The 70,000-nt window shown below is 49.7% G+C and overlaps 1 protein-coding gene and 2 pseudogenes across 4 annotated transcripts in view; 2 read left to right on the forward strand and 1 right to left on the reverse strand.

The window, feature by feature from the left end:
* The first annotated feature begins 16,404 nt into the window (after positions 1 to 16,404).
* Positions 16,405 to 39,291, forward strand: SOCS4 (suppressor of cytokine signaling 4). Of its 3 annotated transcripts, none has more exons than XM_089659641.1 (2): positions 16,405 to 16,536; positions 37,666 to 39,291. In XM_089659641.1, exon 2 carries the CDS (start codon positions 37,730 to 37,732, stop codon positions 39,017 to 39,019), a length of 1,290 nt encoding a protein of 429 aa, XP_089515767.1. In that variant the 5' UTR covers positions 16,405 to 16,536; positions 37,666 to 37,729; the 3' UTR covers positions 39,020 to 39,291. The 3 variants fall into 3 exon arrangements, with proteins under 3 accessions (XP_089515767.1, XP_089515766.1, XP_089515765.1); XM_089659640.1 differs by lacking the exon at positions 16,405 to 16,536 and adding an exon at positions 21,719 to 21,824; XM_089659639.1 differs by lacking the exon at positions 16,405 to 16,536 and adding an exon at positions 21,855 to 22,022.
* Positions 39,292 to 41,683: 2,392 nt separating this feature from the next.
* Positions 41,684 to 41,814, reverse strand: LOC149438956 (U2 spliceosomal RNA; annotated as a pseudogene).
* Positions 41,815 to 62,267: 20,453 nt separating this feature from the next.
* LOC149438957 (uncharacterized) overlaps positions 62,268 to 70,000 on the forward strand; it is an 18,739-nt pseudogene continuing 11,006 nt past the window's right edge. The window contains exons 1-2 of the transcript XR_016307886.1: positions 62,268 to 62,421; positions 69,276 to 69,303. The product of XR_016307886.1 is annotated as an uncharacterized LOC149438957 (transcript). The remainder of the gene's footprint in view (positions 62,422 to 69,275; positions 69,304 to 70,000) is intronic.

The raw sequence follows: 70,000 nt of genomic DNA on the forward strand, positions 1-70,000 counted from the left end.
TATAAACAATGTTACTTTGTATCTCTCTATCTCCCGTCTGATCGATGTTTATAAACAATGTTACTTTGTATCTATCTCCCGTCTGATCGATGTTTATAAACAACGTTACTTTGTATCTCTATTTCCCGTCTGATCGATGTTTATAAACAATGTTACTTTGTATCTCTATCTCCCGTCTGATCGATGTTTATAAACAATGTTACTTTGTATCTCTCTATCTCCCGTCTGATCGATGTTTATAAACAATGTTACTTTGTATCTCTATCTCCCGTCTGATCGATGTTTATAAACAATGTTACTTTGTATCTCTCTATCTCCCGCCTGATCGATGTTTATAAACAATGTTACTTTGTATCTCTCCATCTCCTGTCTGATCGATGTTTATAAACAATGTTACTTTGTATCTCTCTATCTCCCGTCTGATCGATGTTTATAAACAATGTTACTTTGTATCTCTATCTCTCGTCTGATCGATGTTTATAAACAATGTTACTTTGTATCTCTCTATCTCCCGTCTGATCGATGTTTATAAACAATGTTACTTTGTATCTCTATCTCTCGTCTGATCGATGTTTATAAACAATGTTACTTTGTATCTCTCTATCTCCCGTCTGATCGATGTTTATAAACAATGTTACTTTGTATCTCTCCATCTCCCGTCTGATCGATGTTTATAAACAATGTTACTTTGTATCTCTATCTCCCGTCTGATCGATGTTTATAAACAATGTTACTTTGTATCTCTCTATCTCCCGTCTGATCGATGTTTATAAACAATGTTACTTTGTATCTCTCCATCTCCCGTCTGATCGATGTTTATAAACAATGTTACTTTGTATCTCTCCATCTCCCGTCTGATCGATGTTTATAAACAATGTTACTTTGTATCTCTCCATCTCCCGTCTGATCGATGTTTATAAACAATGTTACTTTGTATCTCTCCATCTCCCGTCTGATCGATGTTTATAAACACCTTCTATTTTCTGACAGTAACACCTATTACAACAGTTGTATTCACACAGCAGCTTCTTGTTGTCATTTTGAGTGTCAGGAGTTGCAGCAAGTTCCAGCTAGTATCAGGAGAGGGAATGCTACACACGTCCTGAGCACTTCCATGAAGATTTGTTTTGGACATGTGTAGCACATCCAGTGCCCTCAGTGTCAGGGTTTGGTTTAGTTTGTTTTGTGTACAGATGATATACAGACACGGGGACGGCTATATTGTTTAGTATATATGCAGGCTGTGCTATCTAAGGAGGTGTACTGCACAGCGAGCGAACCGCAGGTCTGCCTGTAGAAGACTTCAGGGAGAAAACCTCACCTTCCGGTATCATCAAAGCTGACATCTGTCTGGCCCTCAGGGTGCCCATAGCGCATCGGTTTCTTCTCGGCAGGCATGATCCAAGATGGAGACGTCCTCAGCACTATCTAAAGACATTAACAGGTCAGCCAGTTCCCATCCGCGCTGATACCAAAGGATGGCTACAGTGTGGTGGTGTGATCCTGGGATGACGTCCATGGACATCATTCCAGAACACCCCCCCCCCCCCCCCGCGCACCCCCATCGCCACCGGTGAAAAGGTGTCCATATTTTGTGTGGCCGCCATTATATTCCAGCACTGCCTTAACCTTCTTGGGCATGGAGGTCACCAGAGCTTCACAGGTGGCCACTGGAGTCCTCTTCCCCCTCCTCCATGATGACGTCATCATGTAGCTGGTGGGTGTTAGAGACCTTGCGCTCCTCCACCTTCCGTTTGAGGATCCCCCACAGATGCTCAATAGGGCTCAGGTCTGGAGACATGATTGGCCAGTCCATCACCTTTACATGTGAGGTTCTGGAAGACTGTGTGTGTGTATATATATACACACACATTGTATACAGTCCGGGGGGGGGGGCTCACTTCTGGGAGATGCTGTATATATATATATATATTGTATACAGTCCGGGGGGGGGGGGGGACTCACTTCTGGGAGATGCTGTATATATATATACACATTGTATACAGTCCGGGGGGGGGGGACTCACTTCTGGGAGATGCTGTATATATATATATTGTATACAGTCCGGGGGGGGGGGGGGGGGGACTCACTTCTGGGAGATGCTGTATATATATATATATGTATACAGTCCGGGGGGGGGGGACTCACTTCTGGGAGATGCTGTATATATATATACATTGTATACAGTCCGGGGGAGGGGGGGACTCACTTCTGGGAGATGCTGTATATATATATATATATTGTATACAGTCCGGGGGGGGGGGGGACTCACTTCTGGGAGATGCTGTATATATATATATATTGTATACAGTCCAGGGGGAGGGGGGGCTCACTTCTGGGAGATGCTGTATATATATATATATACATTGTATACAGTCCGGGGGAGGGGGGGCTCACTTCTGGGGGATACTATATATATATACATTGTATACAGTCCGGGGGAGGGGGGGCTCACTTCTGGGAGATGCTGTATATATATATATACATTGTATACAGTCCGGGGGAGGGGGGGGCTCACTTCTGGGGGATATTATATATATATACATTGTATACAGTCCGGGGAGGGGGGGCTCACTTCTGGGGGATATTATATATATATACATTGTATACAGTCCGGGGGAGGGGGGGCTCACTTCTGGGAGATGCTGTATATATATATATATTGTATACAGTCCAGGGGGAGGGGGGGCTCACTTCTGGGAGATGCTGTATATATATATATATATATATATATATATTATATATATACATTGTATACAGTCCGGGGGAGGGGGGGCTCACTTCTGGGGGATACTATATATATATATACATTGTATACAGTCCGGGGGAGGGGGGGCTCACTTCTGGGGGATATTATATATATATATATATATACACATTGTATACAGTCCGGGGGGGGGACTCACTTCTGGGGGATACTATATATATATATATACATACATTGTATACAGTCCAGGGGGGGGGGGGGGAAAGACTCACTTCTGGGAGATACGGTATATATATATATATATATATATATATATATATATATATATACATTGTATACAGTCGGGGGGGGGGCTCACTTCTGGGGGATACTATATATATATACATTGTAGACAGTCCGGGGGGGGGGGGACTCACTTCTGGGGGATATTATATATATATATACATTGTATACAGTCCAGGGGGAGGGGGGCTCACTTCTGGGGGATACGGTATATATACATACATAGATACATTCACATACACAGGGAAGCAGTTTTCTTGAGCTTTTCAGTGTCAGTTAGCATCAGATTGCCCGCCACACTATCACAGTCTCCCTACAAGTTGCTGATCACCACCATTACCAGGATGGAAATAACAAAAACTTGCAGTATATTCCCCAGAGTTGTATAACTGTCACACAAACCAATCAATATACATTCACTGGGATATTTTTATCTTTTAACCAAAGACATGTAGCAGAATATATTTTGTAAAGAAATTTTAATTTTTATTGGATGTTTTTTAGCAAAGTAATGCATGATTGCCCCCAGCCCTTCCCCCCGCGCAATGCCCGATTGCCCCCAGCCCTTCCCCCCGCGCAATGCCCGATTGCCCCCAGCCCTTCCCCCCTCGCAATGCCCGATTGCCCCCAGCCCTTCCCCCCTCGCAATGCCCGATTGCCCCCAGCCCTTCCCCCCTCGCAATGCCCGATTGCCCCCAGCCCTTCCCCCTCGCAATGCCCGATTGCCCCCAGCCCTTCCCCCCGCGCAATGCCCGATTGCCCCCAGCCCTTCCCCCCGCGCAATGCCCGATTGCCCCCAGCCCTTCCCCCCTCGCAATGCCCGATTGCCCCCAGCCCTTCCCCCCCGCGCAATGCCCGATTGCCCCCAGCCCTTCCCCCCACCCAATGCCCGATTGCAGGCAGCCCAGTTATTGGGGTTTTTGTTTATATTAGGAATATTTTCTAAAAGCCCCTCCCCCTTCGGTGATGTCAGAGCGATCACAGACTGTAGCAGAGCCGCGTCACATGTTGGTGCAATACGCCATTCTCCACACGCCTGTCAGGCGGATCAATGAGCGGCTCTGCATCACCCCAACGCATGGAACACGCATGGCGCTGCGACTGAGCCGCTCAGGAAAGTTCTGATCCAGGAAATAAATATCCTCCATAGAGAGGAGGCGGGGTCACAGTTCCCCCACAATTCATTTCCCATGGGAGAAGGTTGTCACCAGAACAGGAAGTGACACTACCACACACAGCAGGGACTTCCCCTCACTTCCGGTGCAGGTGACACCCCTCCCCAATGACGGCCATGAAGGGAGTCCGGAGGTCCTCACACTCCATCGCGGGCCCAACCAGACCCTGAGGGCCCCTCACTAGGGACGAATCTCGCCGCTGTCACTATAGCCACCAACACAGAGCCTGATATACACCGGGGTACAACCCCCGCCGCCCCCCACAACACCCGGACCCCCAGGGGCCCCTCATACCTCTCCCCGCTCTCCTCGCTTTCAACTTTCGCGGGAAACTTGGCAGCAGCTGGCGGGAAACTCCTCCCCCTCCGCCGTCATGGAGCTAGCCAATCAGAGCGCACTGCCGGCTTCCCGACGTTGCGCTCCAGACGTTGCGTTCCACGCCTCTCTACCGCTGGCTACGCTCCCGGAAGATACCACCAGGCCTCCGGGGAGGGGAGGTCATGAGACGGGGGTGGTAGGAGGAGCCAGCTGTGTAACTCTTTCATGTCTCAGCTGAATTAATCCCTCCCCCTACAGAGAATTTCACTCCCCTCCCCCTATGGAGGGTTTCCCTTCCCCTCCCCCTCCAGAGGATTCCCCCCCCTCCTGACCAGGCCATTTTTTGCTTTATGGCGCTGCATTACTTTGACAATTGCGCGGTCATGTAACGCCGCACCCAAATTAAATTTACGGGTTTTTTTCCCCACGAATAGAGCTTTCAGTGGTATTGATCACCTGTGCGGTTTGTATATTTTGCAAAAGAAACAATTTTGAAAAAATATATATTTTTGATTTTTTGCTATTGAACACGTCCAGTAAAAAAATTTAAAAAATCACATTTTCCTCATAAATTTCAACCAAAATGTATTCTGCTCCGTGTCTTCTGGGCATCTGGGAGAAAATAGGAGTTTTTCAGGGTGGGTGTAAATTGGTTGATTTACGGGAAATTTACGGGATTTACGTCTACAAATGGCGGTATAGATACTGGGATTTTTTTATCCTTTATACTAGTAATGGCGGCGATTGGCAACTTACAGCGGGACTACGGCGGGGGGGGGGGGCGCTCTGACACTGGGGGGGGGGAAAACTGACTTGGTGTCACTGACATCCCCAGTGACACCAATACAGAGATCAGTGCTAATAAAAAGCCCCAACAATGTACTAATGGCACTGGGCAGGAAGGGGTTAACATCTGGTGCGATCAAAGGGTTAACTGTGTGCTGTGTTACTAGGGAGACATGCTGTGCGGAGAGATACAAAGCAGCGTATCCTTGCTGGCAGGAGAGTATTGTTTACACTCAGATCTCTTCCCTGTTGGAGATACCCAGCGATCACCGGGTGCCAGCGGGGAATCAGCCGAGGCTGCGAATGGCATCATGGGTAGGGTGCACGCCCCCCCCCCCCCCTCCCGGTATGCAAAAATCACATATACAAGATTTTGCACACCCGTGCCGCCCTGAAGCAGTATTTCTGCTATCGGGCGGGAAAGCCATTAAAAAATCCCTCATAGTTATATTACATAGTTAGTCTGGCTGAAAAAAGACAAAAGTCCATCCAGGTCAACCATAGAAAGAAAGTTATAATCCTACAAGTTGATCCAGAGGAAGGCAAAAGAAATATTATTCATATTATTATTATTATTATTAATAATCTATTATTACATATATATACAGTATATAGGGGTCTATACAGTGCAGGAAATGTGTATTTGCTCCCCCCCCCCATGGTGAATGTTCGCCCCTCACACAGAAATGATCGGTCTAACAATGGAATGTTCGCCCCTCACACAGAAACGATCGGTCTAACAATGGAATGTTCGCCCCTCACACAGAAATGATCGGTCTAACAATGGAATGTTCGCCCCTCACACAGAAACGATCGGTCTAACAATGGAATGTTCGCCCCTCACACAGAAACGATTGGTCTAATAATGGAATGTTCGCCCCTCACACAGAAATGATCGGTCTAACAATGGAATGTTCGCCCCTCACACAGAAATGATCGGTCTAACAATGGAATGTTCGCCCCTCACACAGAAATGATCGGTCTAACAATGGAATGTTCGCCCCTCACACAGAAACGATCGGTCTAACAATGGAATGTTCGCCCCTCACACAGAAACGATTGGTCTAATAATGGAATGTTCGCCCCTCACACAGAAATGATCGGTCTAACAATGGAATGTTCGCCCCTCACACAGAAATGATCGGTCTAACAATGGAATGTTCGCCCCTCACACAGAAATGATCGGTCTAACAATGGAATGTTCGCCCCTCACACAGAAACGATCGGTCTAACAATGGAATGTTCGCCCCTCACACAGAAACGATTGGTCTAATAATGGAATGTTCGCCCCTCACACAGAAATGATCGGTCTAACAATGGAATGTTCGCCCCTCACACAGAAACGATTGGTCTAACAATGGAATGTTCGCCCCTCACACAGAAATGATCGGTCTAACAATGGAATGTTCGCCCCTCACACAGAAATGATCGGTCTAACAATGGAATGTTCGCCCCTCACACAGAAATGATCGGTCTAACAATGGAATGTTCGCCCCTCACACAGAAATGATCGGTCTAACAATGGAATGTTCGCCTCTCACACAGAAATGATCGGTCTAACAATGGAATGTTCGCCTCTCACACAGAAATGATCGGTCTAACAATGGAATGTTCGGTGTAACACTGAGAGACAGAATACAACAACAAATTCAGCAGAAATGCGTCTAACAAATGTCAATCTTCTTTGAAACTCTCATGTCGGCAAACACCTATCAACCCCCATCCATGCCCTTTCCCACTAATGACCCCCCCATCCATGCCCCATCCCACCAATGACCCCCCCATCCATGCCCATCCCACCAATGACCCCCCCCATCCATGCCCCATACCACCAATGACCCCCCCATCCATGCCCCATCCCACCAATGACCCCCCCATCCATGCCCCATCCCACCAATGACCCCCCCCATCCATGCCACATCCCACCTATGACCCCCCCCATCCATGCCACATCCCACCTATCAACCCCTATCCATGCCACATCCCACCATTGACCCCCCCCATCCATGCCACATCCCACCTAACAACCCCTATCCATGCCTCATCCCACCTATGACCCCCCCCATCCATGCCACATCCCACCTATCAACCCCTATCCATGCCACATCCCACCTATGACCCCCCCATCGATGCCACATCCCACCTATCAACCCCCATCCATGCCACATCCCACCTATCAACCCCCATCCATGCCACATCCCACATTCCACTTATCAACCCCTATCCATGCCACATCCCACCTATATCCCCCCCCCCCTATTGATGCCACATCCCACCTATCAACCCCCATCCATGCCACATCCCACCTATCAACCCCCATCCATGCCACATCCCACATTCCCCTTATCAACCCCTATCCATGCCACATCCCACCTATATCCCCCCCCCCCCCTATCGATGCCACATCCCACCTATCAACCCCCATCCATGCCACATCCCACCTATCAACCCCCATCCATGCCACATCCCACCTATGACCCCCCCATCGATGCCACATCCCACCTATCAACCCCCATCCATGCCACATCCCAGCTATCAACCCCCCCATCCATGCCACATCCCACCTATCAACCCCCATCCATGCCACATCCCACATTCCACTTATCAACCCCTATCCATGCCACATCCCACCTATATCCCCCCCCCTTATCGATGCCACATCCCACCTATCAACCCCCATCCATGCCACATCCCACCTATGACCCCCCCCATCCATGCCACGTCCCACCTATCAATCCCCCCCATCCATGCCACGTCCCACCTATCAATCCCCCCCATCCATGCCACGTCCCACCTATCAATCCCCCCCCATCCATGCCACGTCCCACCTATCAATCCCCCCATCCATGCCACGTCCCACCTATCAACCCCCCCATCCATGCCACATCCCACCTATCAACCCCCCCCATCCATGCCACGTCCCACCTATCAACCCCCCCCCCATCCATGCCACGTCCCACCTATGACCTCCCCCCATCCATGCCACATCCCACCTATGACCCACCCCCCCATCCATGCCACATCCCACCTATGACCCACCCCCCCATCCACGCCACATCCCACCTATGACCCACCCCCATCCATGCCACGTGCCACCTATCAACCCCCCCCATCCATGCCACGTCCCACCTATGACCCACCCCCATCCATGCCACATCCCACCTATGACCCACCCCCCCATCCATGCCACATCCCACCTATGACCCACCCTAGGATCATGGTCACCCTAATTTGCATACCACTTTCTGCTTGGCTCAGCCCTCCAAAAGTGTAGATAAGTCAAATCTATGCAAATTTATCTGACTTTTCCCACCCAGAAAAACCCCTACTTTTTCCCAGATGCCCGCTCGGTTTGTTGGCGTGGACACACACTTCCAGAATGGATCACCCCCTCCCACCATATCCTACATTGACCAATAAGGATGATTTTTGACCTTACTGTTTTAATTTAGGGAGAGTATTTGGTATCTAATTAGCATATTTGCTCTCTCTGTCCCTTTCTCTCCTTTTTTGTTACACATTAGGGAGAGTGTTCTGATCCTACCGCATAGGATCATGGTCACCCTAATTTGCATACTCTTTTCTGGCTCAGCCCTCCAAAAGTGTGGGATTAGTCAAATACTTATAAATTTCCCACCCAGAAAATCTCCCTCTCACCCCCCTCCCCCAGAGAGCACCCTGACCTAGTACTTGGTGGTTGGCTTTGGGTAGCCACAAGGAAAGGGGTCCAGCAGGTCTTTTGACTAGTTGGACCATGTGGAAACCTCAGTCCCTGGCAGGAGCCTCGTGCCCCGGGGGATTAGGTTAGAGGTCCTACCCTTTGAGGGGGGGGTGTGGACAAAGACACACCCCTAAGTGCACTTTTTTGTGTTTTGCACTTGCACGTTTTTTGTTCACTTACGGGTTTTTTTGTTTTTTCGCACCTCCGCGGACATAAAAAAAAATAAAACAAAATGTGTCTGACCTCGGCTGCCAATCTCTTGTAGGTGACAACTGCTGACAGTCTCTTGTAGGTGACAACTGCTGCCAGTCCCTCTGGACCTTGGGGGTATTTTCATTGGGTCCACCGCATGCTACTGGGGAGACGCCACTGATACTTGAACCTCTGCTGAGAATAATGATGAAAGACAAATGTGGAAGGGGGGGGGAGGGGTTTGAGGAGGTACCTGGAAATGGAGAGGAGTTTGAAAGTCATTGGATACATGGATGATTTTGGTTTGTTGAAAAATATATTTTCTCTTTTACAAAAGTATAAAAAGACGATACTTTGGTTGGAGAACATCTCACCCTGTACTGTGACCCAGCGCTTAATACACCGCGTGACAATACAGTTCCAATCGTACAATAAATACATTCACTCAGCGGTACGATGCCTAACGTGAATCGCACGACAGACAAATTCCCCGGACCATCACGGCATGCATGATGCCACTTACCCTGAGACTGTGGTCCTCTCAGGTAAACCCCTAAAAATAAAGAAAAGGAAAAAAGAGCTTTTTGGCTAAGGTCAGTGTGCTTGTGTCATGGCTTTTAAGAATGGAAAAATTGAGGAGAGAAAGTGATGAAAACACCCCCACACCATAATCCCCCCTCCACCAAACGGTACACTTGGCACAGTGCAGTCAGGCAAGTACCGTTCTCCTGGCCACCGCCAAACCCAGACATGTCCATCGGATTGCCAGACAGAGAAGCGGGATTGGTCCCCCCAGAGAACACGTCTCCCCTGCTCTAGAGTCCAGTGGCGGCGTGCTTTACACCACGGAATCCGACGCTTTGCATTGCACTTGGTGATGGAAGGCTTGGATGCAGCTGCTCGGCCATGGAAACCCATTCCATGAAGCTCTCTACACACTGTTGTTGGGCTCATCTGAAGGCCACACCAAGTTTGGAGGTCTTTAGCTATTGACTCTGCAGACAGTTGGTGACTTCTGCGCACTGTGCGCTTCAGCATGCGCTGACCCCGCCCTGTCATGTGACGTGGCCTACCACTTGGTGGCTGAGTTGCTGTTGTTCCCAGTGGCTTCCACTTTGTTATAATCCCACTAACAGTTGAGCGTGGAATATTTAGTAGCCAGGAAATGTCATGGATGGACTTATTGCCCAGGTGGCCACCTATCACGGGACCACGCTTGGAGTCACTGAGCTCCTGAGAGCGACCCATTCTTTCACCAATGTTTGTAGAAGCAGTCTGCATGCCTAGGGGCTTGATTGTATACACCTGTGTCCATGGAGGGGATTGGAACACCTGAATCACATGATATGGAGGGGATTGGACCACCTGAATCACATGATATGGAGGGGATTGGACCACCTGAATCACATGATATAGAGGGGATTGGGACACCTGAATCACATGATTGGGAGGAGATTGGAACACCTGAATCACATGATTGGGAGGGGATTGGAACACCTGAATCACATGATTGGGAGGGCGGGCCCAATACATCTGACAATATAGGGTATATATATATATATATGGTAAAAATAGAAATGACAGGTCCTCTTTGAAGGATAGTTTAACCATTACATAATAATATTGATAATAATAATAAAAATGTTATATATATTAATAATAAAATTCCTTTTTTTAGTTCACCTTACTGACATATCTGGAGTCTAAAAGATGTGTTCTCCTGCTCTGTGAAGATCAACTCCAGAAGCTTCTTACCCACCTGGGACACTAGGACCCGGGTCTGACGTTTCACAGGTCACTACTGGGCAATTAGCAGGAAGCGGAGATCAGCAAATGGTTGGTCTCCCTTGGACTCAGCACAGGGATGGTGGGAACCCCTCATAATGGGCACAGTGGGGGTACAGACCTGGGATCTCACCACAGGGATGGTGGGAACCCCTCGTAATGGGCTCAGCAGGTTTCACTCCCCAGACACCAGCCTTGGCTTTGATCATTGTTGTGACTCCCTGCTGGAATATGATCTCCATTCTGACCGGATATGTCTGGAAAGGGTGGTGAAGGGCCGGTTGTGTCTCCTCTGAGCTCTGAGATCCTCCTATAATCCAGTCTAGCCAGTAAACCAAGAAATATCTGGTGACTCTTCCCGCTGTACATGCCTGGAGGTGTGTGATGTCACCGCGTGTTGTCAGCTGGCACTGGCCGTGTAGATGGTACAAAGTGTTCATATGTCAGATATTAACATTCTCAGCTTCTCATTTTACATCATCATCTCTAATATTGTTATCATGTAACATGTATCAAATGTCCCTTACATTGGGGGGTCAGTGGGAAGAATGTCCCTTACATTGGGGGTCAGTGGGAAGAATGTCCCTTACATTGGGGGGTCAGTGGGAAGAATGTCCCTTACATTGGGGGTCAGTGGGAAGAATGTCCCTTACATTGGGGGTCAGTGGGAAGAATGTCCCTTACATTGGGGGGTCAGTGGGAAGAATGTCCCTTACATTGGTGATCAGTGGGAAGAATGTCCCTTACATTGGGGGTCAGTGGGAAGAATGTCCCTTACATTGGGGGTCAGTGGGAAGAATGTCCCTTACATTGGAGGTCAGTGGGAAGAATGTCCCTTACATTGGGGGTCAGTGGGAAGAATGTCCCTTACATTGGGGGGTCAGTGGGAAGAATGTCCCTTACATTGGGGGTCAGTGGGAAGAATGTCCCTTACATTGGGGGGTCAGTGGGAAGAATGTCCCTTACATTGGGGGGTCAGTGGGAAGAATGTCCCTTACATTGGGGGTCAGTGGGAAGAATGTCCCTTACATTGGGGTCAGTGGGAAGAATGTCCCTTACATTGGGGGGTCAGTGGGAAGAATGTCCCTTACATTGGTGATCAGTGGGAAGAATGTCCCTTACATTGGGGGGTCAGTGGGAAGAATGTCCCGTACATTGGGGGTCAGTGGGAAGAATGTCCCTTACATTGGGGGTCAGTGGGAAGAATGTCCCTTACATTGGGGTCAGTGGGAAGAATGTCCCTTACATTGGGGGGTCAGTGGGAAGAATGTCCCTTACATTGGGGATCAGTGGGAAGAATGTCCCTTACATTGGTGATCAGTGGGAAGATTGTCCCTTACATTGGTGATCAGTGGGAAGAATGTCCCTTACATTGGGGGTCAGTGGGAAGATTGTCCCTTACATTGGGGGTCAGTGGGAAGAATGTCCCTTACATTGGGGGTCAGTGGGAAGAATGTCCCTTACATTGGGGGTCGGTGGGAAGAATGTCCCTTACATTGGGGGTCAGTGGGAAGAATGTCCCTTACATTGGGGGTCAGTGGGAAGAATGTCCCTTACATTGGTGTTCAGTGGGAAGAATGTCCCTTACATTGGGGGTCAGTGGGAAGAATGTCCCTTACATTGGTGTTCAGTGGGAAGAATGTCCCTTACATTGGGGGTCAGTGGGTAGAATGTCCCTTACATTGGGGGTCAGTGGGAAGAATGTCCCTTACATTGGAGGTCAGTGGGTAGAATGTCCCTTACATTGGGGGTCAGTGGGAAGAATGTCCCTTACATTGGGGGTCAGTGGGAAGAATGTCCCTTACATTGGGGGTCAGTGGGAAGAATGTCCCTTACATTGGTGTTCAGTGGGAAGAATGTCCCTTACATTGGGGGTCAGTGGGTAGAATGTCCCTTACATTGGTGTTCAGTGGGAAGAATGTCCCTTACATTGGTGTTCAGTGGGAAGAATGTCCCTTACATTGGGGGTCAGTGGGAAGAATGTCCCTTACATTGGTGTTCAGTGGGAAGAATGTCCCTTACATTGGGGGTCAGTGGGTAGAATGTCCCTTACATTGGTGTTCAGTGGGAAGAATGTCCCTTACATTGGGGGTCAGTGGGAAGAATGTCCCTTACATTGGGGGTCAGTGGGAAGAATGTCCCTTACATTGGGGGGTCAGTGGGAAGAATGTCCCTTACATTGGGGGTCAGTGGGAAGAATGTCCCTTACATTGGGGGGTCAGTGGGAAGAATGTCCCTTACATTGGGGGGTCAGTGGGAAGAATGTCCCTTACATTGGGGGTCAGTGGGAAGAATGTCCCTTACATTGGTGTTCAGTGGGAAGAATGTCCCTTACATTGGAGGTCAGTGGGAAGAATGTCCCTTACATTGGGGGTCAGTGGGAAGAATGTCCCTTACATTGGGGGTCAGTGGGAAGAATGTCCCTTACATTGGGGGGTCAGTGGGAAGAATGTCCCTTACATTGGGGATCAGTGGGAAGAATGTCCCTTACATTGGGGGTCAGTGGGAAGAATGTCCCTTACATTGGTGATCAGTGGGAAGAATGTCCCTTACATTGGTGATCAGTGGGAACAATGTCCCTTACATTGGGGGGTCAGTGGGAAGAATGTCCCTTACATTGGGGGTCAGTGGGAAGAATGTCCCTTACATTGGGGGTCAGTGGGAAGAATGTCCCTTACATTGGTGATCAGTGGGAAGAATGTCCCTTACATTGGGGGTCAGTGGGAAGAATGTCCCTTACATTGGGGGTCAGTGGGAAGAATGTCCCTTACATTGGTGATCAGTGGGAAGAATGTCCCTTACATTGGGGGGGTCAGTGGGAAGAATGTCCCTTACATTGGGGGTCAGTGGGAAGAATGTCCCTTACATTGGAGGTCAGTGGGAAGAATGTCCCTTACATTGGTGGTCAGTGGGAAGAATGTCCCTTACATTGGGGGTCAGTGGGAAGAATGTCCCTTACATTGGGGGTCAGTGGGAAGAATGTCCCTTACATTGGGGGTCAGTGGGAAGAATGTCCCTTACATTGGTGATCAGTGGGAAGAATGTCCCTTACATTGGGGGTCAGTGGGAAGAATGTCCCTTACATTGGGGGCCGGTGGGAAGAATGTCCCTTACATTGGGGGGTCAGTGGGAAGAATGTCCCTTACATTGGGGGTCAGTGGGAAGAATGTCCCTTATATTGGTGATCAGTGGGAAGAATGTCCCTTACATTGGGGGGTCAGTGGGAAGAATGGTCCTTACATTGGTGGTCAGTGGGAAGAATGTCCCTTACATTGGGGGGTCAGTGGGAAGAATGGTCCTTACATTGGGGGTCAGTGGGAAGAATGTCCCTTACATTGGGGGCCGGTGGGAAGAATGTCCCTTACATTGGGGGGTCAGTGGGAAGAATGTCCCTTACATTGGGGGTCAGTGGGAAGAATGTCCCTTATATTGGTGATCAGTGGGAAGAATGTCCCTTACATTGGGGGTCAGTGGGAAGAATGTCCCTTACATTGGGGGGTCAGTGGGAAGAATGGTCCTTACATTGGTGGTCAGTGGGAAGAATGTCCCTTATATTGGGGGGTCAGTGGGAAGAATGTCCCTTACATTGGGGGTCAGTGGGAAGAATGTCCCTTACATTGGGGGTCAGTGGGAAGAATGTCCCTTACATTGGGGGGTCAGTGGGAAGAATGTCCCTTACATTGGGGGGTCAGTGGGAAGAATGTCCCTTACATTGGGGGTCAGTGGGAAGAATGTCCCTTACATTGGGTGGTCAGTGGGAAGAATGTCCCTTACATTGGGGGGTCAGTGGGAAGAATGTCCCTTAAATTGGGGGTCAGTGGGAAGAATGTCCCTTACATTGGGGGTCAGTGGGAAGAATGTCCCTTACATTGGGGGGTCAGTGGGAAGAATGTCCCTTACATTGGGGGGTCAGTGGGAAGAATGTCCCTTAAATTGGGGGTCAGTGGGAAGAATGTCCCTTACATTGGGGGGTCAGTGGGAAGAATGTCCCTTAAATTGGGGGTCAGTGGGAAGAATGTCCCTTACATTGGGGGGTCAGTGGGAAGAATGTCCCTTACATTGGGGGTCAGTGGGAAGAATGTCCCTTACATTGGTGATCAGTGGGAAGAACGTCCTTTACATTGGGGGGTCAGTGGGAAGAACGTCCTTTACATTGGGGGTCAGTGGGAAGAATGTCCCTTACATTGGGGGTCAGTGGGAAGAATGTCCCTTACATTGGTGATCAGTGGGAAGAATGTCCCTTACATTGGGGGTCAGTGGGAAGAATGTCCCTTACATTGGGGGTCAGTGGGAAGAATGTCCCTTACATTGGGGGGTCAGTGGGAAGAATGGTCCTTACATTGGTGGTCAGTGGGAAGAATGTCCCTTATATTGGGGGGTCAGTGGGAAGAATGTCCCTTACATTGGGGGTCAGTGGGAAGAATGTCCCTTACATTGGGGGTCAGTGGGAAGAATGTCCCTTACATTGGGGGGTCAGTGGGAAGAATGTCCCTTACATTGGGGGGTCAGTGGGAAGAATGTCCCTTACATTGGGGGTCAGTGGGAAGAATGTCCCTTACATTGGGTGGTCAGTGGGAAGAATGTCCCTTACATTGGGGGGTCAGTGGGAAGAATGTCCCTTAAATTGGGGGTCAGTGGGAAGAATGTCCCTTACATTGGGGGTCAGTGGGAAGAATGTCCCTTACATTGGGGGGTCAGTGGGAAGAATGTCCCTTACATTGGGGGGTCAGTGGGAAGAATGTCCCTTAAATTGGGGGTCAGTGGGAAGAATGTCCCTTACATTGGGGGGTCAGTGGGAAGAATGTCCCTTACATTGGTGGTCAGTAAGAAGAATGTCCCTTAAATTGGGGGTCAGTGGGAAGAATGTCCCTTACATTGGTGGTCAGTAAGAAGAATGTCCCTTACATTGGGGGGTCAGTGGGAAGAATGTCCCTTACATTGGGGGGTCAGTGGGAAGAATGTCCCTTACATTGGGGGTCAGTGGGAAGAATGTCCCTTACATTGGTGATCAGTGGGAAGAACGTCCTTTACATTGGGGGGTCAGTGGGAAGAACGTCCTTTACATTGGGGGTCAGTGGGAAGAATGTCCCTTACATTGGGGGTCAGTGGGAAGAATGTCCCTTACATTGGTGATCAGTGGGAAGAATGTCCCTTACATTGGGGGGTCAGTGGGAAGAATGTCCCTTACATTGGGGGTCAGTGGGAAGAATGTCCCTTACATTGGGGGGTCGGTGGGAAGAATGTCCCTTACATTGGGGGTCAGTGGGAAGAATGTCCCTTACATTGGGGGTCAGTGGGAATTTATTTATGGTAAAATTCTGGCAGATTGAACTTGATGTTTAAGATCCATTATTCTCTCATTTCCTCTGCGTTGTCTTTGTTGCGGCGCACACGGGGCAGTCGTGATCCGGGGGCAGGATGTGACGTCACACTCTTCGCCGGCACACAATGGTTCGTTCTGTTTCCCAACTTCATGCTGAGCCAGAACAAGAACTTGCAGTCTGTACAGCGAGGTGACCGAACTCCTATCCTGCCGGCTCCATCTCAGGAACGTCGGACACAGTTTAGAGGTATATATTAAAGTTACATTGTTTCATTGTTTCTTCCTCACAGATACTTTTTTCCTGTTTCTCCGGATTTATGATTGTTATGATTTATACATTCTTTTATACCTATAATTATAACCCCCCCCCATCCATCTTAAGGCTCGATACCACGGCTACCATGTCTGGCGCTGGGTAATTCAAGTCTGTTCCCATTGGTAGGGACCGGCGTGTTGCTGTTCTTTATTGGGGGTGCGTCCGGGATGACCTGGGCTCAGAGGAAGTGGGTGGAATGAAGCTGCCCATCAGCCAGAGCACATCAGATCCTACCTGTAGGGGAGGCTGCAGATGCTGTTAAAGTGCAATTTTGTCTTTGGACCTAACAGCATCTGCAGCCTCCCCTACAGGTAGGATCTGATGTCCTCTGGCTGATGGCCAGCTTCATTCCACCCACTTCCTCTGAGCCCGGGTCATTTTGGACCCACAACCAAGCCAATGATTGGACAGTGAATTGCGAATGAGCTCATCTCTCTGTCACTCTGCTCTCTCCTCCTATCAGCAAGCTTCTTCTTAGCAGATGAACTGATAGTCTCCTTGTGCTTCTCCCATTCTGAGCCCTGCTGTACATCTGCACTGACAGAACACATTCACACAGCTTTATAAAAAAGTACATTTAATGACGTACTAAGGAACACAGAGCTGCACTCACTTCTGTCCAAGAGTTCAGCTTTAAGGGCTCGTTTACATTGTTGCGGTACATTAGTGCATGGATGTTAACATGCGTGATTCATGTCAATGGCCTGCCTAACACATGTGCGCGCAGCATTTTCCACAGTGCATGGCATCGCACATTAATGCAGCACAAGTACATTGAGGTTGATTGGGATAACATTTACAGCCAATGGCACCACATTGTACCAATCACATAAGGGGCGTGAACAGGACCTTAAAGGGCAGGTCCACTCATAGCTGATGTTCCAGATTCCAGGTTCTTGTGTCTTTAGGGAGCCCCTAGTGGCAGATCTCTGCAGTTACAGTCCTGTGTCTGTGCGCCTGATGAAATCCATGGGAGGAAGCACCTGATGAAGTCCCTGGGTGAAAGCGCCTGATAAAGTTCATAGGAGGAATCACCTGATGATGTCCATGGGAGGAAGCACCTGATGATGTCCATGGGAGGAAGCACCTGATGATGTCCATGGGAGGAAGCACCTGATGCCTGATGAAGTCCATGGGAGGAAGCTCCTGATGACGTCTCTGGGAGGAAGTACCTGATGAAGTCCATGGGAGGAAGCACCCGATGATGTCCCTGGGAGGAAGCACCTGATGAGGTGCAAAGGAGGAAGAAACTGATGAAGTCCATGGGAGGACCACCTGATGAAGTCCATGAGAGGAAGTACCTGATGACGTCCCTGAGAAGCACCTGATGAAGTTCATTGGAAGAAACATCTGAAGAAGTCCATGGGAGAAAGCACCTGATGAAGTCCATGGGAGGAAGATCCCAATGAAGGGGAGGAGCTGCTACACCTGTGCAAGACTGAAGGGGAGGAGCCAGTACACCTGTGCAAGACTGAAGGGGAGGAGCCTCTACAACTGTGCACCACTGAAGGGGAGGAGCCGGTACACTTGTGCAAGCCTGAAGGGGAGGAGCCTATACACCTGTGCAAGATTGAAGGGGAGGAGCCGATACACCTGTGCAAGACTGAAGGGGAGGAGCCGATACACCTGTGCAAGGCAGAAGGGGAGGAGCAGGTACACCTGTACAAGACTGAAGGGGAGGAGCTGATACACCTGTGCAAGACTGAAGGGGAGGAGCAGGTACACATGTGCAAGACTGAAGGGGAGGAGCCTCTACAACTGTGCACCACTGAAGGGGAGGAGCCGGTACACTTGTGCAAGCCTGAAGGGGAGGAGCCTATACACCTGTGCAAGATTGAAGGGGAGGAGCCGATACACCTGTGCAAGACTGAAGGGGAGGAGCCGATACACCTGTGCAAGGCAGAAGGGGAGGAGCAGGTACACCTGTACAAGACTGAAGGGGAGGAGCTGGTACACCTGTGCAAGACTGAAGGGGAGGAGCAGGTACACCTGTGCAAGACTGAAGGGGAGGAGCCGGTACACCTGTGCAAGACTGAAGGGGAGGAGCCAGTACACCTGTGCAAGACTGAAGGGGAGGAGCAGGTACACCTGTGCAAGACTGAAGGGGAGGAGCCGGTACACCTGTGCAAGACTGAAGGGGAGGAGCCGGTACACCTGTGCCAGATTGAAGGGGAGGGCGGAGTTCTAGGAATAACGAGGATGCTCTCTTCCATGAATTGTGACTCCCGGGGTTCTCTTCATATCCTTCTAGTGAGATGATTGGTGAACTCTGCTGGCGGCATTTCCCGGTCACCGACCTTCCGGGTGGAATTTCCAGTCTGTGGGGCTTCCGGTTACAGAATTAGAGAACGATGCCACGCCCTCAAGTGACATGCCCTCACGTGATTGGGCCGCAACTCTGAGCGACTTTTGGAAATACTCCAGAAAATGTGGAAAATAAGTCCCTGACCCTTTTCCAAAAACGCAGCGCATGGTTTGGCACGCATGTTTGCAGATGCATGGGGGCGCCGTCAACAATTACTGGCCCCGCTGCACATCCGCTGTTTCTGTGCGTTTCTGGAAAGTGCGATTTTCTGTCATTCCTGACCCGCATAGATGTGTAACCAGCTTTATTGACTCTGCCGTGCGTCCGCTAAAGGGCAGCGCGTTTCAGCGCATGATGGGAAAGTGCGATGTTTGCCTTGTGTTGCCGAGAGGTATAGATGTGAACCTCACTTTACGGCTCGTTCAAACCTGTGCGTTTTTACAGCGCTGAAACGCACCTGCCCAACGTGTCAGAAGCACACAGTCCGCTTTACATCGCATACAACTGTCCGTGCGTGCGTCTGTCCGTGCGTTTCTGGGGAGTGCTCTGCGCTGCTGCTTGCTGTGTCTTCAATGCGCTTTCCTGAAAGCAACCCTTCCATTACAGGCAAAGGTAGCGCACCGAAAACGCACCAAACACGCAGCATGCGTTTTTATTACTTCGTCCGGTTTTCCCAGGGGACTGGGGGCCAGTTCACACCACATGCAGTCCAGTGCGGTTTTTATTTTGAACCAAATCAGTTCCAGTGCGTTTCAGCTTCATGAAAAAAAGTAGAACAGGCTGCATTTTTTCCGCAATGAACTGTACTGGAAGGCAGTAAAACGCATCAAAAACGCACCGGAACGCACCATAAACGCACCGGAACGCACCATAAATGCACCGGAACGCACCATAAATGCACTGGAACGCACCATAAACGCACCGGAGTGTACCATAAACGCACTGGAACGCACTTTTATTTATTAAGTTGGCGAAAAAGAGAGAGGAAGAAAATGAACTGGAACCAGGGGCGGAGACCATTCGAGCACTCGGGTACTGCCCGAGGGCCCGGGGTCTGTAGGGGGCCCCATGATCCCCTATTGCCCAGGGGCCCCATGAGTTGTCAGTCTGCCCCTGACTGGAACACGTCAAAAACGCACCAGAACAGATAAAAAACGCACCAGAACGCATCAAAAATGCACATATAGAAACACGTCCGGAACGCATCCAGACTGCGTTTTTATGGTGTGGACAGGCCCTAAGGCTCGGCTCACACCTATGCAGTCTGCGTTTGATCTGTTTCTGCAGTGCGTTTTGTGGTGCGGTTTTTTCACTTGCATTTTTGACACGTTTTTCATGCGTTTTGCTTTTTTTATTTTTTATTTTTTTTGGCCAACTTGTGGCTGGGCAGATTAAAAATGCAAAAGGCATCAAAAACGCATAAAAAATGCACTACTTGCATTCCTGCAGCATGTCCATTGAAGTCTATTGAACCGAAACGCAATGTTTTGCGTTTAAAAAAAGTCCCCGCCCCTTTCCAAAAATCGCACCAAAACGCAGAGATGTGACCGAGTCTCATAGGAAATCATGTTAAGTCCCCGGTCACCCCGGGTGCGACCTGGCATGCGATTTGCCATGTCATGCGACTTGCAAACCGCATGCCGAGCGCCCCCTGTTGTCCGCAATTACAGCGGTCATATCGGCGCGATTCTGACTTGGTTGGAACCGCACCGATTTCTAGTGAATGCGTTGCTTTTCGTGCGTTTTGCGTAGACGTTTGTGTCAGATGTGTTGCAAATCGCACCTCAAATTGTCGCATCACTGTAGTGTATTGGACTGTAGTGCGTTCCTGCAAAACGCACAGCAACCTAGCCTGAGCCCGGGTTCACACTAATGCAGCGCGGAACATCCAGGGGCGGACTGCCCGAGGGCCCGGGGTCAGTAGGGGGCCCCTTGAGATGCCCCTGCCCCTTTTTTCATAAGCTTTTTTAAGTTTGGACAAGGACACAGGGGCCCCATGATCCCCTATTGCCCGGGGGCCCCATGAGTTGTCGGTCCGCCCCTGCAGGGGCCCCATGATCCCCTATTGCCTGGGGGCCCCATGAGTTGTCAGTCCGCCCCTGCAGGGGCCCCATGATCCCCTATTGCCCGGGGGCCCCATGAGTTGTCAGTCCACCCCTGGGCACATCGTATGCGACGTCTGTGCAGGACATACGTTTTGTTCGGCTCAAATCGCATCCCATCCGCACCAAGAACAATGCAGGACCCTTTTGTTTCCCCCCATCTGATACGCATCCCATGGGTGTGCGAATTCTGGTAATCGCACTGCGTTTTGCGATCTGTTTCAGGGGGGAGGGGTCGTTAATCTAACATTGACCCCCGTAGCAGATCGCCTGGACGCTGTGCGATTGTAATGCAGGATTTGCTGCGTTTCCCGCACCGCATTAGTGCGAACCGAGGCCGAAGGAGGAAAACGCATACAAAACACAGATAAAGCGAAAAGCGCGCTCTGCGTGGCGTTGATTATAACTGAACGCGTCAAAAGTGCGATAAAAATGCGTTTTCCAAGAAGACGCATATGGTGGGTGCGGGCCTCTTGGGCTTGTTTCCTGCGCTCAGCCCGCAGTTGCTCGTGCACAGTGACATGCATTTGCATTGTTTGTTTGTTGCATTTGCGGTGTAATAATATACATTGGGGGGGTTTTATGCATTTACATGGTTTCTGGTTCATTTCTCTGCAGAAACATGCGGCGGGCTCTCATTTTGTTTAAAAACGCATGTGAAGGCGCCGCACTGGTGTCAGCTCGGCTCGTTCTTCTTGCGCATGCGTTCAGCCGCATCCGGTGGAAATGAGCCTGGCAGCCTTTTGAGGCTCAGACTGCGTCAGCTGCGAATGGCGACACGACACAAGGCAGCGAACAGACAAAGCCGGGAGGTGAGAGGTTAAATGTAGCAGCCGCAGTGCATGCTGGGAGCGGAGGGTTGTCAGGCTCTGGGTAATGTAGTCGTGCAGACAGGAAATGTCTCCTCTCACTCTGCTCCCCTCTGATGGCTGATCCAACATTCCGCTCTCTCTTCGTCCGTCTGGCCACCTAACATCTCCCCGGATCCCCTGGATGGGCCGAGCTTCCAGGTAAGACCCCCCCGAGACCGTCCATCCTGCCAGGTTGTCACCGAGTATCCATTCCTGCGCCCCCCCCCAGAGGTGTGTTCCTGGACCCCAGTCCTTGTGTCCAATCCTAGCAACCGATACATCGGCGACCCCGGCGGAGCCCCCAGAGGTGTGTTCCTGGACCCCAGTCCTTGTGTCCAATCCTAGCAACCGATACATCGGCGACCCCCCCCCAGCCGCTCCGACTACAAACACTTCCTCCGGATTTTGGTTTTATATTCATTTTGTTTTAAGTTTGAACAGATACTTTGTATCAAAACCGGAGATAAAAAGGGAACCCAGAGACCCCCAAACATCCCCCGCTACAAATCGCCACCTCGGGGAGTCGCTTTTGTGGTCTAAACTTTTGTGGTTGGAAGATTTTTGTAGTCGGACGGTTTAAAAGAAGAGCGCGGCGGCGGCCGCGGCAGCTTCCATGGCGGCTGCTAAACAACGGCAGGAAATTGTCATTTTATAATAAAAAGGTGAAATTGGTGACGTAGAACTCTGAGGCGGCTGTGCGTCCCGGAATCGGCGCTTCGCGTCGGCAAATCTGCATTCGGATGACGGTTTTCGGGCTTCAGAACTTTCCTTTTCGTACGATTGTGTTTTATTGTGTTGGGGGTTTTTTTGGGGGGGGGTTGTCCTTTATTGGGTTTTTTTTGTGTTTATTGTGTTGTGTTTTTATTTTTTGTAGTTTTTGTGTTTTTGCTTTTTGTGGGTTTTTTTGTGGTTTTTGCAGTTTGTTTGTTTTTTTTTTAAATTCATATTTTTTGTGTTGTGTTTTTGTTTTTATATATTTTTTTTTTTGCTTTTAATGCTACCAAAACCAAGGGTCCCCAGTGTGCAGGAAGAAACCCCTGATTTTCCCTTTTTTTTCTTTTTTTCCTGTGGTTTTTTTCTTTCTTTCTTTTTTTTGGAGGGGTGGTTTTGTCCTTTTTGGGTTTTATCGTGTTGTGTTTTTTTTTTTTTTTGTGGGTTTTTTTGGGGTGGGGTTTGTGGGTTTTTTTGTGGTTTTTGCGGTTTGTGTGTTTTTGTTTTTATTTTTTTGCTTTTAATGCTGCCTTAACTAACAACATACCAAGGGTCCCCTGTGTGCAGAGAGAAACCCCCGATTTTTTTTTTTTTCCCTTTTTTTTACATTTGTCACCAGCTGTGCAATTCCATTTCTGCTTTTGTTTTTTTTTTTCAGTTTTTTTTAGATTATAGATTAAACCCTTCGTGTACAGAGCCGTTTTTTGTCATTTTTCACGCACACGTGTTACTTGCCAAAAAGTTGCTTAGAACCCTCCCTCCCCCATCTCCCCCCCCCCCTCCCCATCTCCCATAAATGATATGTTTTCTGGGCGCTGGAGAATAAAATGGTGCCAATTTATTTTTTTTTAAACTTGCATCGTATTTGCACAACTGTTTTATCAAACACAAATTTTAACGCACACAAAACAATCCCCAAGTTTTTGTTACAATATAAAAGATGACGCGGCGAGTAAATAGACACCAAACATGTCGAGGTTTTTAACAGCGTAGGGACAAGGTTGTCTAGAGCCCGGGGTGAATATACAAAATGTGCCCCCCCCCACAAGATGTATGAGCATTATGTGTCAACAACCCCCCCCCCCCCCCACCAAAACAAAAAATTGAGAAAGCAAACATGCTTACCCCCCAAACAAAAATCCCCCCCTCCCAGCACAAATCTTTGCCCCCCCATCCCCCCCAGCAAAAATCCTCTTTATTCTCATATACCCCCCAGCACAAATCACCCCCCCCCAAAAAAAAATATTTCCCTTCCTAGCTCAAATCCCCTACCCCACAAATACAACCTCCAAGCACAAATCACCCCCCCCCACCACCACCACTCCAAATTACCCCCTCCCAGCACACATTCCCCTCCTTAATCCTCCATCCCAGCATATATTCCCCCACCAATAAAAAAAAATAAAGTCCCCTTCCTAGCTCAAATTCTCTCCTCATATACCCCCAGCACAAATCACACCCCCCCCACTCCAAATTACCTACTTCAGGCACAGATTCCCCTCCTCAATCCCCCAACCTAACACGTATCCCCCCCACAAATATCCCTGTGTTCTTGCACAAATACCCCAATCATCTCTACTAGCACAAGTCCCCCCCCACAATATTACTTTTACAGCACAAACAACCCCCCCCCCATCCTCCTTGTAGCACAAATTCTCTTCTCCTAGTGCACCTCCCCGAATTTCCCCTCCTAGATCAATTCTTACCCGCTGATGTCATCAAATTCCCCTTCTCAACACAATTCCCCTCCTCCAATTTCCTTGCGGTGCCCCCTCCCCCACCTCACACGATACGTGCCCAGGGCAGCCGCCCCTCCTGCCCACCCCTAGTCTGAACCCTGGATTTTAAAATTTTGAGCTCCCCCAAATAAATCCATCAAATCTGACCGCACCCTTGGCCTCTTACTGGGAGGGTTTCCACGGGGTGGGGGTTCCCCTCTTGCTCACATTTTGGGGGGGGAGCCCATGTTCTCTTGTTCCTTGTGATTGTCAGTCTTGGTCATGTTCCCCCAATTCTTGCTCTCAGGAGCTCCCCTCCACTTCTGATCCTCGGTTCTGCGATAATAAACGCCTCTAACAAAGTTATAAAATATCGCACGCCTGTGAAATGGCGACAAACTACCCAACATGGGTCAAAGGAGATCAGTCTAGTGTTAATGGTGAACTATGGCGCTCAAACTATCGCTCTCACCCTGACGTTCGCGGGGATACCGTACCTGTGTGGTCGATCAGTTTGTGTATGCGGGGGAGGGGAGGGTGCTGGTTCGGTTTTGTTTTTTTTTTTGTTTTGTTTTTATTTATAAATCCTGTTCCCGGTCATACCGGTGCGATTTGTGCATTGAAATCTCATCTCATGAATGTGAATGTCCGTGTCCTAACACATGCGATCTGCTGCAGCGCCATTTCCAAGTCGCCGGACACACCGCCGTGATTTCCAATCCAGCGATTTGTGTGCAATTTCAGGTGAGATTTCTGAAGACTTTATTGCTACTTGTGAATCACCAGAACGACTTCCATGATGTTCTGTGTCTGTGAAATCGCAACAAAACTGCGGAAAACGTCACACAAGAATTACTTTAGATATCGCTCCGCAGCAAATCGTACGTGTTATTGTACTGACATTCACATTCATTAGATAGTGCGGGGTCCGGCGAGAGCGGATATAGTGAATGCGGGGTCCGGGGAGAGCGGATATAGTGAATGCGGGGTCCGGGGAGAGCGGATACAGTGAATGCGGGGTCCGGGGAGAGCGGATATAGTGAATGCGGGGTCCGGGGAGAGCGGATATAGTGAATGCGGGGTCCGGGGAGAGCGGATATAGTGAATGCGGGGTCCGGGGAGAGCGGATATAGTGAATGCGGGGTCCGGGGAGAGCGGATATAGTGAATGCGGGGTCCGGGGAGAGCGGATATAGTGAATGCGGGGTCCGGGGAGAGCGGATATAGTGAATGCGGGGTCTGGGGAGAGCGGATATAGTGAATGCGGGGTCCGGGGAGAGCGGATACAGTGAATGCGGGGTCCGGGGAGAGCGGATATAGTGAATGCGGGGTCCGGGGAGAGCGGATATAGTGAATGCGGGGTCCGGGAAGAGCGGATATAGTGAATGCGGGGTCCGGGGAGACTGGATATAGTGAATGCGGGGTCCGGGGAGAGCGGATATAGTGAATGCGGGGTCCGGGGAGAGCGGATATAGTGAATGTGGGGTCCGGGGAGAGCGGATATAGTGAATGCGGGGTCCGGGGAGAGCGGATATAGTGAATGCGGGGTCCGGGGAGAGCGGATATAGTGAATGCGGGGTCCGGGGAGAGCGGATACAGTGAATGCGGGGTCCGGGGAGAGCGGATACAGTGAATGCGGGGTCCGGGGAGAGCGGATACAGTGAATGCGGGGTCCGGGGACAGCGGATACAGTGAATGCGGGGTCCGGGCAGAGCGGATAGAGTGAACGCGGGGTCCGGGGAGAGCGGATAGAGTGAACGCGGGGTCCGGGGAGAGCGGATAGAGTGAACGCGGGGTCCGGGGAGAGCGGATAGAGTGAACGCGGGGTCCGGGGAGAGCGGATAGAGTGAACGCGGGGTCCGGGGAGAGCGGATAGAGTGAACGCGGGGTCCGGGGAGAGCGGATAGAGTGAACGCGGGGTCCGGGGAGAGCGGATAGAGTGAACGCGGGGTCCGGGGAGAGCGGATAGAGTGAACGCGGGGTCCGGGGAGAGCGGATAGAGTGAACGCGGGGTCCGGGGAGAGCGGATAGAGTGAACGCGGGGTCCGGGGAGAGCGGATAGAGTGAACGCGGGGTCCGGGGAGAGCGGATAGAGTGAACGCGGGGTCCGGGGAGAGCGGATATAGTGAATGCGGGGTCCGGGGAGAGCGGATATAGTGAATGCGGGGTCCGGGGAGAGCGGATATAGTGAATGTGGGGTCCGGGGAGAGCGGATATAGTGAATGCGGGGTCCGGGGAGAGCGGATATAGTGAATGCGGGGTCCGGGGAGAGCGGATATAGTGAATGCGGGGTCCGGGGAGAGCGGATACAGTGAATGCGGGGTCCGGGGAGAGCGGATACAGTGAATGCGGGGTCCGGGGAGAGCGGATACAGTGAATGCGGGGTCCGGGGACAGCGGATACAGTGAATGCGGGGTCCGGGCAGAGCGGATAGAGTGAACGCGGGGTCCGGGGAGAGCGGATAGAGTGAACGCGGGGTCCGGGGAGAGCGGATAGAGTGAACGCGGGGTCCGGGGAGAGCGGATAGAGTGAACGCGGGGTCCGGGGAGAGCGGATAGAGTGAACGCGGGGTCCGGGGAGAGCGGATAGAGTGAACGCGGGGTCCGGGGAGAGCGGATAGAGTGAACGCGGGGTCCGGGGAGAGCGGATAGAGTGAACGCGGGGTCCGGGGAGAGCGGATAGAGTGAACGCGGGGTCCGGGGAGAGCGGATAGAGTGAACGCGGGGTCCGGGGAGAGCGGATAGAGTGAACGCGGGGTCCGGGGAGAGCGGATAGAGTGAACGCGGGGTCCGGGGAGAGCGGATAGAGTGAACGCGGGGTCCGGGGAGAGCGGATAGAGTGAACGCGGGGTCCGGGGAGAGCGGATAGAGTGAACGCGGGGTCCGGGGAGAGCGGATAGAGTGAACGCGGGGTCCGGGGAGAGCGGATAGAGTGAACGCGGGGTCCGGGGAGAGCGGATAGAGTGAACGCGGGGTCCGGGGAGAGCGGATAGAGTGAACGCGGGGTCCGGGGAGAGCGGATAGAGTGAACGCGGGGTCCGGGGAGAGCGGATAGAGTGAACGCGGGGTCCGGGGAGAGCGGATAGAGTGAACGCGGGGTCCGGGGAGAGCGGATAGAGTGAACGCGGGGTCCGGGGAGAGCGGATAGAGTGAACGCGGGGTCCGGGGAGAGCGGATAGAGTGAACGCGGGGACCGGGGAGAGCGGATAGAGTGAACGCGGGGTCCGGGGAGAGCGGATATAGTGAACGCGGGGTCCGGGGAGAGCGGATATAGTGAATGCGGGGTCCGGGGAGAGCGGATATAGTGAATGCGGGGTCCGGGGAGAGCGGATATAGTGAATGCGGGGTCCGGGGAGAGCGGATATAGTGAATGCGGGGTCCGGGGAGAGCGGATATAGTGAATGCGGGGTCCGGGGAGAGCGGATATAGTGAATGCGGGGTCCGGGGAGAGCGGATATAGTGAATGCGGGGTCCGGGGAGAGCGGATATAGTGAATGCGGGGTCCGGGGAGAGCGGATACAGTGAATGCGGGGTCCGGGGAGAGCGGATACAGTGAATGCGGGGTCCGGGGAGAGCGGATATAGTGAATGCGGGGTCCGGGAAGAGCGGATATAGTGAATGCGGGGTCCGGGGAGACTGGATATAGTGAATGCGGGGTCCGGGGAGAGCGGATATAGTGAATGCGGGGTCCGGGGAGAGCGGATATAGTGAATGCGGGGTCCGGGGAGAGCGGATATAGTGAATGCGGGGTCCGGGGAGAGCGGATATAGTGAATGCGGGGTCCGGGAAGAGCGGATATAGTGAATGCGGGGTCCGGGGAGAGCGGATATAGTGAATGCGGGGTCCGGGGAGAGCGGATACAGTGAATGCGGGGTCCGGGGAGAGCGGATACAGTGAATGCGGGGTCCGGGGAGAGCGGATACAGTGAATGCGGGGTCCGGGGACAGCGGATACAGTGAATGCGGGGTCCGGGCAGAGCGGATAGAGTGAACGCGGGGTCCGGGGAGAGCGGATAGAGTGAACGCGGGGTCCGGGGAGAGCGGATAGAGTGAACGCGGGGTCCGGGGAGAGCGGATAGAGTGAACGCGGGGTCCGGGGAGAGCGGATAGAGTGAACGCGGGGTCCGGGGAGAGCGGATAGAGTGAACGCGGGGTCCGGGGAGAGCGGATAGAGTGAACGCGGGGTCCGGGGAGAGCGGATAGAGTGAACGCGGGGTCCGGGGAGAGCGGATAGAGTGAACGCGGGGTCCGGGGAGAGCGGATAGAGTGAACGCGGGGTCCGGGGAGAGCGGATAGAGTGAACGCGGGGTCCGGGGAGAGCGGATAGAGTGAACGCGGGGTCCGGGGAGAGCGGATAGAGTGAACGCGGGGACCGGGGAGAGCGGATAGAGTGAACGCGGGGTCCGGGGAGAGCGGATATAGTGAACGCGGGGTCCGGGGAGAGCGGATATAGTGAACGCGGGGTCCGGGCAGAGCGGATAGAGTGAACGCGGGGTCCGGGCAGAGCGGATAGAGTGAACGCGGGGTCCGGGGAGAGCGGATAGAGTGAACGCGGGGTCCGGGGAGAGCGGATAGAGTGAATGCGGGGTCCGGGGTTTAGTGACACTTTAATGGTCACTGGGACCACCAGCACTGAACACCTCCCCTGTAAGCCTGGGGCCTACTAGGAGGCAATGAACATGCCCTGCCCCCCTATTAGAAGCCATAGTCATTGAGGGATGCGCGGTTGGTTAGGTTGGGTTCCTGAGTACCACTCCAGATTTGCATTCTTAGCGTCCTCCAGGGGCCCCTAGGACACACAAGGGGGACAGTTCTGGACATTTTGGTCCCTCTTATTGGACACTAATACTATACTCCTCAAGTGAGATAAGGAACCCACAGGACCACCATTGGGGTGAACAGGTCTGGGACATTCCCCAGCTTGGCTCCCCTCTGGCATGTAGGGGGGTCTTGTCCTTCCATGACAGGTCCCGGTTCTCAGGACTACCAGGTTTGCTCCCCCCTTAATGCAGGAAGATCTCTGCTGCTGCACAACCTCCACATCGTCCATTTTCTGCCTCCTCATGAGTCGTCTGGCTGTTGATTCACAAAGTTCTGCATTTTCCGGTTCCTTGCAGATTCCGGTCAATAACAGTATTGATCTGTTCCTGCAATTCTCATGGAATATCCGGGGACTCTGCTGTATCTGCACAGCATCTGTGACGTGGTCAAGGAGGGGGGGGGGGTGCAGAGGGGAGGACTGGAGCGGAGGAGGGGTAGGGATGTTGTCTGTGGCAACCAATAGGTTGTTGGGACTGGTTGCCGTAAAAAAAAGTCTTTTGTTTTTGTAACCGAATTGTTACAAATGATGTCAGTGTGCAGACCATCCAATGTTCTCCTAACAATGAGGCTTTCCAGTCATCCCTTCTCTGTATTTCTATCACCCTTCTGACTTGTTTCAGACTTGACTTTTTATCGATCCAAAAGAAAAAAAGAATCGCCCCAAACGGCGCCAAAAACATTGTGATTATTTCTTGAGCCATGCAATGCAAGCTGCCAGGGGATGACTGAGCCGGCCTACATGACCCAAGATTTGGTTGTACCTCACTGATTATTGCCGGGAGGGTGGCGGTGTTAGTTTTAGGCACAAAGGGATGCCCTACCCAGAGGCCTCTCTCCTACTGACTCCTCCCTGTACTTCTGACCCTTAACCCCAACACTGGCCTTCACCCTAACCCTTCCTGTAACCCCAACACTGGCCTTCACCCTAACCCTCCCTGTAACCCCAACACTGACCTTCAACCTAACCCTCCCTGTAACCCCAACACTGACCTTCATCCTAACCCTCCCTGTAACCCCAACACTGACCTTCATCCTAACCCTCCCTGTAACCCCAACACTGACCTTCACCCTAACCCTTCCTGTAACCCCAACACTGACTTTCAACCTAACCCTCCCTGTAACCCCAACACTGACCTTCAGCCTAGCCCTCCCTGTAACCCCAACACTGACCTTCAGCCTAGCCCTCCCTGTAACCCCAACACTGACCTTCACCCTAAGCCTCCCTGTAACCCCAACACTGACCTTCACCCTAAGCCTCCCTGTAACCCCAACACTGACCTTCACCCTAAGCCTTCCTGTAACCCCAACACTGACCTTCACCCTAAGCCTTCCTGTAACCCCAACACTGACCTTCACCCTAACCCTCCCTGTAACCCCAACATTGACCTTCACCTTAATCCTCCCCTTAACCCCAATACTGACCTTCAACCTAACCCTTCCTGTTACCCCAATACTGACCTTCACCCTAACCCTTCTTGGATCCCCAACACTGATCTTAACCCTAACCCTCCCTGTAACCCCAACACTGACTTTCACCTTAATCCTCCCCATAATTCCAACACTGACCTCACCCTAATCCTCCCCGTAACCCCGAAACTGATCTTCAGCCTATCATTCCCTGTACCCCCAACACTGACCTTACCCTCCCTCTAATCTAAATCCTAACACTCCCTCTAGCCCCATTGCTAACCCTCTTTTTAACCTCACCCTAATCCTCCCTTTAACCCTTCATGTAGCCCAACCCTGACCTTCACACTAAGCGTTCCCATAGCCCTCACCCTATCCCTCTTTGTAACCCTAACCTTGGAGTCCAATGTAAACTTGCTGACCTCCTCACCTCTCCTCCATTGAGACCCCCTGAGCCAAAGGGTGACCATTGAGGATCCCAGCACTGGAGTCCAGCTTGGAAACCTACGACTCCACCGAACTGAAAAATCGGTATTGACTGAATGAACCCCTAAAAAGTTTTCTCCTTTTTTTAATTTTTGTACATGATGGAGATGTCTGTCACTGTAGAAAAATCATCTCCCACATGAACCTTCCATCCCGGAAAGAACAAAGTCGGGTCGGTATCCTCCGGTTCTGCGGCAGAGTCGGGGCCAAGTTCAGAGTTAACCGGGTCAGCAGAACTAGTTTATTCCACACAACCTGCAGGAAGATGAAGTGATTACCAACCAAACGTGTTCTGGACCTGCAGCCTCATATGGGTTTGCCAACAGAAGAAACGGAAATGATTAAAGAGAACCTGTACAATGAGCAATACCGGGGACAGCAATACCGGGGACAGCAATACCGGGGACAGCAATACCGGGGACAGCAATACCGGGGACGCCATTGCTAACCTCACACACACTGAAATGTTGGTATTTGTTGGATTAACCCTTTAAAAAGTTGTTCATGTTCTTCTCCAACTTTCTTTGCTTAGAGCGGCTCTCCGATGAGCATTTTTCATTTAAACTGATCTCATAACAAAACCGAGTGTAGTTTTGGGGAGAAAAATTTCCAATAGGCAAAAAACACTGTTTGTGAACCATTTACAGCTGAAGTTTAGGTTCAGCAATATTTATATAATTACATTCCAACTTAGAGCAACATAAGCAGGGTTTATTTTTTCCAGTGAGATCATGGTGGTACGCATTACGGCACCTCTGGCAAGTAACATACACTATATTGCCAAAAGTATTGTCCCCGCCCTCCAAATCATGTGATTCAGGTTTTCCAATCCCCTCCAATCATGTGATTCAGGTTTTCCAATCCCCTCCAATCATGTGATTCAGGTGTTCCAATCCCCTCCAAATCATGTGATTCAGGTGTTCCAATCCCCTCCCCATCATGTGATTCAGGTGTTCCAATCCCCTCCCCATCATGTGATTCAGGTGTTCCAATCCCCTCCCCATCATGTGATTCAGGTGTTCCAATCCCCTCCCCATCATGTGATTCAGGTGTTCCAATCCCCTCCCCATCATGTGATTCAGGTGTTCCAATCCCCTCCCCATCATGTGATTCAGGTGTTCCAATCCCCTCCCCATCATGTGATTCAGGTGTTCCAATCCCCTCCATATCATGTGATTCAGGTGTTCCAATCCCCTCCATATCATGTGATTCAGGTGTTCCAATCCCCTCCATGGACACAGGTGTATACAATCAAGCCCCTAGGCATGCAGACGGCTTCTACAAACATTGGTGAAAGAATGGGTCGCTCTCAGGAGCTCAGTGACTCCAAGCGTGGTCCCGTGATAGGTGGCCACCTGGGCAATAAGTCCATCCGTGACATTTCCTGGCTACTAAATATTCCACGCTCAACTGTTAGTGGGATTATAACAAAGTGGAAGCCACTGGGAACAACAGCCACTCAGCCACCAAGTGGTAGGCCACGTCACATGACAGGGCGGAGTCAGCGCATGCTGAAGCGCACAGTGCGCAGAAGTCACCAACTGTCTGCAGAGTCAATAGCTAAAGACCTCCAAACTTGGTGTGGCCTTCAGATGAGCCCAACAACAGTGCGTAGAGAGCTTCATGGAATGGGTTTCCATGGCCGAGCAGCTGCATCCAAGCCTTCCATCACCAAGTGCAATGCAAAGCGTCGGGTGCCGTGGTGTAAAGCACGCCGCCACTGGACTCTAGAGCAGTGGAGACGTGTTCTCTGGAGGGACCAATCACGCTTCTCTGGCAATCCGATGGACATGTCTGGGTTTGGCGGTGGCCAGGAGAACGGTACTTGCCTGATGGCATTGTGCCAAGTGTAAAGTTTGGTGGAGGGGGGATTATATTGTGGGGTTGTTTTTCAGGGGTTGGCTTGGCCCCCTAGTTCCAGTGAAGGGAACTCTTAAGGTGACATTTCGGACAATTTCATGCTCCCACCTTTGTGGGAGGAGTTTGGGGATGGCCCCTTCCTGTTCCAACATGACTGCGCACCAGTGCACAAAGCAAGGTCCATAAAGACATGGAGGAGCCAGTTTGGGGTGGAGGAACTTGACTGTCCTGCACAGAGTCCTGACCTCAACCCCATAGAACACCTTTGGGATGAATTAGAGCGGAGACTGCGAGCCAGAACTCCTCCCCCGACATCAGTGCCTGACCTGACAAATGTGCTTCTGGAAGAATGGTCCAACCTTCCCATAGACACCCTCCTAAACCTTGTGGACGGCCTTCCCAGAAGAGTTGAAGCTGTTATAGATGCGGGGGGCGGGGCCAACTCAATATTGACCCCTACGGGCTAAGACTGGGGGGCCATTAAAGGTCATGTGCGTGGAAAGGGCGGGGCCAACTCAATATTGAACCCTACGGACTAAGACTGGGGGGCCATTAAAGGTCATGTGGGTGGAAAGGGCGGGGCCAACTCAATATTGAACCCTATGGACTAAGACTGGGAGGCCATTAAAGGTCATGTGTGTGGAAAGGGCGGGGCCAACTCAATATTGAACCCTACGGACTAAGACTGGGGGGGCCATTAAAGGTCATGTGTGTGGAAAGGGCGGGGCCAACTCAATATTGAACCCTACGGACTAAGACTGGGAGGCCATTAAAGGTCATGTGTGTGGAAAGGGCGGGGCCAACTCAATATTGAACCCTACGAACTAAGACTGGGGGGCCATTAAAGGTCATGTGTGTGGAAAGGGTGGGGCCAACTCAATATTGAACCCTACGGACTAAGACTGGGGGGCCATTAAAGGTCATGTGTGTGGAAAGGGCGGGGCCAACTCAATATTGAACCCTACGGACTAAGACTGGGGGGCCATTAAAGGTCATGTGTGTGGGAAGGCCGGCCGACCAATACTTGGGGCAATATAGTGTAGAATCTGGCAAAAGGTGCTGGAAGGTCTGTTTGATGCTGATGTTGGGCAATGTTGTGCTGCTGGAAGGATCTATTGGGTTTCCCCTGTGTTGGGTGGATCTACTGTTGAAGGAGGAGGGTCTATTGTTGCTGGGGGAAGGGGGGGTATTTTGTTCTGGGGTAGTCTGTTGTTGGCTGCGGGTAATCTACTGCCTTTCTTGTTATCAATAACAAATTCTATACAACTTACTATGTACCACAAAATGATACTTGGTTCTGTGTCCTCTAAAAGGATTGGTGCTCAGAGGTGGGTAAGGGGTGGAGACAAGGGGTGATTCGGGGGAGGGGGGAGTACCTGCACTTACTGATAGAGAAAAACCCTGAATGTAATCATGTATATATCATAGCTTTTGGGATCCCCACGGAAATCGCTTTTAGCAGTCACTGCTACTACACCACTACTACAGTGATTGCTCTAGCTTCTGGGTCACATGCAGAGTGGCTGCAGTGCCGCATTGTGAACACAGGAGGTCGCTCGCTCAGCCAGCCTCTCCACCTTGTCCAATGATCACTATGCCTTGTGATGCACCTCTTTGCCAAAAATGGTGCATATCCATTTTCTGGAAAATTCTGCTGCAAATGGGTTGCCTTAAAGTAGTAGCAAAAGTCCTAGAATAATTAAAAAAAAAAAAAAAAAAGTTTTAAAAAATAAATGTACATTTAGCACTTCCCCCTGGCAGTACTCAGTCATTGGTTCGAATCCCAACCACGGCACCACCTGCCTGGGGTTTGTATGTTCTCCCTGTGCCTGCGTGGGTTTCCTTCGGATACTCCGGTTTCCTCCCACACTCCAAAGACATGCTGGGAGGTTAATTGGCCCCAGTATGTGTATGTATGAATGTGAGTTAGGGACCTTAGATTGTACGCTCCTCGGGGGCGGGGACTGATGTGAATGTACAATATATATGTAAAGCGCGGAGTACATTGACGGCGCTATATAAGTACCTGAAATAATAATAAATACATTTTAGTTACGTTTATTTAAAAAACAAATTTATAATTAAATGTACATAAATTGGCTTCCCTCCTGTTCAGTTTATCCGTATTCCTCTCTGAATTTCCAGCATTCTTCTTCTTGCATCAGGTCAGCAAAGAATTGGAAATGTCATTTGATTGTGAAGCGAGCGGCTGAGGCACATGGTGGGTCGGGGGTGTCACAAATGATGCATGCGGTAATTTCGAGGCGATGCCCCATTCAGAAATCCTCTGTGATTCTTGTCCTCGGCTCCTCGTGTCTCAGAAATGTCTTCGTTCTATTTTATCTTTTTTTTTTTTTTTTCTTTTCTTTTCTTTTTTTTTTTGCCTGCGGCGGCCATGTATTCGGTGGTTTGGGCTTCCCCCATTGTGGTCACTCAGACTTGTCCTGACTTGTTCAACAGATCAGACCGATCTTCCAAGAGCAACTTATTACTAATAACCTTTGGACAGGATGAGCTCATTGGCCGAGGGCAGGAAAATCCCTCTTCAATAGATTGTTACATGGGAATTTACCGTCTTAAAGTGACACTAAACTGTTTAAAAAAAAAATAATTATTCAACTCTGTATTCATAAATGTGAAAAGTCCCTTCTGTTATCAGTCTCCCTAATATCCAAATTCTTATTCTTTTATTTTTGCTGCTGTGATCCAATTGTACTGTTAGAGGAAGGTTCCATGCTTCCACTGTATGTAGCAATGTGGCCACCCTCTCTTGATTGCTCCCGAGATGGGCTGTGGCCTCTGTAAAGAGGCTGTGTGCTAACAGCTGTGGGCTCTGGACTACAGGCCAGGGGCTGTAGGCTAACCGCTGTGGGCTAGGAGCTGTGGGCTCTGGGCTAGAGGCTGTGGGCTCTGGGCTAGAGGCTGTGGGCTCTGGGCTAGAGGCTGTGGGCTCTGGGCTAGAGGCTGTGGGCTCTGGGCTAGAGGCTGTCGGCTAACGGCTGTCGGCTCTTGACTACAGGCAGGGGGCTGTAGGCTAACCGCTGTGGGCTAGGGGCTGTGAGCACTGGGCTAGAGGCTAGGGTCTCTGGGCTAGAGGCTGTAGGCTAACGGCTGTGGGCTCTGGACTACAGGCCGGGGGCTGTAGGCTAACCGCTGTGGGCTAGGGGCTGTGAGCACTGGGCTATAGGCTGTGGGCTCTGAGCTAGAGGCTAGGGTCTCTGGGCTAGAGGCTGTAGGCTAACGGCTGTCGGCTCTTGACTACAGGCCAGGAGCTGTAGGCTAACAGCTGTGAGCACTGGGCTAGAGGCTGTGGGCTAGAGGCTAGGGGCTGTGGGCTCTGAGCTAGAGGCTAGGGACCCTGGGCTAGAGGCTGTAGGCTAATGGCTGTGGGCTCTGGACTAGAGGCCAGGGGCTCAGGGCTGTGGGCTCGGGGCTAAGGGCTTGAGGCTAGGGGCTGTGGACTCGAGGCTGTGGGCTCTGGGCTGGAGGCTGTGGGCTCTGGGCTGGAGGCTCTGGGCTGGAGGCTGTGGGCTCTGGACTGGAGGCTGTGGGTTATGGGACTTGCAGTGTGCATAGAGAAGTGATCATGACTACAACTAACATGCAATGCTTGTTCTAAACAAACAGAAATGAGAGAGAAAGGAGAGGTTCGGGAGCTCACAGAGTACAATACAAGGAAGCAGAAAACATAGTAAAGAACAATTTTATAAAAAAAATTGATTACAGGCCATGAAGTAGTGGATGTGTATGGATGACTTGTGGAGAAAAGGTATATTCAATCTCCTAGATTGTAAGCTCCCAGGATCAGGCCCTCTATTCCCTCTTGTATTGATCTGTATTGTTGCTGTATTGTCTCCCTCCATAATGTACAGAGCTGAGCAAACTGCTGGCGCCATATAAGTCCTGTATAATAATAATATTGATAATGTCACTTTGTATATCTGTAGACGATGACATGGCCCAGGCATGATGAATGATGAAGCCCATCTGTACAGGCGTGACTCTTTGCCTGTTTATTTTAGTGCATTCTGCTGCTCGGAGGCATCACGACTTTTGACTTTTTATGTTGAACGACTTTTTCAGCAGCCGAGAGAAAGGAGCGTCTGTTTCATGTCTCCTGAGCCAAGAGTCTTCTGACTCCTTTTGATGTCTATCTTCCCTGCCTTTCCTATGGTTCTCTAACTGAATTCAGCCACAAATGTCCAGATGTGGACAAAAGAGAAAAAAAAATACAGAAAAAACTCGGACGTTTTAAAGTAGATCTAAAGCCAAAACTTTTTTTTTTTTTTTTTTAGTTTTGCTTTATATCATACATTTTTACTTGGTGCATTGGCTGGTGAAGGGTCCATGCCGCCCGTTGCTCAAATTTTGCTCCTTTTTTGGTTTGCAATGACTACTCAAACATTTTATAGTCCATAACTATAGGCAGATGATGGACACCAATAGGACCACTTATGCTGGACACCATTTTGGCCAGGCACAATCTAAAATCGGGATTTTTAATGATGTAGACTTTTCTTCTAGTCATAGGTGCAGGGGCGGACTGACCTTTTGGAAACTCGGGCACTGCTTAAGGACCCGGGGTCAGTAGGGGGCCCCATGAGATACCCCTGGTACCTTCTTTTTTCATAGGCTTTTTTGAGTTTGGGCAAGGACACAAGGGCCCCATGATCCCCTATTGCCCGGGGGCCCCATGAGTTGTCAGTCCGCCCCTGCATAGGCGCATAGTACAGGAGAACAAAGTTAGTGTTCCTGATATCTGTGTGCATCAATCTAATCCTGTTCTTTTTTTTAATATACAGGTAGTTCCTGAGACAAGGTCTGCTGGGCCAACCATCTGAAGAAGGTCATCATTTTTAATTGACAATGGCTGAAAACCTTGAGGATAAAATCGGTGATCTTGACGTGAGACCTAAAAGCAGTCGCAGTCGAAGCGCAGACAGGAAGGATGGGTACCTTTGGAGTGGCAAGAAGCTCTCCTGGTTGAACAAACATGGATCGGAAGGAGATACTGAGATTGTGGCAGAGAAGGCTGAAGGCCCATCAAATAACCAAGAGAGGAAGCACAGTTGTTCATCCTTTGAACTTGACTTGGATCGTTCCTGTGGACATAAGCTTTTGGGGAGGTCTTTGAAACAAAAACTGCAAGATGCTGTTGGGCAATGCTTCCCAATAAAGCCAAGCAGCAGCAGCCGCCACTCTTCTGTACTGTCTTCCAAAAGGAAAATTCATATCAGCGAATTAATGCTGGACAAATGCCCTTTCCCTCCGAAGTCAGACCTTGCTTACCGTTGGCATTTCATCAAGCGGCATACGGCTCCAGTCGACCAGTCGCACAAGCAGTGGGTAGTTAGAGATGCCCCTAAAGTAGAACCACTAGACATGGCTGACCAGAACTCCGATTGTGGAGAGGACCTCTTGTCTGATGGGCCTGTCTTTTCTTGTGAGGCAAGCTGTGGCTCGGTGGAGTCCTTCACCAAGGCTGTGAGGAGCAGCAAGGTGGACAGCGATGTTGACTCTGATGATGAGGTCCTCACACTGTGTGCCAGCTCGAGAAAGAGGAACAAATCCAAATGGGAATTGGAGGATGAGATTTTCCACCCCGCAACCCCACCTAAATATCACACGCAGATAGATTACGTCCATTGCCTTGTCCCGGACCTCTTTCAGATCAATAACAACCCCTGTTACTGGGGGGTGATGGATAGATATGCAGCAGAGGCCCTCTTGGAAGGAAAGCCGGAGGGGACATTCTTACTGAGGGACTCTGCTCAAGAGGACTACTTATTCTCCGTAAGTTTCCGACGTTATAGCCGTTCCCTCCATGCCAGGATTGAACAGTGGAACCACAACTTTAGCTTTGATGCTCATGACCCTTGCGTGTTCCATGCTCCCAATGTCACCGGGTTATTAGAACATTACAAAGACCCCAATTCCTGTATGTTCTTTGAGCCCCTCCTCTCCAGTCCCCTCCACAGGACATTTCCCTTCTCCTTGCAGCACATCTGCAGGGCCGTTATTTGCAGCTCCACCAATTACGACGGCATTGATGCCCTTCCCGTCCCATCTTCTATGAAACTGTACTTGAAAGAGTATCATTACAAGTCCAAAGTCAGGGTGCGCCGAGTCGACGTACCAGAGCGGCATCAAAAGTGATGCAGATATTAAATATTTTACTATTTTTTGGGCCTTTTGATCTGTTTTCTACAAGAAAGCTTGTAATCTACCACATTAAACTTCCTAAGCCGCAGATGTATTATTTTTGAAGTGGAAAGTTGAGGAAGTGGTATGTAACATTTCATGGAAAGGCAGAAGACTGCCAACGCATGGACTTGTTCACCCATTATGGTGGTTATAAAACAGTGTTTAATATCCTGGTTGCCGATTTCAGTTATCATGCCATGCCAATAAAACTATATCAAATGGTGGACATTTTGTATGATCTTGTTGACGTTTCTGCTTTTAGGAGGACCTCCAGAGAGCCTTCGGGCAGTTGGACCCCTTTTTATATGTAGTGCTACCCTTGCTTGTCCCCAGTGGTTGCCTTGACCTTGCAAGCCTCCCGACTCCTCTGACACTCTGGGTTCAGATATATTTCAACAGTATAGGACAGGGTTTCTCAGCCAGGGTTCCTTCAGAGGTTGCTAGGGGTTCCTTGAGCAATTTCTGCATCTCAGATAAGTTCCCGCTGACACCATTGATCTTTTTAGCTATCTGCATGGAGGTAATTCATCCCAAAGACCACAAGTGTGAGGAGCATTTTCCTACTGAGCTTCACGCTAGTGTATTATGAGTTGTAGATGCATTCATTTTTAGCATTGGTTCCCTGAACCCGGAAAGTTAATTCAAGGGTTCCTCTTTGTTGAGAAGGATGAGAGACGCTGGTATAGAATAATAATGCAAGAGACACAATTCAGTAACACTTCTATATTAGACTTGTTCAATAGAGTAGGTTACAGGTATAATGGGTTCAATCCAGGGGTCGGCAACCCGTCTATTGCAATCTACCCGTCTAAGGCGGCCAGGTGACAGGTAGACCACGTGCCACTCGACGACCACCAGACTGAACTCTCACAAAGGCAGAGGCACAGGGAAAGAACATACGTGGTGTGAAGCGCTGATCACAGCCTCCTCCTCCTCTCAAGTCCATCGCAGGCACATGTATGTGATATCACAGGGGATGGATGAGTGAGGAGAGAGAGGGGGTCAGCGCAGCAGAAGAGCGAATAGCTGAGTGTTGGTGGCGCTTCACTGTTCTACATGTGCGGGAAGTTTCTGCGATGCTGTACCCATCCGCTGCCCCGCGGCTTACTGACCATCCTCTGCCCCGCGGCTTACTGACCATCCTCTGCCCCGCGGCTTACTGACCATCCTCTGCCCCGCGGCTTACTGACCGTCCGCTGCCCCGCGGCTTACTGACCGTCCGCTGCCCCGCGGCTTACTGACCATCCGCTGCCCCGCGGCTTACTGACCATCCGCTGCCCCGCGGCTTACTGACCATCCTCTGCCCCGCGGCTTACTGACCATCCTCTGCCCCGCGGCTTACTGACCATCCTCTGCCCCGCGGCTTACTGACCATCCTCTGCCCCGCGGCTTACTGACCATCCTCTGCCCCGCGGCTTACTGACCATCCACTGCCCCACTGAAACCATCAACACATGGTCCACTGCACTACTGACCATCAACTGCTTACTGACCATCCGATGCCCCTCGGCTTACTTACCATCCTCTCTCCCATCTGCTGCCCTGCTGAAACCATCAACAAATGGTCCACTGCCATACTGACACAGTCAGCACATGGCCCTCTGGCCTACTGACCATCAACTGCTTACTGACCATCCACTGCCCTACTGACTGTCCACTGCCCTACTGACATCATCAACACATGGTTCACTGCCCTACTGACCACTGCTTACTGGCCATTCACTGCCCCACTGCTTACTGCTTGTTCGCTGCCCTACTGACACCATCAATACACGGTCCACTTTTTTTTTTTTTTTTTTTAAAGTCCGCAAACGTGCAAACTACAACGAAAAACCCGTAAGTGTTTCACAAAAAAGTGCAAGTGCAAAAACACCACACAAAAAGTGCACTTAGGGGTGTGCTTTGTCCTACCCCCGAAGGGGTTGGACCGCTACCCTGATCCCCCGGGGCACGAAGCTCCTGACAGGGACAAGGTTCCCATTTGGTCCTCCTGGCCAAAAGGCCTGGTGGACCACCGTTCCTTGTGTCCTGCCGAAGCCGGACACCCAGTACTTGGTCAGGGGGCTCTCCCGAAGAGAAAACCCCCTAGGGACAGGGGTGGAAGGAACCAAAAGGCCACACATCCTCCCCCTAGACTTCAGGGCAGGCCCGAGGACCCACACCCTCCATCATGTGAAGAAAACACACACATAAGTAAAAAGTGACAAACGTGGGAGTGTAAAAATAAATAATTAAATAAATCTATAAAAATAATAAAAAAGTGGTCGTGCCCAAATTGAGCACTGACCAGGCCCTGAGGCCTGTAGCGAAAAAATTGCCCAGGACTTGGCCAAAAGGCCCGGTCCTAGAGGCGCAGTGCAAAAAGTGTTTAAACGCGGTGACCATGTGCTCATTCACAACGTGGGGTCCCACACCCAAGTGCTACTCAGAGCACCCCTGAGGCGACTACTCAGGGGGCACCGTGTTTGCGGACTCTCTGCCTTCCCAGCCCCTGGCCAGACCAAGGTAGATCCGTCCAAATCAGGAGGTACTGGGTCTTTCCAGTTTTCTCGGGGGAATTACTCGCAGGGCCCCAGCTTAACTCGTGGCGCTCCCCGGTTTCTGTCCCCCCAGTACTAGCCTTCCGGACCCCCATCGTACCATACAACAGCCATCCCCGCAAAGCTAGAATGGCCGGAAGCACCCCCACTGGACACTGATAAGAACAGATACTACACTTGATCTTAGCCAAAAGGCCGAGAAGCGATAACAATGCATGGTCCACTGCCCTACTGACCATCAACTGCTTACTGACCTTCCACTGCCCTACTGACACCGTCAACACATGGTCCACTGCCTTACTGACCATCAACTGCTTACTGACACTGTCCACTGCGCTACTGACATTGTGAACACATGGTTCACTGCCCTACTGACCACTGCTTACTGCTCGTCCACTGCCCTAATGACACTGTCAACACATGGTTCACTGCCCTACTGACCACTGCTTACTGCTCGTCCACTGCCCTAATGACACTGTCAACACATGGTCCACTGCCCTACTGACCATCAACTGCTTACTGACCTTCCACTGCCCTACTGACACCGTCAACACATGGTCCACTGCCTTACTGACCATCAACTGCTTACTGACACTGTCCACTGCGCTACTGACATTGTGAACACATGGTTCACTGCCCTACTGACCACTGCTTACTGCTCGTCCACTGCCCTAATGACACTGTCAACACATGGTTCACTGCCCTACTGACCACTGCTTACTGCTCGTCCACTGCCCTAATGACACTGTCAACACATGGTCCACTGCCCTACTGACCATCCACTGCTTACTGACTGTCCACTGCCCTACTGACACCATCAACACATGGTCTACTGACCATCCACTGCCCCACTGCTTAGTGATCATTCACTGCCCTACTGACACCATTCACTGCTCTAATGACACCACCATCCACTGCTCTACTGACCACTGCTTACTGCTCGTCCACTGCCCTAATGACACTGTCAACACATGATCCACTGCCCTACTGACCGTCCGCTGCCCTACCGATACCGTCAACACAAGGTCCACTGCCCTACTGACCATCCACTGCTTACTGACTGTCCACTGCCCTACTGACGCCATCAACACATGGTCTACTGACCATCCACTGCCCCACTGCTTACTGATCATTCACTGCCCTACTGACACCATTCACTGCTCTAATGACACCACCATCCACTGCCCTACTGACACAGTCAACACATGGTCCACTGCCCTACTGACACAGTCAACACATGGTCCACTGCCCTACTGCCACTGCCGACACACAGCCCACTGCCCGAATGACCTAAGGCAGAGTTTCTCACTGAAGCTAGATTTTTAAGGTATGCTAAGTTTATATTTTTATACGTTTTCTTCACGCCATCCTTACCATTTATTGAGGTCTTTCTAGTTCATTTCTTTTTCTAAAAAAAAAAAAAAGAATAATACTATATAAAAGGCGTCGAATCCATGTCATATTTGATCTCTCCCATGTTCTTCAGGTACTACCCATCCCAAAGGTTGCCTACTCCTGGTTTAGGATATACAGCTCCAGTTCTCACATAAAAGCAGAAAAATAGGAATAATCAACTAACAATGTTTAGCGGGTTATACAGTCACAAGTAATAAGCTGCAACGATTTAATTGCAACACCAGCAGCAGGAGGGAAGAAAAGGCTTGTTGACTTACCAGCTCCCTCCACCGGCACCGCAACAGGGCATGCAGAGAATTCTATAAATGTATGCTCCGGCATGAATAGATCTAAATACTCTAAATTGAATACTAATGGCCTTAGAAGAGAAAAGGTCCCTTTACCTGGAGTTTGCAACTTGAGTCCTGTGAAGTTTAAAGTTCCTGATATGGTGGTATCTGTTGTCTTCTGCTAGCAATGGTGGGGTCCATAAACATTAGTGAATACTGGTAATTCAATGACATTAAACAAGCTGTGGTATTGCTCAAAGCAAAGATCTCCTGATACTGTGGTGTAAAAGTGTCTGCATGCCGTGTCTCTAGAGCAGGTTGTGCAAAAATGGGGCCCTCCAGTTGTTTTGGAACTGCTAGTCCCATGAGCCATTGCAAGGCTGACGTTTACAAGCTTGATTCCCAAAGGCAGAGGAATGATGGGACTTGTAGTTCCGCAACAGCTCGAGGGCCACAGTTTGACACCCCTGCAGTGATGGCTGAAAGAGGTTGGGCGTCCGCCCACTCACCAATCCTGTTGACAGCATGGCCTCCTAGGCAGGGCCGTCTTAATGGCACTACGGGCTCTTTGGGCAAAGTAATGTACTGGGGGCCCTACCATCCTGCCCCAAATTACGCAAATACTTTCAAAAATTAAATTATAATTATTTGATAGAATTAAACATATATTTATTAGTACTTTCAATAAAATTGATTTTAAACAATAAGAAAACATGCAATAAATCAAAGACTAAACAACTCAATAGGAAAAGTATGGGGGGGGGGGCGGGGCAGGAGGGCACAATAATGGGATCACAAGGGCACAGTACAGCTGCTGGGAGGCTTCCTGGGCCATCACAGGGCAGATTAGTAAAAAGCTTGACTGTCCTGGCAAATCCAGGACACTTGACAAGTATGATGTACGGCATGGGGCCCCTATGCACCTGGGGCCCCTGGGCAGTGCCCGTGCATTAAGACAGCCCTACTCCTAGGAACAGAGTTCTTGCCCAGGCTCTTGAATGTTTTCAGGGATGTACCTCCCGACAGCCTGTCATCATGGCAAGAGAGATGACTGGCTGAAGACCGGACAGTGACAGAGAAGCTGATGAGATCCTGGTGTGGGTGGTGATCAGCATCACCGTCGTGCTGAACTGGTATGCAATATCCCCCAATAGTAGGCCAGCAATCTGTCTCTGGAGAACGATAGTCCCCCCCTCTTCAGCTCTGAACCCCGCAACCCAAGAGAGCGAGCCAGTCCCTTGCTGTAGAATATATCTGCTCCCCCAGCTTCCTGCTGGTTCCCCAGATCTCTGGTAGTTGTAGTTCAATCAGCACTCAGGAATACAGGATGTATTGGCTATAGGACTACAGGTCCCAAGATCCTTCCCAAGGAAGTGATCTAGCAGTCCTAGTACTGGGCACTAGAGGGGGGAGGATTAACCACAGTCTCATCTGTAAATGTCCCCGAATGGCACAATGATAGAGCCACCACCTGGCTACAGACTGTACAAAACTGGAAATGTTCGGAGCGATTCGTTGGATTTATGATTAATACAGAAGTCAAAACCCGATTGTGTCCTCTTGTTGGACAGGTCTGTAGAAGTCGGACATTTCATGGGGTCAGGGGTGGACTGACAACTCATAGGGCCCCCGGGCAATAGGGGATCATGGGGCCCCTGTGCCCTTGCCCAAACTCAAAAAAGCCTATGAAAAAGGTACCAGGGGCATCTCATGGGGCCCCCTACTGAACCCAGGCCCTCGGGCAGTGCCCGAGTTTCCAAATGGTCAGTCCGCCCCTGCATGGGGTAATGGTTGCACATGATCCTTGGATAGAGTAGAAAAGAGTTAACACCCCAACAGTTTGTTTTGTAGTCTGTGTCCCATCGGGGAGATTTCCCTTCGCTTCCTGTCCTAGAGATGCAACAGGAAGTGAAGGAAAGCCTCTCTCTGGAGTTGTCACCAGAACAGGTGTCCCCCTTGGAAGATTTCTTGGTTCTGGTGACAGTTTTGGATTTTCCCTAATGTTACTGTGGCAAAATGAAGGGGATGGATCTCCCCAGTGCCTGCCAGATGTAGTGAAGCTAAATATCCCATCATGCCTCTGGGGGTCATGCCTGTAGCTTCCTGATTCTTCCAATGCCACCTGGGACTTGTAGCTCCTCAACAGCTGGAGGGACAACGATTGGCCGCCCCCCACTCTATTAATAACATAAACTTTAAATTCCAACCCAACACCCAATCTGCTAAAACGATAAAATCTGGACAGAGCTGAGAAGGGTTAGAGCCTCTGATGAGTTCCTATATATGTGTCCATGCTGGGGAGATTTCCCGGACTTCGGTTGGGACAGAAAGGAATGGAAAACCTCTCCAGCCATTGGGGACCCAGACAAGGAACATGTCCCTGCAATCAGGAAGAGATCACCTCTCCGACCATCGGGGACCCAGACAAGGAACATGTCCGTGCAATCAGGAAGAGATCACCTCTCCAGCCATCGGGGACCCAGACAAGGAACATGTCCGTGCAATCAGGAAGAGATCACCTCTCCGACCATCGGGGACCCAGACAAGGAACATGTCCGTGCAATCAGGAAGAGATCACCTCTCCGACCATCGGGGACCCAGACAAGGAACATGTCCGTGCAATCAGGAAGAGATCACCTCTCCGACCATCGGGGACCCAGACAAGGAACATGTCCGTGCAATCAGGAAGAGATCACCTCTCCGACCATCGGGGACCCAGACAAGGAACATGTCCGTGCAATCAGGAAGAGATCACCTCTCCAACCATCGGGGACCCAGGCAAGGAACATGTCCGTGCAATCAGGAAGAGATCACCTCTCCGACCATCGGGGACCCAGACAAGGAACATGTCCGTGCAATCAGGAAGAGATCACCTCTCCGACCATCGGGGACCCAGACAAGGAACATGTCCATGCAATCAGGAAGAGATCACCTCTCCGACCATCGGGGACCCAGACAAGGAACATGTCCGTGCAATCAGGAAGAGATCACCTCTCCAACCATCGGGGACCCAGACAAGGAACATGTCCGTGCAATCAGGAAGAGATCACCTCTCCAACCATCGGGGACCCAGACAAGGAACATGTCCGTGCAATCAGGAAGAGATCACCTCTCCAACCATCGGGGACCCAGACAAGGAACATGTCCGTGCAATCAGGAAGAGATCACCTCTCCAACCATCGGGGACCCAGACAAGGAACATGTCCGTGCAATCAGGAAGAGATCACCTCTCCAACCATCGGGGACCCAGACAAGGAACATGTCCGTGCAACCAGGAAGAGATCACCTCTCCAACCATCGGGGACCCAGGCAAGGAACATGTCCGTGCAATCAGGAAGAGATCACCTCTCCAACCATCGGGGACCCAGGCAAGGAACATGTCCGTGCAATCAGGAAGAGATCACCTCTCCAACCATCGGGGACCCAGGCAAGGAACATGTCCGTGCAATCAGGAAGAGATCACCTCTCCAGCCATCGGGGACCCAGACAAGGAACATGTTCGTGCAATCAGGAAGAGATCACCTCTCCGACCATCGGGGACCCAGACAAGGAACATGTCCGTGCAATCAGGAAGAGATCACCTCTTCAACCATCGGGGACCCAGACAAGGAACATGTCCGTGCAATCAGGAAGAGATCACCTCTCCGACCATCGGGGACCCAGACAAGGAACATGTCCGTGCAATCAAGAAGAGATACAATTTCTCAATTGTTTTTAATTGGTGTCCAGGCGTCCTTTTGTGGTGTCCCCTACAATAATAACAAAGATCCAATATTGGTCATGGGCAACTGGATCTGTTCTAAATCGCTTTGGATCCAATAACTGGAAAGTCCCTTCCAGTAGCGAACTGACCATTTGGAAACTCAGGCACTGCCCGAGGGCTCGGGGTCAGTAGGGGGCCCCATGAGATGCCCCTGGTACCTTTTTCATAGGCTTTTTTGAGTTTTGGCAAGGACACAGGGGCCCCATGATTTCCTATTGCCCGGGGGCCCCATGAGTTGTCAGTTTGCCCCTGAGTCCTTCCCTACTCTATTCCAGGGGTTGGCAAATTTTGGCCTGCCAGACATGGTGAAGCTCAATATCCCATCATGCCTCTGGGGATCATACCTTTAACTTTCAGATTCTTCCAATGCCACCCGGGACTTGTAGCTCCTCAACAGCTGGAGGTACAAAGACAGGGACAGTTATTGGATCAAACACTAACAGTGGTCCCCAAACCTAAGGAAAGGGCCAGCGAGAGTAGGAGATGCCCCAGCATCAGGGAATGAACAGGTTTGCACACATCTCAAGAGGCATTTTGGTCCACTCTTCTTTACAGATCTTCTCTAAATCCTGAAGGTTTTTTGGCTGTCCCTTGGCAACTTGAAGTTTCAGCTCCCTAAATACATTTTCTATAGGATTAAGGTGTGGAGACTGGCTAGGCCACTCCAGGACCTTAATGTGCTTCTTCTTGAGCCGCTCCTTTGTTGCCTTGGCCGTGTGTTTTGGGTCATTGTCATGCTGGAACACCCATCCACCACCCATTTTCAATGCCCTGGCTGAGGGAAGAAGGTTCTCACCCAAGATTTGATGGTACATTGCCCCGTCCATTGTCTCTTTGATGCGGTACAGTTGTCCTGTCCCCTTAGCAGAAAAACACCCCCAAAGCAGAATGTTTCCACCACCATGTTTCACAGTTGGGATGGTGTTCTTGGGGTCATAGTCAGTCAGCATTTTTCTTCTTCCAAACATGGCGAGTCGAGTTAATGCCAAAGAGCTCAATTTTGGTCTCATCTGACCACAACACTTCCTCCCGATCCTTCTCCGAATCTTTTAGATGTTCATTGGAAAACTGGACATGTGCCTTCCTGAGGAGGGGGACCTTGTAGGTGCTGCAGGAGTCCAATCCATGGCGGTGTATTGTGTTACCAATGGTTTGTTTGGTGACTGTGGTCCCAGCTGCCTGGAGATCCTTCACAAGTTCCTCCCGTGAAGTTCTGGGCTGATCCCTCACTTTTCTCATGATCAGCCTTACCCCATGAGATGAAATCTCGCATGGAGCTCCAGACCGAGGAGGGCAATTGATGGTTATTTTGTGTTTCCTCCATTTGCGAATAATCGCTCCAACAGTTGTCTCCTTCTCACCAAGCTTCTTGCTGGTGGTCTTGTAGCCCATTCCAGCCTTGTGCAGGTCTACAGTCTTGTCCCTGATGTCCTCTGACAGATCTTCGGTCTTGCCCATGGTGGTGGTGAGGTTTGGATGGAAGAGATTCCATGGACACGTGTCTTTTACTATCGTTAGGAGGACCTTCTTCCATTGACAGGACTGATCTGTGTACCACATGAGCACATGGCCATCTGTGGGAGCCAGAATCATTGTTGGTTGGTGGGGGATCAAACACTTATTCTACTCACTGAACTGCAACTCCATTTATAACATTTGTATCGTGTTGTTTCTGGATTTGTGGTCGATATTCTGTCATTTATAATACACCGATGATAACAATTATACCCCGATCATTTCTCTATAAGTGGGCGAACGTACAAAATCTGCAGGAGATCGAATCGTTCTCTTCCCTGCTGTACAGGTATATAGATCAGACCACAAGGAGGGACAAATGAGGAGGGAAGAGGAACAAATCAAGGACAGGCCCTCGAAATTAGGGACAGTTGGGATCCACGCATGCTGCAGGCAGTCCTGTCCGGCCGCAGTAAGTATACACTCCCTTTATAGCTGGGGGGGGGGGGGGCGGCAGTCGGGGGACTGTAAAAATGCAGCTCAACCACAAGTGTACACTTACTGAGAAATCCCCCCATCAGCCCACAGCTCTGCTCTCTCTCCCTGTGCAGGTGGACTGGTCTTGTCTCCGCCCCCTCATTTTCTGTAGTGGGTGGAGCCTGCAGCTCTGCTCTCTCTCCCTGTGCAGGTGGACTGGTCTTGTCTCCGCCCCCTCATTTTCTGTAGTGGGTGGAGCCTGCAGCTCTCCTCTCTCTCCTTGTGCAGGGTGACTGGTCTTGTCTCCGCCCCCTCATTTTCTGTAGTGGGTGGAGCCTGCAGCTCTCCTCTCTCTCCTTGCGCAGGGTGACTGGTCTTGTCTCCGCCCCCTCATTTTCTGTAGTGGGTGGAGCCTGCAGCTCTCCTCTCTCTCCTTGCGCAGGGTGACTGGTCTTGTCTCCGCCCCCTCGTTTTCTGTAGTGGGTGGAGCCTGTAGCTCTCCTCTCTCTCCTTGTGCATGCAGACTGGTCTTGTCTCCGCCCCCCTCCTGTTTTCTGTAGTGGGTGGAGCCTGCTGGGCCCCTCCCGCAACTCTGCTCTCTCTCCTTGCACAGGCAGACTAGTCTCCGCCCCCCCCTCCTGTAGTTTTTTTTTTCCGCCGCTAGGGCCCCTCCCACAGCTCTGCTCTCTGTACAGCACGATGGTGATGTCACTGCTACTTTTACAAGGTAATAGCTGGGTTTTTAAATAGATTTGGATGTATAAACTTTTTTGAGTAATAATTTAAAAAAAGAAATGACTTTTGTTTGGAATTCAGCTTTTTTAAAAAAAAAAAAAAAAAAAAAAGATTATTCCAGCGACTGTCGCTGTAAAGGGATTGGAGTCTGTTCAGGGGCTGCTGATGGAGAACAAAGGCCTCGCCCCAAGAGCTGACACTCCATGTGGTTTACTAAACAAAAAAAATAAATAATTGCCGAGCCGGCGGAGGGAAGTTCCGGGAAATTCTGTGCAGCTGATCCCTAGAATGTAAACACCGCCAGACTGAGACTCGGGGGGGGGGGGGGGTTGCGGTGGTTGGAGGGGGGGGAGGAGCAGGAAGCTGGACAGAGATACAAAGTTATTGATTGCAAACAATTGCGATTTCCTCATGTTAGACCTTCTAGGATCGCGCCATTTGTTAGGTTCCCCCACCCCCCCCGATCCTGTATATTGTGACACGCCCGGAAGTTATCTGTGCAAACCCGTCAAGTAATGAAATGTCGCACTTTGATGGTTCTGCTATGACACCCGCAAATCCACAGCACATCGCCCCATTCTACCGGGCGAGCAGAGAGACCATTCCTACCAGCCGGTGATATCACGTCCGATGACATCACAGAGGACACGCAATAAAACGCTGCCATTAGATACGGTGCGTGTGCGTACAGGGAAGGGGGAGGGGCAGGGGCTCAGTTGTTGGTGAGTATAACTTTCCTGCCCGGGGCCCCAACCTGCACCTCTGATAGCAGGGGGCCCCGCTGCTCCTCTACATAGGGAAGCCATTTAAATGGAGGGCCCGTCTTTTCTCAATTGTTTTACAGGAAAGATAAATAATCCGCCCTCATTATTAATTCATGGAGCGCGTCCATTAGGATGAGAAATGAGATGTTCGGCTTCCTGCCGGCCCGGGATTCCAGTCATCTATACAAATCGAGTCATCGAACGACCATTTCCTTCCTGAGAATTGCTGACCTTTAGAGACCCCTCCGCACTCAACCACAGAATATTTCCTCTCCCCTCTGAGCCACCACTACCCCCCCCCCCCCCTACTAGGCTCATCTACACCAGGCGGCGGGAGAATCAGATTTCTCTGAACACTGTATTAGGAAGAACGAAAAATATTTTATATCATATTTTTTTATATTTTTTTAAAATATATTTTATGATTTTTTTGTTTACATTTTATTATAATTTTTTATTACGTTATATTTTATTATTTTCTTTGTATATTTTATTATATTATATTTTTATATTTTATTATACTTTTATATTATATTTTTATATTTTATTATATTATATTTTAGGATTTTTAAAAATGTTTTTTTAATGTTATTTTTTATTATATTTTATTATATTATATTTATGATTTTCTTTTTATTTTGTATTATATTTTAAGATTTTGTTATATTCTATTATTTTTATTATATTTTAGGATTTTAAAAAACATTTTTTAATTATTATATAATTTTTTATTATATTTTATTTATGATTTTCTTTTTATAGTTGATGTTATATTTTAAGATTATTTTATTATATTATTTTTATTATATACTATGATTTTTTTTAAATATTTATTTTTTAAAAAATGTATTTTATTACATTATATTATTTTTAATTATATTCTATGATTTTTAAAAATGTTTTATTATATTTTAAAAAATTCTATTTTATTACAGTGGGGCAAAAAAGTATTTATTCAGCCACCAATTGTGCAAGTTCTCCCACTTACAAAGATGAGAGAGGCCTGTAATTGGCATCATAGGGAGACCTCAACTATGAGAGACAAAATGAGAAAACAAATCCAGACAATCTCATTGGCTGATCTGGAAAGAATTTATTTACAAATTATGGTGGAAAATAAGTATTTGGTCCCCTACAAACAAGCAAGATTTCTGGCTCTCACAGACCTGTACCTTCTTCTTTAAGAGGCTCCTCTGTCCTGCACTCATTACCTGTATCAATGGCACCTGTTTGAACTTGTTATCAGTATAGAAGACACCTGTCCACAACCTCAAACAGTCACACTCCAAACTCCACTATGGTGAAGACCACAGAGCTGTCGAAGGACACCAGAAACAAAATTGTAGACCTGCACCAGGCTGGGAAGACTGAATCTGCAATAGGCAAGCAGCTTGGTGTGAACAAATCAACTGTGGGAGCAATAATTAGAGAATGGAAGACATACAAGACCACTGATAATCTCCCTCGATCTGGGGCTCCACGCAAGATCTCACCCCGTGGGGTCCAAATGATCACAAGAACGGTGAGCAAAAATCCCAGGACCACACGGGGGGACCTAGTGAATGACCTGCAGAGAGCTTGGACCAACGTAACAAAGGCTACCATCAGTAACACACTACGCCGCCAGGGACTCAGATCCTGCAGTGCCAGACGTGTCCCCCTGCTTAAGCCAGTACATGTCCGGGGCCCGTCTGAAGTTTACTAGAGAGCATTTGGATGATCCAGAAGAGGATTGGGAGAATGTCATATGGTCAGATGAAACCAAAATAGAACTGTCTGGTAGAAACACAACTCGTCGTGTTTGGAGGAGAGAGAATGCTGAGTTGCATCCAAAGAACACCATACCTACTGTGAAGCATGGGGGTGGCAACATCATGCTTTGGGGCTGTTTCTCCGCAAAGGGACCAGGACGACTGATCCATGTACAGGACAGAATGAATGGGGCCATGTATCGTGAGATTTTGAGTGCAAACCTCCTTCCATCAGCAAGGACATTGAAGATGAAACGTGGCTGGGTCTTCCAACATGACAATGATCCCAAACATACCGCCCGGGCAACAAAGGAGTGGCTTCCTAAGAAGGATTTCAAGGTCCTGGAGTGGCCTAGCCAGTCTCCAGATCTCAACCCCATAGAAAACCTTTGGAGGGAGTTGAAAGTCCGTGTTGCCCAGCGACAGCCCCAAAACATTACTGCTCTAGAGGAGATCTGCATGGAGGAGGAGATCTGCATGGAGGATGGGCCAACATACCAGCAACAGTGTGTGCCAACCTTGTGAGGACTTCCAGGAAACGTCTGACCTCTGTCATTGCCAACAAAGGATATATAACAAAGTATTGACATGAACTTTTCATATTCACCAAATACTTATTTTCCACCATAATTTGCAAATCAATTCTTTCCAGATCAGCCAATGAGATTGTCTGGATTTGTTTTCTCATTTTGTCTCTCATAGTTGAGGTCTCCCTATGATGCCAATTACAGGCCTCTCTCATCTTTGTAAGTGGGAGAACTTGCACCATTGTGGGGACTACATACTTTTTTGGCCCACTGTATATGCTATCATATTATAGTTTATATATATATATATAATTTTTTTTTGTATGTATTAAAAAAATTTGATAAATTGTGGGTGAAAAACATGGTGGGGGTATGTACAGTACAAAGCCAGGACCACCAGGAGCGGGATGCGTGCCTTGAGCCGGCCATAGATGGTTTGAGTCGAGATTTGAACCATCTGTGGGTGGGCTGATTGCACCCACGTGGATTGTTGTATGGATTGGGTGCAGCCAGCTTGTTGGATTTTTCGGAAGTGATTATTGGCGGCTGTAGCCGCTAGCAACAATCTGTGTTCTTCTGGCAGGAGTGACTCCCCCCCCCTCCCCCCGTGGTTTCAGGAAAATGGTATCTTCCGTGTCCTGCTTTGGTGCATTGAGACCCATTAACCCCTTCATGTCTGGAGGTCACACAGATCTGAGTGCAGCTCTGCGTTTGTCGTGTTCATGTAGCGCCCTCTAGTTGGACTAGATGGGATTTTTGTGAGTCAGAGGCTTGTTAGCAGCCTGGGAGGAGTCAGCCTGGGGAGTGGAGATGTCACCTCGGGGCAGGCTGGGGGGCTCTACAAGTCAGGGTTTCTGGAGCCCTCCCACCCTTCCATAAACTGCTGGAATTTTCTGGTGGAGGAGGGGAGGAGGCCCAGATTTGCAGGTGTAAGGGAACTTGGCCAATCCCCAGGCAGGAGGCCGGCCATGGATAGGGCAACCCTTAAAGGTGGCAGAGCCTGTGCAGCCGGGGAGCCAGGAGGAAGATGGGCTAAGAGAAGGTGCTGGAGTGTGGGAGGGGGGCCCAGGGAGGGGGGCCCCAGAAAGGGGGGCCTACCTGCAGGCAGGTATTGGATGGAAGGATCCCCACTGGGCCACAAGTCTCCTGGGGAGGACGACCTGTCAGCTGGGAAGGTCCTGGGAGTCTTTAGGAGAGGAGGGAGGGTTCTCAGCTCAGCCAATGCCTGAGGTAAGAGCAGATGGATTCCAGGAAGTAACTGCTACATGAATCACCTGCCCTTAGGCCCCTTTCAGACGAGGCGGATCCGCCTGCTCAGTGGGGGGGGGGGGGGATCTCTCTGCTGATCCACGCTGAGCAGGCGGGTGACAGGTCCACTACTGCAGAGAGGACACAGACACTGCCGCTGTCTTCTGTGGGACGGTTGGATGGACACAGACCGCCTGTCTATTCTCACCCAACCAGGGGCGGACTGACAACTCAAGGGGCCCCCGGGCAATAGGGAATCATGGGGCCCCTGTGTCCTTGCCCAAGGATGGAGACAGGGATGGATGTATGGAGACATGGATGGATGGAGACATGGATGGAGACATGCAAGGATGGATGGAGACATGGATGGATGGATGGAGACATGGATGGATGGATGGATGGATGGATGGGGACATGGATGGAGACATGCAAGGATGGATGGAGAGATGGATGGATTGAGACATGGATGGGGACATGGATGGATGGATGGAGACATGGATGGAGACATGGATGGATGGATGGATGGATGGATGGATGGGGACATGCAAGGATGGATGGAGACATGGATGGATGGAGACATGGATGGATACATGGAAGGAGACATGGATGGATGGAGACATGGATGGATGGAGACATGGATGGATGGAGACATGGATGGATGGATGGATGGATGGAGACATGGATGGATGGAGACATGGATGGATGGATGGATGGATGGATGGATGGATAGAGATATTGATGGATGGATGGATGGATGGATACATGGATGGATGGATGGATGGATACATGGATGGATGGATGGATGGAGACATGGATGGATGTTGGATGGAAACAAGGCTGGCTGGATGGTTAGGAACATGGATGGATGGATGGAGACATGGATGGATGGATGGATGGAGACATGGATGGATGGAGACATGGATGGATGGAGACATGGATGGATGGATGGATGGAGACATGGATGGATGGAGACATGGATGGATGAATGGAAGGAGACATGGATGGATGGAGACATGGATGGAGACATGGATGGATGGAGACATGGATGGATGGAGACATGGATGGATGGATGGATGGAGAGATGGATGGATGGAGACATGGATGGAGACATGGATGCATGGATGGAGACATGGATGGATGGAGACATGGATGGATGGATGGAGACATGGATGGATGGAGACATGGATGGATGGATGGATGGATAGAGACATGGATGGATGGATGGATAGAGACATGGATGGAGACATGCATGGATGGATGGATGGATGAATGGAGACATGGATGGATGGAGACATGGATGGATGGAAACAAGGCTGGCTGGATGATTAGGAACATGGATGGATGGATGGATGGAGACATGGATGGATGGATGGTGACATGGATGGATGGATGGAGACATAGATGGATGGAGACATGGATGGATGGAGAAATGGATGGAAGGATGGACTACTGCCAACCAGTCAGTGAACCAATGAGAAGAGGGAGGAGGCGGGGCCTCTGCATGAATGGACACACAGAGCAATGAACCAGTGCTTCCGAACCGGAAGCAAGCCTGCTCAGGTGCCCCCATAGTAAGCTGCTCTCTCTGGGGGCACTCAGCAGGAGGGAGGGGCCAGGGTCGCCGGCAGGGGAGGAGGATTGGGGCCACGCCGGGCAGAACCATTCCAGAGCCGGGAAGTGCAGACATGATTGTTAGTTTTTGCCTTTAATCTCACTTTAGCGCGGCCCCTCCCCCTGCGTTCTGATTCCATTCTGTTATCATTAGCTGACGACGAGGCAACATTTGGATGGGGCACCTTGAGGGGCTGCCTGGAGGAGTGGCCAATAAAGTGGGTGTGGCTTCACAGTTCCCCGCCTTGCACGGATGTTCTGAAATGTGTTCCCTGCACACAATGGTGGCACCGTTCATCCAGTCCAACAACGACCCATTCACTTGGACCATCGCCATGATCAATTCCCCTCCCCCACACCTCCTCCAGCTAGCCTGGCGGGGCTGCTCTGGTCACTGGCACCCCTCCCTCTGCACCACCAACATCAACAAAGAGGAGGATGTAGGCCTGGAAAGCATGCAATAAGGTGCCAGGAGCGCCATCTATTGGTTGGGTCCTGGAAGTTCTGGTTGTATTTGAAGATATTGTATGATTCTTGCGGAATTTTAAGAAACAAATCCATGTCTGAGCAAGCTTCCAGCAACAACTATACTGCCCCATGTATTGTCCCCGCCCCCTCCACATCATGTGATTCAGGTGTCCCAATCCCCTCCCAATCATGTGATTCAGGTGTTCCAATCCCCTCCATATCGTTATTCAGGTGCTGCAATCCCCTCCATATCATGTGATTCAGGTGTCCCAATCCCCTCCCAATCATGTGATTCAGGTGTTCCAATCCCCTCCATATCATGTGATTCAGATGTTCCAATCTCCTCCATATCATGTGATTCAGATGTTCCTGCCCCCTCCATATCATGTGATTCAGATGTTCCAATCCCCTCCATATCATGTGATTCAGATGTTCCAATCCCCTCCATATCATGTGATTCAGGTGTTCCAATCCCCTCCATATCATGTGATTCAGGTGCTCCAATCCCCTCCATATCATGTGATTCAGGTGTTCCAATCCCCTCCATATCATGTGATTCGGGTGTTCCAATCCCCTCCATGGACACAGGTGTATACAATCAAGCCCCTAGGCATGCAGACGGCTTCTACAAACATTGGTGAAAGAATGGGTCGCTCTCAGGAGCTCAGTGACTCCAAGCGTGGTCCCGTGATAGGTGGCCACCTGGGCAATAAGTCCATCCGTGACATTTCCTGGCTACTAAATATTCCACGCTCAACTGTTAGTGGGATTATAACAAAGTGGAAGCCACTGGGAACAACAGCCACTCAGCCACCAAGTGGTAGGCCACGTCACATGACAGGGTGGGGTCAGCGCATGCGCACAGTGCACAGAGTCCTGACCTCAACCCCATAGAACACCTTTGGGATGAATTAGAGCGGAGACTGCGAGCCAGGCCTCCTCCCCCGACATCAGTGCCTGACCTGACAAATGTGCTTCTGGAAGAATGGTCCAACCTTCCCATAGACACCCTCCTAAACCTTGTGGACGGCCTTCCCAGAAGAGGTGAAGCTGTTATAGCTGCAAAGGGCGGGGCCAACTCAATATTGAACCCTACGGACTAAGACTGGGGGGCCATTAAAGGTCATGTGTGTGGAAAGGCTGGGGCCCAATACTTGGGGCAATATAGTGTATATATGCAGCTTCATGGAAGTGGGCCTTCCACCTCTCTGACTCTGTATATATATATATGTGCGCTCAGTGTCATTGGGTTAAAGTGTATAGAAAGTCCAAAGAGGAACCTGGAAGGATAAGGACACACTATGAGTACAGGGTGTCTTGGACCCGCCTCCTGAGGGACATCACCACGGCACGCTGAACTCACAATGTATTATTGTAGAGCAGCACTGATATAATTCCCCAACACACAGGAGCTTACAATCTATCTGTACCCCCTCCTTGTACACCCTTGGTCGTAGAGGTCTGTCGCTGCTGTTGCCTTTGCCTTGCCTTGGTCCAGGGTCTTGGTTGTTTCCCCACAGAGCTACACCCTGATAAGGTGCAAGAGTGAAACAGCCGGCCATCAAGACTTGGGGTTCGTGCTGACACCATCTACTGGAGTGCCGACACCATCTACTGGAGTGCCGACACCATCTACTGGAGTGCCGACACCATCTACTGGAGTGCTGACACCATCTACTGGAGTGCCGACACCATCTACTGGAGTGCTGACACCATCTACTGGAGTGCTGACACCATCTACTGGAGTGCCGACACCATCTACTGGAGTGCCGACACCATCTACTGGAGTGCTGACACCATCTACTGGAGTGCCGACACCATCTACTGGAGTGCCGACACCATCTACTGGAGTGCTGACACCATCTACTGGAGTGCCGACACCATCTACTGGAGTGCCGACACCATCTACTGGAGTAGGCCTCTGTTGGATGCAGTAACCACATGGACTCACCTTGGTGGGTATGCCGGGGCAGCACATTGCCTGGATAGGTTTAGGGACCAGGGAATTAGGAACGACGACTGACAGTATTTGGGGAAGTTCTGCATAGATAAGTAAAACTTTTGAAACTTTGTCGTCTGCCTGGTCTGAAGGGGTGTCATGCAAGTCACCACATTGCACTTACTCCACAGCTTGGCCCCCTAGCACACGGAGTATGGAAGCTCAAGAGTTAAAGCCAAGTGCATGTTGGATCCCACGCTATGTGCACGGCGGGTTCCATGCTGCTACCGGTACGGGGAGGGGAAAATGCTGGACAGGTGGCTACTGATCCCTGCACTCTGCATTACATACTACTGATCCCTGCACTCTGCATTACATACTACTGATCCCTGCACTCTGCATTACTTACTACTGATCCCTGCACTCTGCATTACATACTACTGATCCCTGCACTCTGCATTACACACTACTGATCCCTGCACTCTGCATTACTTACTACTGATCCCTGCACTCTGCATTACCTACTACTGATCCCTGCACTCTGCATTACTTACTACTGATCCCTGCACTCTGCATTACATACTCCTGATCCCTGCACTCTGCATTACACACCACTGATCCCTGCACTCTGCATTACACACCACTGATCCCTGCACTCTGCATTACACACCACTGATCCCTGCACTCTGCATTACATACTCCTGATCCCTGCACTCTGCATTACACACTACTGATCCCTGCACTCTGCATTACATACTCCTGATCCCTGTACTCTGCATTACACACTACTGATCCCTGCACTCTGCATTACACACTACTGATCTCTGCACTCTGCATTACTTACTACTGATCCCTGCACTCTGCATTACATACTCCTGATCCCTGCACTCTGCATTACATACCACTGATCCCTGCACTCTGCATTACATACTCCTGATCCCTGCACTCTGCATTACATACCACTGATCCCTGCACTCTGCATTACATACCACTGATCCCTGCACTCTGCATTACTTACTACTGATCCCTGCACTCTGCATTACTTACTACTGATCCCTGCACTCTGCATTACCTACTACTGATCCCTGCACTCTGCATTACTTACTACTGATCCCTGCACTCTGCATTACATACTCCTGATCCCTGCACTCTGCATTACACACCACTGATCCCTGCACTCTGCATTACACACCACTGATCCCTGCACTCTGCATTACACACCACTGATCCCTGCACTCTGCATTACACACCACTGACCCCTGCACTCTGCATTACTTACTACAGATCCCTGCACTCTGCATTACATACTCCTGATCCCTGCACTCTGCATTACACACCACTGATCCCTGCCATCTGCATTACACATTACTGATCCCTGCACTCTGCATTACACACTCCTGATCCCTGCACTCTGCATTACACACTCCTGACCCCTGTACTCTGCATTACACACTCCTGATCCCTGCACTCTGCATTACACACTACTGATCCCTGCACTCTGCATTACATACCACTGATCCCTGCACTCTGCATTACACACTACTGATCCCTGCACTCTGCATTACTTACTACTGATCCCTGCACTCTGCATTACACACTACCGATCCCTGCACTCTGCATTACATACTCCTGATCCCTGCACTCTGCATTACACACTACTGATCCCTGCACTCTGCATTACATACTCCTGATCCCTGCACTCTGCATTACACACTCCTGATCCCTGCACTCTGCATTACACACTACTGATCCCTGCACTCTGCATTACACACTCCTGATCCCTGCACTCTGCATTACATACTACTGATCCCTGCACTCTGCATTACTTACTACTGATCCCTGCACTCTGTATTACACACTACTGATCCCTGCACTCTGCATTACATACTCCTGATCCCTGCACTCTGCATTACATTCCGCTGATCCCTGCACTATGCATTACATACCGCTGATCCCTGCACTCTGCATTACATACTACTGATCCCTGCACTCTGCATTACATACCACTGATCCCTGCACTCTGCATTACATACTACTGACCCCTGCACTCTGCATTACACACTCCTGATCCCTGCACTCTGCATTACACACCACTGATCCCTGCACTCTGCATTACACACTACTGATCCCTGCACTCTGCATTACACACTACTGATCCCTGCACTCTGCATTACATACTACTGATCCCTGCACTCTGCATTACTTACTACTGATCCCTGCACTCTGTATTACACACTACTGATCCCTGCACTCTGCATTACATACTCCTGATCCCTGCACTCTGCATTACATTCCGCTGATCCCTGCACTATGCATTACATACCGCTGATCCCTGCACTCTGCATTACATACTACTGATCTCTGCACTCTGCATTACATACCACTGATCCCTGCACTCTGCGTTACATACTACTGACCCCTGCACTCTGCATTACACACCACTGATCCCTGCACTCTGCATTACATACTACTGATCCCTGCACTCTGCATTACACACTACTGACCCCTGCACTCTGCATTACATACTCCTGATCCCTGCACTCTGCATTACACACCACTGACCCCTGCACTCTGCATTACTTACTACAGATCCCTGCACTCTGCATTACATACTCCTGATCCCTGCACTCTGCATTACACACCACTGATCCCTGCCATCTGCATTACACATTACTGATCCCTGTACTCTGCATTACATACTCCTGATCACTGCACTCTGCATTACACACTACTGATCCCTGCACTCTGCATTACACACTACTGATCCCTGCACTCTGCATTACATACTACTGATCCCTGCACTCTGCATTACATACTACTGATCCCTGCACTCTGCATTACACATTACTGATCCCTGTACTCTGCATTACATACTCCTGATCCCTGCACTCTGCATTACACACCACTGATCCCTGCACTATGCATTACACACTACTGATCCCTGCACTCTGCATTACATACCACTGATCCCTGCACTCTGCATTACTTACTACTGATCCCTGCACTCTGCATTACACACTACTGATCCCTGCACTCTGCATTACTTACTACTGATCCCTGCACTCTGCATTACACACTACTGATCCCTGCACTCTGCATTACATACTACTGATCCCTGCACTCTGCATTACTTACTACTGATCCCTGCACTCTGTATTACATACCCCTGATCCCTGCACTCTGCATTACATACTCCTGATCCCTGCACTCTGCATTACATTCCGCTGATCCCTGCACTCTGCATTACATACCACTGATCCCTGCACTCTGCATTACATACCACTGATCCCTGCACTCTGCATTACATACTACTGATCCCTGCACTCTGCATTACACACTACTGACCCCTGCACTCTGCATTACATACCACTGATCCCTGCACTCTGCATTACATACCACTGATCCCTGCACTCTGCATTACATACCACTGATCCCTGCACTCTGCATTACATACTACTGATCCCTGCACTCTGCATTACACACTACTGACCCCTGCACTCTGCATTACATACTCCTGATCCCTGCACTCTGCATTACATACCACTGATCCCTGCACTCTGCATTACACACCACTGATCCCTGCACTCTGCATTACATACTACTGATCCCTGCACTCTGCATTACATACTCCTGATCCCTGCACTCTGCATTACATACTACTGATCCCTGCACTCTGCATTACATACTCCTGATCCCTGCACTCTGCATTACATACCACTGATCCCTGCACTCTGCATTACATACCACTGATCTCTGCACTCTGCATTACTGACTTCTGATCCCTGCACTCTGCATTACATAATACTGATCCCTGCACTCTGCATTACATACTCCTGATCCCTGCACTCTGCATTACATACTCCTGATCCCTGCACTCTGCATTACATACTCCTGATCCCTGCACTCTGCATTACATACCACTGATCCCTGCACTCTGCATTACATACTCCTGATCCCTGCACTCTGCATTACATACCACTGATCCCTGCACTCTGCATTACATACTACTGATCCCTGCACTCTGCATTACATACTACTGATCCCTGCACTCTGCATTACTGATTTCTGAACTCTTGAAACCTTCCTTCCATGTTGGAGGAGATCTTGCTATGTCATCTGTTGGAGGAGTGTGTGCTGCACCCTGGTGATCATTGATCTCCTCCATGCAGTTGGTGGATCTCCTCTCCGGTTTCCTCCCCCGAGTCCATGTCTGCCTGTTGCTGGGTCTGCATTCCTGTAGCAGTGAGCGGGTGCTGGGTGTGACTGTCATTCAGCCTTTGAACCTGGGCTGGGTGATGGTAGAAAGCTTCCTCTTCCTGGGAGGATCCCTTTCTCTCTCTCTCGGCTCGGAGACCCCCGGCTGCACTGAGACGACCACAATCCGCCTAGAGGTACGTCTGACCGTCTACGCCGATGGCGGATCGCTGCCGGCAAACTTCACCGCCACTTCGCCACACTTTCCGCCTGACGTGATCATTCCGTGATCACGCCATCTACTTCTCGCCGAGTTGTCAGAGGCACGGGGACGGTTGTCAGAGAGCTGGACTTTCTTCCGTCGTACTCCTTCCCACCTCCCCGCCTGTCCTCTGCAGCTGGCGACTTTCATCATCTATAATACAAAGGGGGGGGGGGGGTAACAGCGCGGGGGGCGTCAAGTTCCATCACGTAATACAGCGACTTCGTCCCGGCCCCATATATACTGTGTGTGCGATTATACGGGGTCATATGGCACCAACAGTGTACACGGCGCTGTACAAAATGAAGGCAGTGTGTGTTTGTATGTGTGTGTGCGTATGTATGTCTGTATGTATGTGTGTGCGTGTGTATGTATGTGTGTGCGTGTGTATGTATGTCTGTATGTATGTATGTCTGTATGTATGTGTGTGCGTGTGTATGTCTGTCTGTATGTATGTATGTATGTGTGTCTGTCTGTATGTATGTATGTATGTATGTGTGTGTGTGTCTGTATGTGTGCATATATATATATATATATATATATATATATATATAGATAGATAGATAGATACATGTATATATTTATTTTAACCATCGACAGACTGTCCCACATTGCAAGCCCGGTCACTATGCTTCTCTCCATACAACTTCAAAGCACAGCGACCCCCCCCCAATCCCCAATCCTAGTGCTTCTTTCATTCCAGTAAAGTGAGTTCTGATTGGTTGCTGTGAGCTGTTGCGCTTTGCTGCTGGTACTGTTTGTTCAATAATAACTTGACTTTGATCATCGCTGAGCAAACTGTTGGTGCGATATAAATTCTGTGTCATAATTATGATAATAGTAAAAAAAAAATAATGAATGATAAAAAAAATCTTGTATCACATAATAGTAATAATAACATAGGATCCAAAATGTAGTTTTATTATTATCATGAATATTTTGTATCATATCATATAATAATAGGCAATTTTGTATCGTTGTTGTTAGTTTTATTATTAGGATACAAGATATTCTTATTAAAATCATTGTTGTATCGCATAATAAATCTTGTATCCTAATAATAAAAAAACATTTTGTCTCATTGTTGTTAGTTTTATTAATACTATTATTATTATTAGGATACAAGATATTTTTATTAATATTATTATTGTATCATATAATAAAACCAACAACAACGATACAAAATTATCTATTATTATATGATATGATACAAAATATTCATGATAATAAAAAAACATTTTGTCTCGTTGTTGTTGGTTTTATTATATGATACAATAATAATATTAATAAAAATATCTTGTATCCTAATAATAATAATAGTATTAATAAAACTAACAACAATGAGACAAAATGTTTTTTTATTATTATATGATACAATATCATATCATCATAATAACTAGAAAAGCTCCAATTTCTGGGGAAATTGTGTGAAGTGTTCTTGCCTCCACCATTAGTCTACAACTGGAGTGGGGGGAGTAACTGGGTGGAGTAGTGTTTGTCACTCTGCTGCCTGCTCACAAACCTGGGTTCCTATGGCAACTCACTCTACAGCAAGGGCAGATAAGAGCGGTTAAAAACAAACTGCTCCAACTTGCTCACTTCACTGGCCGTTGCCATCTTCAGACGGTTGTAGTTTAAAAACTATAAATCCTACGTTGAACAGCTTTATATTGTGAGAATCACAAGACCCAGACCTACATTGTGATGCATAGTATGTCTCTGAAATATTACAAATGAAGGCACAGTCTCAGTTTAGAAATTGCCCTTCAAATTTGAGGTGGCTAGAGTGGAGTTTCAATGAATGTCAATGGGCGGCGTGCGTTGCAAACAAATGGTCATATTGTGAAAACTTTCAGGACTATGGCTTAGCCGTGGACATTTTTAGTGGCAGCCGGGATAGCTGAACGTTTTGCTATAAGATTTGTGTAGGTGGGCTGGAAGATGAGGGAGTCATGGCAGTTTAGAAATCATGTTCTGATTTGTCAGCTCACACTCTAGCTTTTGTCAGCTCACACTCTAGCTTTGAACATTCCGCCATTCATTCCTATGGGACCAATTTCACCACAAAAACTGCGATATTTCATTAACCATTTGGCAAAACGTTCCACAAAGTAATAGCGCACCAATCGGGAACAATCCGCACGTTTCCGTATATTACTGTCTGTAGTGTAAGAACTGTGGGAGGAGTTAGGGGGGTAAATTGGCTATAATAAGAATATATATGTGAGATAACAAGAAGTGGTCACCAGGCAACAACACTTAATGATAGTATTAGTAAAACTAAACGATACAAAATTGCCTTTTATTATATTATATGATACAAGATATTCATGATGATCATCATAATACTAGATTTGGTATCATATGTTGTTGTTATTATGTGATACAAGATATTTGTATTATTATTGTATCATATATCATAGTAAAATTAACAACATACGATACAAATGATAGTATTAGTTATCTTGTATCACATAATAATAAAACATTTTGTTACATTTTTATTATTATTCTTAGGATACAAGATTATTAGTATTGATATTATAGGATACAAGATATTAATAATCATACATTTGCTATCATATTATTATACAATACAAGATTATTATTAGATACAATATTAACAATAAACATATCTTGTGTCATAATAATAGTAATAGAGGTAATAATATTAATCATCATAATAATAAAACCACCAACAATGCAACATTTTATTATTATTACTTTTATTATTATGACACAAGATTACAATAATAATATTAATAAACATATCTTGTATCATAATAATAAAAGTAATAGTGGTAATAATAATAAAATGTTGCATTGTTGTTGGTTTTATTATTATTATGATGATTAATATTATTATTACCTCTATTACTATTATTATGACACAAGATATGTTTATTGTTAATATTGTATCTAATAATAATCTTGTATTGTATAATAATATGATAGCAAATGTATGATTATTAATATCTTGTATCCTATAATATCAATACTAATAATCTTGTATCCTAATAATAATAATAACTGTCATTGAGCATATTGACTGTTAAGGCTCATTCACACAGGCGGCCAGAGGGCGGTAAAAATAAGTCGTTGATCCGTTGTTTCACTGCCCCTGAATCTCAATCATTAAATCGAAATTTTAGTCCCCTTTCCTTTGCCCCCCCCCCCCCTCTTCTGCACCTCCATCCTTACTATTCTGGAGCATGTGAAGGGCTGTGCCTGGCCTTCTGGTCCCAACAGAGCCCTGCGGGACACCCGCACATGTGCAGACACAGCACGGTGCGCTCTTCTATACCTGCTCTGTGTTTGCGCATGCACAGGGCTCTGCTGGGACCTGAGGCAGGGGGTAAGAATTGTTCTAGAAAGGGGAGATATAGAGGGGTGCTAGGAGCAGGGGCGGACTGACAACTCATGGGGCCCCCGGGCAATAGGGGATCATGGGGCCCCTGTGTCCTTGCCCAAACTCAAAAAAGCCTATGAAAAAGGTACCAGGGGCATCTCATGGGGCCCCCTACTGACCCCGGGCCCTCGGTCAGTGCCAGAGTTTCCAAATGGTCAGTCCGCCCCTGGCTAGGAGTTGTGATTTGGGGGGATTTGTGTTGGGAGGCAGAATGGGGGGGGGGGAGATGATGCAGTGCATTCTGGTCTAGCCCCCTCCCGCCCAATTCTGACATTGCTGTACCAAGGTCATCAGGTTTGGGGGAGGGGGAGGACTGACTGGTCACATGAGCACTGTGATTGGCTGTCCCAGTGGTCACATGATGGAGAGCCAGTCCCACTGGCTCCTGATCATGAGCAGTGAAGAGTACCTGTCACTCTGATTCCAGGAAGCAGGATCACTCCAGAAATGGAAGGTACATGTGACCTGGAGCTCCCCACCCAAATAACCGGAAAATCCAGCTCCCCGTGTCGGTTCACTGCGATCTCTCCTACAACCATTGTCTATGGAGCCATCCATTCACCTTCTGCTGCACCTCACATGGCCATCCTGATGTTCATCATTGGTGGGGAATAAGTGAAGCAAATCCCTGAGAAGCCTCCGATGGAAGCTGTCATTTCAGGACTCGGGGACTGTGATACCAAATCTACCGAGCTTTATTGCGAGCTGCGCCATTGTACCGGGAGCAGCGCACACGTATGAAGGTTGCTTTATGTCATCACTGGGTCTCTGTGCTTCTCTATGCAATGCAGGCAGATCGTGGCTGGTATTAGGAGCTGGCAGGGGGCTGTACATAGCTTGCTGAAAACATCCCAGCACCCGGCCACAGTACACCTCTCAGGAGTTCTGATGCAAGCAGTGGGAGGAGTTATGCAAATATAAAAAAATCCTTGATGGGTGGGTGTCAGTCTGGAGGAGTGGGCGTTCCTAGGCAGGATGTAAGTAACGCCCACATGTGATGCCGAGCCTCCATGATTGAAAGAACTGAAATCCAATGGATGAAAGGGGCGGGGCCAGTGAAAGTCAGGCTGGGGAGGGAAGTGCTAGATGATGCTGGATGTCCTTCAGCCAGGAATTGAGGCGGAGCTCTGTCTGACTGGCTGCAGCTTCTAATGCACATTGTGAGAAGCTCCCAGTGTGCAGTGACATCAGAGGAAGCCATTCCAGTCAAGGGGAGGAGCCTGTGCACGACTGAAGGGGAGGAGCCACTACACCTGTGCAAGACTGAAGGGGAGGAGTCACTACACCTGTGCAAGTCTGAAGGGGAGGCGTTGCTACACCTGTGCAAGATTGAAGGGGAGGAGCCGCTACACCTGTGCACAACTAAAGGGGAGGAGCCGCTACACCTGTGCCAGACTGAAGGGGAGGAGCCGCTACACCTGTGCCAGACTGAAGGGGAGGAGCCGCTACACCTGTGCCAGACTGAAGGGGAGGAGCCGCTACACCTGTGCCAGACTGAAGGGGAGGAGCCGCTACACCTGTGCCAGACTGAAGGGGAGGAGCCGCTACACCTGTGCCAGACTGAAGGGGAGGAGCCGCTACACCTGTGCCAGACTGAAGGGGAGGAGCCGCTACACCTGTGCCAAACTGAAGGGGAGGAGCCGCTACACCTGTGCCAGACTGAAGGGGAGGAGCCGCTACACCTGTGCAAGACTGAAGGGGAGGAGTCGGTACACCTGTGCGAGGAGCCTGGATATGTAAATGTGGATTGTCCCCGGAGATGGAATGCGGTCGGCACACAGGAACGGGTTCAGCTGGTCGGGTATCTTGTGGACTTCGGTCTCCATTTATAGTAAATAGAAGAGATGAGGAATGAGCCGGATCATTCCTCATCAGTCCCTCTGCCTGCCGCCTACTGACAGCTCACTGCGGATATGATCAGACTGTACATTGTAACTTTGAAGAAGGAAGAGGAATCATTTCCTCAGTCTCCCCTCCCCCAGTGATCAGACTGTACATTGTAACTTCGTAGAAGGAAGAAGAATCATTTCCTCAGTCTCCCCTCCCCCAGTGATCAGACTGTACATTGTAACTTCGTAGAAGGAAGAAGAATCATTTCCTCAGTCTCCCCTCCCCCAGTGATCAGACTGTACATTGTAACTTTGTAACAAGTCACAAGGTGAGAGACTGCAGCAGGGGGCTGATCTGTGTCAGGCATTTCTCAAGAGAGCCAAGAACTGCACAGGCACCAGGATTTACATGATTGCATCATATCCGAGCCGTGCATCATTTATCAATAACGGGGGTTGATAATTTAAGGGGAGGGACCCAAGTCTATACGCCCGCTGTGCCCATTATGAGGGTTCCCACCATCCCTGTGCTGAGTTCCCGGGTCTGTACGCCTGCTGTGCCCATTATGAGGGGTTCCCACCATCCCTGTGCTGAGTTCCCGGGTCTGCACTCCTTCTGTGCCCATTATGAGGGGTTCCCACCATCCCTGTGCTGAGTTCCCGGGTCTGTAATCCCGCTGTGCCCATTATGAGGGGGTCCCATTATCCCTGTGCTGAGTTCCCGGGTCTGTAATCCCGCTGTGCCCATTATGAGGGGTTCCCACCATCCCTGTGCTGAGTTCCCGGGTCTGCACTCCTTCTGTGCCCATTATGAGGGGTTCCCACCATCCCTGTGCTGAGTTCCCGGGTCTGTAATCCCGCTGTGCCCATTATGAGGGGGTCCCATTATCCCTGTGCTGAGTTCCCGGGTCTGTAATCCCGCTGTGCCCATTATGAGGGGTTCCCACCATCCCTGTGCTGAGTTCCCGGGTCTGTAATCCCGCTGTGCCCATTATGAGGGGTTCCCACCATCCCTGTGCTGAGTTCCCGGGTCTGTAATCCCGCTGTGCCCATTATGAGGGGTTCCCACCATCCCTGTGCTGAGTTCCCGGGTCTGTAATCCCGCTGTGCCCATTATGAGGGCTTCCCACCATCCCTGTGCTGAGTTCCCGGGTCTGTACCCCCGCTGTGCCCATTATGAGGGGTTCCCACCATCCCTGTGCTGAGTTCCCAGGTCTGTAATCCCGCTGTGCCCATTATGAGGGGTTCCCACCATCCCTGTGCTGAGTTCCCAGGTCTGTAATCCCGCTGTGCCCATTATGAGGGGTTCCCACCATCCCTGTGCTGAGTTCCCGGGTCTGTACACCCGCTGTGCCCATTATGAGGGGTTCCCACCATCCCTGTGCTGAGTTCCCGGGTCTGTAATCCCGCTGTGCCCATTATGAGGGGTTCCCACCATCCCTGTGTTCCCGGGTCTGTACACCCGCTGTGCCCATCATCATGTCTATTTATTTTGTATTATTGAAATTTACAAACATCACTAACAACATTTCATCTGTTTTTCTCTTTCAGTACAATGTCTGGAGACGATGAATTCTCGGTAAGGCGACATATTTCTGATTGTATCCATTGTTCACAAAGCTCAACAGCTCATTGACATTTACACACACAAGTGACTGAGCGCGGAATCTCCTCCCCCTGCGTGACTGAGCGCGGAATCTCCTCCCCCTGCGTGACTGAGCGCGGAATCTCCTCCCCCTGCGTGACTGAGCGCGGAATCTCCTCCCCCTGCGTGACTGAGCGCGGAATCTCCTCCCCCTCCGTGACTGAGCGCGGAATCTCCTCCCCCTCCGTGACTGAGCGCGGAATCTCCTCCCCCTCCGTGACTGAGCGCGGAATCTCCTCCCCCTGCGTGACTGAGCGCGGATTCTCCTCCCCCTCCATGATTGAGCGTGAAATCTCCTCCCCCTCTGTGACTGAGCGCGGAATCTCCTCCCCCTCCATCTGGCTCCATATTGGGTTTCAGAGTGTCTGAAAGGAAGCAGCTTCTGCTCTGCTGTCTTTAGGAACCCCCCCCCCCATGGTGCTCTGGGAATCCTTTGTCATGGGTGTACCCGGGGGATCCTTTGTCATGGGTGTACCCCGAGAATCCCTTGTCATGGGTGTACCCCGAGAATCCCTTGTCATGGGTGTACCCCGGGAATCCCTTGTCATGGGTGTACCCCGGGGATCCTTTGTGATGGGTGTACCCCGGGGATCCTTTGTGATGGGTGTACCCCGGGGATCCTTTGTGATGG

This window comes from Staurois parvus, unplaced genomic scaffold (assembly GCF_062004578.1).
Source record: "Staurois parvus isolate SC_StPar_1 unplaced genomic scaffold, SC_StPar_1.0 ptg001179l, whole genome shotgun sequence".
In the NCBI taxonomy this organism is placed as follows: domain Eukaryota; kingdom Metazoa; phylum Chordata; class Amphibia; order Anura; family Ranidae; genus Staurois; species Staurois parvus.

What these genes read in the sequence shown, in the direction of transcription:
- SOCS4 (XM_089659641.1), top strand. Translation starts at nt 37,730, where the DNA reads ATGGCTGAAAACCTTGAGGATAAAATCGGTGATCTTGACGTGAGACCT.